The 72,089-nt window shown below is 40.5% G+C and overlaps 2 protein-coding genes across 2 annotated transcripts; one reads left to right on the forward strand and one right to left on the reverse strand.

Annotated features, from left to right (window-relative positions):
- Positions 1–14,129: 14,129 nt before the first annotated feature.
- Positions 14,130–22,313, reverse strand: ube2l3b (ubiquitin-conjugating enzyme E2L 3b). Its single transcript, XM_034199278.1, has 4 exons — positions 22,198–22,313; positions 20,351–20,446; positions 19,918–20,104; positions 14,130–15,542 (listed from the first exon to the last, which is right to left on the reverse strand). The coding sequence occupies exons 1-4, from the start codon at positions 22,222–22,224 to the stop codon at positions 15,388–15,390; spliced, it is 465 nt and encodes a 154-aa protein (XP_034055169.1). The 5' UTR covers positions 22,225–22,313; the 3' UTR covers positions 14,130–15,387.
- pias2 (protein inhibitor of activated STAT, 2) lies at positions 22,268–39,724 on the forward strand. Its single transcript, XM_034199274.1, is given in 17 exon segments — positions 22,268–22,302; positions 24,428–24,511; positions 26,407–26,515; positions 26,517–26,598; positions 28,160–28,247; positions 28,327–28,377; positions 29,283–29,373; positions 29,452–29,586; positions 29,697–29,802; positions 29,998–30,071; positions 30,695–30,855; positions 33,922–34,055; positions 34,889–35,078; positions 36,871–37,007; positions 37,086–37,123; positions 37,842–37,997; positions 37,999–39,724. Coding segments are annotated over 17 exon segments (1,731 nt in total). The 3' UTR covers positions 38,059–39,724.
- The last annotated feature ends 32,365 nt before the right edge of the window (positions 39,725–72,089 follow it).

Below are 72,089 nucleotides of genomic sequence, written 5' to 3' on the forward strand. Positions count from 1 at the left end.
AGAGTGCTGGACATGTTTTTGGGCGGAGAGGGCCTTTTATCAGTTATTAAAGTTGAAAAGCAATGATTATTTAAAATACATCCATTCCGGGCTTTGAACCAGCTGCGCGGAGGACATCGCCGCATTCGGGCCGCCGGCTCTATCCACTGAGCTATCTATTCCTTGAAATATTGAAGTGTTTTTATATTACTGATAATTGTCTTTTTGTTCACAACTTCTCCACATTTCAAAGTGTTTCCCGAGCCAGAACGACCTATCTTTCTTCCTGGCTTGCTCTATAATGATACTACAATTCAAATGCAAGCAATACCAACAACAACTCAACAGCAACAACGCAAACTACGACAACAACCCACACATTGTGCATTGTTTAGAGCGGTCATAAAGTGTTGAAGCGCTCAAATTTGAAACTGTTTCAACCTGTCACCTGTCAGAATCGAGACGAGGCAGTGCATTGAATCGCGTGAATGGACCGCGAACCAGTCAAGTGATTCATTCAGGAAATGAAGCAGTTGCTGCTTCGGACGTCACATGTCACATGATTGTATGGCGTTTGATTGATTGATTGAAAAGTTTATTAACAGCTTGTATATTGGGTACAGTACAGTACAGCTCAAAACATACAATTGTTAAGGGGATGCAGACCAGAGAAAGACTTTCGTCTTGTTTACATCAGGGTCCCCCATTTCCAATTCATCATGTCATTTAAGACATATAAGACATATTTGACATACAGATGGCTTATTTACAATTTACATACAGGTGGTTTTTTTACATACAGATTGCTTGTTTACAATTTTCATTTTAGATTTCGTTCTAATACATCCTAACCGGACATTTAAGACATACCAAGTCTACAGATATACAGTTAGTAACAGAGTCTAAAATGCGAGTATATACATAGATGGGGGGGGGGGGGGAAGCTGTCCATTGAACGACAGGTTGAGATTTGTACCATTACCGGGGCCAGTTTTGCAATGCTCTCCCCCGAAGGTGCTCTTTAAGAGAGGTTTTGAAGGTAAGTATAGTTTTACTTTCCTTTACAGTTGTGGGAAGAGCGTTCCACCTTGATGTGGCATAATTGCGAAACGTGTATTCCCCCTTTTTTGTGCCAAATCTGGGTTTCACATGATTTGTGGAGCTCCCTCTGGTGTTATGATCATGGTATTCCTTGACCTTTGGGAAGAATTTTGACATGTACATGGGTACCATAGAGGTGTAGTGGATCTTGTAGACCAGGCCCATTGCAAGTAGCTGTACTCTGTCGTCTACTCTAAGCCATCCTAGGTTGTCAAAGTGGGCAGAGGTGAGGTGGGTTCTAGATGAAAGGTCAAGCAGTAGTCTGACCAGTTTATTTTGCGATGTTTGAAGTTTTATTTTTAGCGCCTTGGAGGTGCTATGGTACCATGACGTGCAAGCATAGTCATAGTACCCTTGAATGAGTGCTCCTGCCAGAGTTTTCAGGGTGTTTTTGTTTACCAGAGAGGAGATCCGGTATAGGAATCTAGTTCTTTGATTGACTTTTTTTATTACATTGGATGCCATTTTGTCACAGGAGAGGTTTGCCTCAAGAATAGATCCTAGGTATGTAATTTCCTTCTTACTTGTGACAATAATGTCGCCCACTGCAACTGAGAAGTCGTCGGATTTGCTGAGATTATGTTTCGAACCGAAGAGAATGGACTCTGTTTTACCCAGGTGTAATGATAATTTATTATCGGCGAGCCAGGTGCAGATTCTGCCGAGCTCGGAGCTGAGGGTTTTTTCAACCTGCAACCTGTTCCTGCCAGAGACCAGCAGGGCTGAGTCGTCCGCGAACAGGAACAAGTTGCAGTCACATGCTGATGACATGTCATTTACATAAATTAGGAACAGTAACGGACCTAATATGCTTCCTTGTGGAACACCACAGCTCACTGGGAGGGGGGGGGACAGAGTACCGTTTACCTCCACCATCTGTTCTCTCCCCTCCAGGTAGGATTGCATCCAGCTCACCGATAGTTTATCAAAACCAATTGCTTTTAGCTTGTCAATCAGAATGGGGTGATTGACAGTGTCAAAAGCCTTTTGTAGGTCCAGCATCACCATGCCGCAGTACTTGCCCTCGTCCACCTCTTGTTTGATGTGGTCGCTCAAATAAAGAAGGCATGTGTCAGTGAAGTGGGATGTTCTAAAGCCAGATTGAAATTCATAGATTAGTTTATTTTCCGCGAGGTACTTTTCGACCTGTTCATATACTATTTTTTCCATGACTTTCGAGATGGAGGTAAGTATAGAAACAGGGCGGTAGTTGCCTGGGTCCAATTTGCTGCCCTTTTTGTGCAGGGGGGTTACTCTTGCAATTTTGAAGTCTTTGGGTACTTTTCCCTGTTTTATGGAGAGGTTAATTATGTGAGCTATGACTGGTGAGATGGCGGTTACTGTGTCTCTGAGGAATTTGGAGGGGATATTGTCGTGGCCAGTGGCCTTGTTAGGTTGGAGGGCGCTCAGTTTAATGAGTACCTCTGCTGTTGTTACCCTTGCTAGACTGAAATCATCTTTGCGTACCCCTAGGTTTTTGTAGTAGGTCATGATGTGATCTACTCCAAAAAGCCCTGAGTGGGAGGGCAATTTATTTACAAGAGTTGTGGCTATGTTTGTGAAAAAAATGTTCAAGTACTTGGCCACATCCAGTTTGTCTGTGGTGAGCCTGTTATCTGTCTTTATGTTTAAGTTAGAAAATCTCGTTTTGAGTTTTTTACTGCAGCCAAGCTTATTGAGTAATTTCCAAAGTTCACGGGGTTTATTTTTGTTTTCCTCAGTTTTGATATTGATGAAATTCTTTTTGGCAGTTTTGATCATGGAGCTTACGTCATTTCTTAGTCTATTTCTTTCAATTTATATTTCGTTATATTTGTGCCTCTATCCTGAGCACCAGGGTGGGAATTTCACGACGGCCACGACGGCCATGGCCGTCGTTGCCCCGCACTTTGGCCGTGATGCCCTGTGAAAAAAAAATGCAATTCACGGCCAAAGTGGCCTTGGTGCCCCTGTCAAAAGTTCCAGTGTAAACAACGCTAGTAAAGTCATATTAGTGCGCGCAGTAGGATAGTCCCGGGCGATGCCTGTGCCCTGTGGATCAGAGCGATTGCTCTGCTGTGATTGTTCCGTCAGAAATGCCTGTAGGGGCCCGACAGCCTCCTCCTCAGCCGCGGGAGCAAGACAAGCACAGGTAAGCAAGCGGACCAAGCTGTTTTGATATGATTTAACTGAAGTATGTGGTAGTATTTGAAAGGACTTAACATTTACGTGTTTATAGAAAGTACTATTGATAGGTAATTACCATTGTATTAGCCTATTTAAAGTCGACTCGTTACATTTTGTCATGAAAACTAGCGATAGCTAGTTTGGATAGCGCTAACGTCTTCCCTTCAAGGGGTCTACATCTAGTGTTGCTTCTACAAGCTAGCAGATAGCTGTCACCTTTGAATCTAGTATTTTTCTTGCTAAGCGGTTTTGATATAATACATGACTGACTTATGTGGTTTATGGCTGAACTTAACGTATACGTTTAAGAAACACTATTGCTATTCAGCCATTTGTAAAACGACTGGTGTTGACGTTAGTGCTACACTTTTCAGTCATGTTGATTGACCAGCGTAATTTAACCAAACGGCCTTTGTGCCCTGTCATGTGGCCTTTGTGCCCTTGAAAAAAATGTGAACGCATTTGTAACATGAATGCATTGTAATAAATGGTTTGGCTGCATTAAATATTACACATCTGTCGTAGTTCTTTATTTATCTACAGAGATCGGGCCTCAAAATAGACCGGAAACTATTATTTTACCGTTCTGTTTTAATTTCACAATAAAGTTAGTAGTAATAATTTGTTTTGATATTATTGTTTTTTATTAACTACTAGACCGCTGGGTCATGTTAAGACCATAGTTTCTGTGTTGCTATGGGTTTTTTCCATCGCTTTTATGTTACAAATATCAAAACAATAACAAAATATATCCGTTGTCAACTAAACCAAAAACAGCAGTATATTTTATTGTGTTAACACTGTAAACTTGACAGCTTTTTAACCCAAACCACCTACTGGTTAGAGCACGTTATTACACGTTTACAGTAATTGCAATGCAGGTAGATTATGTTGCTTTTTAATGACTGTTTAAAATGCCTTTTTCTTAATGTCTTTCATTTTTGTAAAGTACTTTTGAATGTGTTTGATGAAAACATTTAAATATTAAGAATACATACAAAATAGTGGGAAAGTAGAAGGTCAATGATATAAATATAGAATAGAAAATATCAAGAAGATACTGTAAATAATATCTACAACAAAACAGTTTAGTGCCTGATAGGAGGATGTGCAAAACAGACAAACTAATAAGGCTTTATTTAAACATTAAAGAATACTTTAGGCTAAGGTCTTCTTTTAAATAAGAAAAAAGCTTTGGGGGTATCTATCTACAGATACATATTAAGCCTGACAAAGTACTTAACGTCTAATATATTGTATGGTTTGTTTTGGAACTTGACAATCAACTTTCCTGCAATGTTAACTATGTTGAAGCACTTATTTTAACCGATATTATACATATTTATTATACTCTTATAAGATGTTAGATAGAATAATACATGTGCAGAATATGACAGTTTAATGGTGGAGGTACACACATATTGATAGATGTCTTGTAATGCACTGTTGAGGAACCTGTGACCCAAGTTTTGCATTCATTGCATAACTACACCGTAGTTGTGTATATGATATGTCAATAAACCTTAGAAAATCTTGAAATTTTGAAAGGGATGTGCAAAATATCAATTATATACAGTCTTTAATGAACGATTAGAGAATAACGAGTAATGAATATGCTTTATACGGATCTGCAGATAAATGTTTAGTCTTCTCAAGCACCAACTATCAAATATCTCTCCTGATTGTTGGCACTTGACAATCACCTTCACTGAATTTTACTCAGGTGTAACTAAAGTCTGATTTAAGGGTTGTTTATATTTCACATCATTAATCCAAATCTGTAAAGTAACTAAAATAAATGTAGTGGAGTAAAAACACCACGTTAACCTTAAAGAAAGCCCTCAGGATGATAAAAGACCCCCATCACCCCAGCCACAAACTGTTCTGTCTGCTGCCGTCTGGCAGGCGGTACCGCAGCATCCGGACTAAAACCACCAGACTCAGGGACAGCTTCATCCCACAGGCCATAAGACTATGAAACACCTGCAATTAGAAACAACATCCATAACATTCATCTGGCTGCTACTTAGAAATTATTTATCTAATATATCATATTCACAATGTAGTGACTGCTTTTTTGTCTTTTGTTTTCTTAGTTATGTTCTCTTTTATATGTGTGTGTTATGTGTAACGTTGCTAACTTCTTGGCCAGGTCAGCATTGAAAATGAGATTGTATCTCAATGCTTTTATCTGGTTAAATAAAGGTTAAATAAAAAATAAAAAAGATTCCAATCTGTATATAGACTCTTATTGCACTATTTCACTATTTTTTCTGTGTAGGCCTATCTGTTTTATTGTGTTGCACTGTTGGAGGAGCCTGCGACCTAAGGGGTGGGGGGGGATAGGACACGTTCGATTCTTGTTTTGAATAGTGTGCCGTCGATGGGCTTCATTCCATTTCAAGGTGCTTTTTGACGCTCCGTGTAAACTTCGCGCACTGCCACTCCAACATCCAATCACAGAGCTTGAGGACTGATCACGGGGTTTGTCAAGCTAAGCACATGGTGTAGTCCCAAACGATAGCTGAGGATTCTGGGTAGTGTAGTGTCTTCTGCCATCCAAAAACTCCGAAAAAATATTCGTTTCTCCGAATCGAAGGGGAAAAATACAAAAGCATTGTACACAATTTAAACCAATCAATGTTGTGTAATTAACAAGGATAATTTGGTGTTTTTGAGTTGATGAGTAGTTCAGATATCACTGTAAAATCAATCGACAGTAAGGAGAATACTTACTTCCGGGTGTAAAATTCTCCGTTATCCAATGGGAATGGACGCTCGTAATACAATAAAGGGGACATGATCATTATCTTTTAAATAACGTTAACTAAAGGGAACAATCTATTTGACACAGCTGAAGCTCTGGCCTTCCTTAAAAACTAACTAATTTAATAAAAATCACAGTTATATTACACACAATGCACTGTTTTTTGAGAACAAAAATTCGTAACTAATGTAATTTTTACATTCTGACAAAAAATATGGCTGGCTCAAGTCAGCAGGAGCAATTTAACTATCACAAAAGACAACAACAGCAACAACATATGTGAGGTAATCATATTTTTCACAAAACGAAGACCACACCATTGGGAAGCTTAATGTCTGTTTAATCAAAATAAGGAACAGGGAGAGGCTTGCAAAACTCTGGGAGTTGAGACTCAGGTGCAGGGTGAGGGTCTCAGTGCAGGTTTTCAGGCTCAGTGCAGGTTTTCCTGGGGTTCTTGTGCTGAGAGAGGGAGACAGGAGAAAGGGTTAGATACATCTAGCAACCTAGAGGATGGGAAATTGCTGACATTACCTTGAAACGTACCATGTGCTTTCACTCTCACTTAAGTCCCTCTCCCTTTGCCATCAATCCAAAATCAGCTGAGCTGCAACATAATACAGACAGGTAATAATCAACAGAATCACAAAGACATATGACTCTGCTAAAAACACTCACCCATAAATTATGTTTTTGTTTACTGTTTAGAAGTCTCAAATATCCACTCTAAATCCATATCAATAGCGATGTATCACACAAATAGCTCTCTTCCTTATTATTGAGTAACGTTAACTATATTATACTAGCTGGAACTCCAAAATGGATATCCTCATTTCTCCACCCACTACAATCACACGCCCCAATGTTATATTTAACTAATATGTAACTCCCTCCACCCCGGATAAAAGCACGTTAAGAAGCCTCTTTTCTCTAATTCCACAACGTTGGAAGAAATAACATGAGGAGAACGGATTAATAGGCTGTTCGTGGTTAACGTGTGTTGCTAACTTTAGCCGGTATCCTAGCCTCATCTGTCCGGTTGAAAATTAACGCAAGCTCTATGCCCATTGTAGAACAGGAAACAGAAGTTGGTCCAGGTTCTGGTCAACCCAACATTGTGATAGAGAGAGAAACATGTTTTGTCATTCTGCCACCTCTAATGCTTACAGCAAGTAATCAATACCTCAGAAGGGTTCATGTACATGTAGGCTACGGTTTGTTAGCGGTTTGCTTAAACTACCCCTATAGCTATGTTGCCGGCTAGCAAACTCAGGCATTGCAAACAATAACGTGATATCAGAAAACTAGAAATGTATAACTCACCTGACACTGTAGCGTGCTATTCTCTTCATTCGAGTCTGTCATGTCCTGTAAATGTCAACGATAGATGTGTAATAAGAACGTCAACAGCCTGATGGCAACCGAAAATCCCGCTCTCATCTCAGATAGAAGATATGATTGGAGACGACCAGCCAATCAGAATTGACCTTCTCGAGTTCTCCGATTGGTTGGTTTTGTGGCACATTTGTAACGCTGTGACAACTTGAGCGAGCGCAGGCAAAGCTGAGCGCGCGCAGGCTGGAGAGTAGTGATGGGAATTCCGGCTCTTCTTGGTGAGCCGGATCATTTGGCTCGGCTCACCAAGAAGAGCCGGCTCTTTCGGCTCCCAAACGGCTCTTCAGTTTACCACATATTATACCTTTTAATTAAATCAAATGTAGCCCTGTTTTGACTAATGATTTATATGTGTACACATATATCACTTAAATTATTCAATACATCCTTTGTACTGAAGTATTCAAAAGTAAAAATGACATGTTTAATATAAATGATTTGCTGTGGCCAAATGTTTTCATTGCATTTACAGACCCGTGTAACTCTCTGATACCACCCAATGAATGCACTGACTTGCTTGTCGAACCACGCTACACAAAACAGATAGCAACACCTATAAACACTATTTTAAAAAAGGGGCTACTGTATCGACATTTTAAAATTATATTTAAAGAAAAGGCCCTGACAAAACAGCAGGGCTCTATATCAGTAACTATTAGCTATAGAAAAAAAGACAGCAACAGCTGACATCAAATCTTTGCTGAGCCTAAGAATAATCATAAATAAATAACATAGTGAAAATAAATATATTGCAATGCAAATACAGCATCATCCAACCGTCTCTAATGCACGGAGCAGCTGTAGCACGGAGATCATCATCATCATTCTGTCTTGTATTACTTAAAGTGGACCTATCATGCTATATTTGAACAATATATTGTAGGGCCATATCTATATAAAGTATATATATGATTCTGTGAGTTGCAGCTGACCACGCCCCCCTGCAGGAGAGGGCAGCGTGCTCTGAGATCAGCTGCTGGGCTGTCAGAAGAGGGGGAGAAAAAGAGATCTCCCTCCTCCGTGTTTTATTCTTATTGTAAGAAGTAAGAAGAGAAGTAATGGGGCAGAAACCCTCCTTTTTACGCAGCGGTCCAGACATTGACATCAAACGGCGACACATATTCAGTTGCCAGTTACATTGGCATTAGGGCAGGGATATCTAGATACTTTCCAAGGTTTGACATAATGAATTGTGCTACTTTTAAAGCAAGCAACGATGTTTTCAAATCTGTAATCAAAAAGCTCCTCAAAAACACTCTCGAAGCAGTTCCTGCCGTTGCTACGTTAGTTCAAACAGTAACAACGGACTATTTTTCTTAGCGGATGCATGTCAATTTAAATACATACAACTCAATAAATCAATAAAATAATTTTCTAAATCCATCAAAGCATTTCAATTAATATTGGGAGTCATGTCGTTAATTTGTTGAGAATGTGGCCATGTAATAAGCGGGATAATGTGCACATTGCATAATGTGCCTTCATGCCGATTTAGATCCCTCCGCAAAACAAAAAAAAACGGCTCGTTCGCGGGCGCGAGCCGGCTCCCGTCGTTCACTTAAAAGAGCCGGCTCTTTGAGCCGGCTCGTTCGCGACCGACACATCACTACTGGAGAGGTCGAGCGAGCGGGGGAGAGAGAGCGCGTGCAGCGGTCTGCTTGCGCACGGAGCAGGAGTTTTATGAGAGAAAATATATTTCTCTGTGCTCAAAACTGTTCAAGTGCGCGCTCAATAGCATTTTCTATGCTCAACATGTTTCATTGCGTGCTCAGGATAGAGGCACACATATAACGCCATAGCAGCAGAGCTGCTGCTGCAGTCAGAGCAGAGAGGAGACAACCACACTCCCCCGCGTCGAGACTGCAAATGAATTGCGCATGCGCCAACTGCCAAGCCGTCCTGGTTTTGAGCGGGATTTAAATGTTGAATGTAAATGTTTCTTCACTCACTTTCACACTATAATAAATAACTGCCTTTGCTTTGCCTCACACAGCCTCAGTCACTCAATCACCTCGTCCACTGTGTGTGTGCCTCTCTGTGACAAGCTAAACATCATGGCACAGTCTAAATTGTATTCTCAAAAATACAGAAAGGAGTGGGAATCAAACCCTGAGTATAAAGGATGGTTGAAGCCATTTATTGGAGATGACACACGGGCATACTGCCTTTATTGTAAGGGGGATTGATATGCCAAACTGTCATGTTAAAACCCCAAAACATACTCAAAAGACATTTCTGATCTACTGTCGTCTGGATTTAACTCCGGTGGTTTCAAGTTTTGATCCTTGAAGGGTTGGGAACGTTTTTTGCCTACAGCCGCCATTACATGATATGCAAATTAGGCGATGACGTCATTTAGCGACTTCTGGCGACTTTTCGGACAGCCAATAGCTACTTTCCTTACTATGGAGTTGGCAACACTGCTTCGAAGCGCACTGCTTCTATGGAATAGGAAGTCCAGGGTTGAAGCTCTATAAGTTCTTATTATACATCCATGTTGAAGCTCCGTTCGAAGCTTCAGTGTCAAACTGCCATCACTAAAGTTAGCTACCTAGCTAGTAGCTAGCACGTTAGTTAGCATTACAGCCTTAGCCGTGTCATTTTTATTAGCCTTAACATGAAGTAACATTAAGTTACTCAACATGTTAAACAGTAAGAGTAGTAGTCATATTTCGCGAACCCTTTGAAGAGTACTGTCACCGGTGTGATCATTCTATAATACACAATTTAAGCCCGGGGAGAAATGCTAACGCTACATTAGCATCTGCGATCTTTTCTACTTCACGCTATCTGCACAAATGGTTGACATTAAATATGAAAAAGACCAGGCAGTTCAGAGAGAATCAAAGGAAGGCAGGCAGGCAGCTTTGCATGACATTCTTCTGGACGCAGGGCCGTTTCTTCCTATATGCGGACTATGCGGGGGCCCCTGCGGCAACTAGGGGGCCCCCAAGCTGAAAGTTGTTTTCATCCGAAAAACAAAAAAAGTTTAATTCATACACACAAAGATGAACAAAATTAGTAGAAGCGGGAGGGCTGAAGCATAGCTTGTGGAAAGTAGCCCTCCCGTGCATCATCCTAATACAGCGGCATTATTGCGTCAAAAACGTATAGAAATTAAGGAGTATAAAGAAAACAGGAGAAACAATTTAATAAAAGTTAGGGCAGGAAAACAATAAATGAAAACTAGATATAGGGTCATTTTCTGCACATGTCAATAGCAGTTTCAACTATCTTATTTTGGAAAATCAAATACTATATATAAATATATACATAGGTACACATGTACTTGGCAAATGAAAAATGATAATAATAACAATATATGCATAATTGCATATAAACATTGTGAACACTTATTTTCAAGTGACTTTTTTTACATTCATATGTTCACGCTGTGGTTTGGAACTGCTTTTGAATGTTATTAGGCATTTTGTTATGGAAAATGTTGTGCATAATCAGTACTGTTTTAAGCTGTACTATGTCAACACATTTGAATATATTGAGGTTTTTTTAGATATGGGAGTTGTGTGTTCATATTTACCAACATCACAGACTATTCGTAATACTTTATTTTGGGATGTTATTATTTTTTGTAGATTTGTTGAGTACGTGTTTCCCCATATTTCGGAGCAGTAGTAAAGGTAAGGGAGAAATAGACTGTTATAAAGAGTATTTTTCTTCAAGAATGTTAGTATGATACAAAATACCTATTGTTTTTGACAGTTTAGTCTGTACATAATTTATATGGTGCTTCCAATTGAGTTTTTCGTCAACAAGCAGTCCTAAAAATGTACATGCACAAACTTTTTCCATCTCGGTATTGCAAATCCGTATAATGCAGTCATTTCTACTCTCAGACTTTGTATTGAATAACATGTCATTTGTTTTGGCCACATTAAGGGATAATTTATTAACTGCAAACCAGTTACATAGTATTTCTAATTCTGCATTCACAATTTTAACAAGATCGCCAAGATTATGGTGGGAGCAGAGAATTCAAAGTTCAGGTTCAACCTCAATATATTTGGGGAGAATTAAAATGAGCCATCTTTATTTGTAGACAGCCAAGCCCCCTCCTGTGTTCGGTGAAGCATTATATGCTTACACATCCAATGTAGGATATAAATACGACTAAACTGCAATGATAGCAAAGCTGTGGCTTGTGTTTTTGGGGTAATAAAGTCCAAATCATTGTTGGTCTGTCAGCCAATGAGTGACGTCTGAGGAAGATGAAAAATGTAAATTAAACATTGTTGAGAAAATGCTGCATCTCTTGCATTTATTGACATAGAGGAGCCTTATTGTTTACCTTTTTAATATCATTTTTTGTAATATGAAATTGCTTGGTTTTCGTGAAATTAGCCTGTTTTCCTATTAAAGTGTAACAGATTGATGCATCTCCACAGATCATCTTAAAGGCTCCGGAATCCCCCCCATTGTAGTTAAAAAAAACTGTAAAAACTAGGGCCCCCAAACAGCATCTTGCATAGGGCCCCCAAAAAGCTAGAAACGGCCCTGTCTGGACGTGTTTCATTGGGGTGATAGTGAGGGTAGTCAATCGTTTTGTTGACAAGACAGTAGTGACGGCCATCTTGGTGACGTGTGTTGTTCTGCTAGAACGGAGATGTAGTTCATTGAGCGTTTCACACAAACAGATGTGTTACTTCACAGTTTTACGACACATTTTTATTTATTTTTTTGACTTGCAAAATTATCTTTTAAATTGACAAACATCATATGTGTAATTCGTGGAACAATTCAAACGGGATCGAAAGATAATCTTTCTCTCTCCATTGACTTCAATACATAATTTTTCAGAAATAAGGTCCCATGGAGGTCCCCCGGAAGGGGATGGACTTCGCCACTATAATCATATAATCCGTTCTTATTGTGCATCCATGGGTAAAGGTAAAACTCATGTACTGAACACGTAACATGAACGTAACGGGCGGCACGGTCCCGTGGGTTGGATGCGCGTTCATAATGCTGCGGAAAATAATTTCAGAATAACGTTATTAGCACATTTTACAACTTGAGGACCGAATGGTTTTAATAAGGGCTATACAAACGTTCATACTGGGTAGTTTATTTAGTATCCAACGATTTACAGACGTCTCTTTCCCGTTAGTGAATGGGAAAAAGTGTTTCCGGGCCCAGGGACTGATAGGGAAGTGTAGTACCGCCGTTTGGCCATAACAAATATTTTCCTCAGAGAGTCCGGCGCACTTCCTGGGGGCTTGTGGTGGAGGGGTTACAACATTTCAGTTCCTGCTTCATTGTATGATTAAATATCCAACAGCACCTGAAGGCAGCACAAGCATTTCCACACAATGGTGTTCAGATTCAGCTAGCAGTTCTTTAAAGGTCCCCTATTATGCAAAATGCACTTTTTGTTGTCTTTTATACATGAATATGTGTCCCCGGTGTGTCAGGGAACTCACAAAGTGTCAGAAAACAAAACCCTCTCTCTTTTCCTCCGTACCCTCATCTCTAAAAACGGGGGAACAACGGAGCTGATCCAGATTTGCTGCCAATACGACGTAATATCTGAAATTTGGGCATAATTCAAGCACGGACACCTGTCTGCTCTCACATTCCACACATTCATTAGGTTTTGCGGGAACCAATCTTTATTTTTTTCATACTCTATCCAAGCTGCAAATTTGGGGCGAGACACAATAAATAAAGCTACGCCAGTTTGGGTCCTTATCACAACTGATCAAGATGGCCAAAAGATTCTCTGCTCAGAGGGCCTTGCAAATGATTTTGGAAGAGAGTGAACCATTTGATGATGATGTAGAGGAAGAGGTTTCAGAATGTGAGGATCACATTTCTGAGAATTCTGAGTCTGACAGTGACTTTGAAGAAGAGGATGAGATTGTGCATCAGCTAGTTACAAAGAAAAGACGAGCCACAGGACCAGCCGGTCTCGTGCCCTCATTGGTCATGTGCGCGTTCGTGTGTGTTGGAGGAGGGGCTCCGTAAGGAAGTGGCAGATTTTTTCCGGTTGTGTATTTTCAAATTCTAGCGATCTCGAGCTGGTTTCTCCAAAATTACCTACCCCACCTTTAAGATTGTCCTGTTGTCTTATGAAACATCTTATTTTCTCCTTTATTGATTTGCTTAGCATTTGATATTGAGGTATCCTAAAGTAACGGAAAGTAATCAGATTACATTACTTTTATATTGTTATAACAGATAACATTGTTTTACATCAAACTGGTAATTGATAACTCCATTATTTGATGGTTAATGGAAATAGTCATATTCAGTTTAATTGAACACTCAGATTTGTATGATTATTTTTATGATAATGCTGGGAACTAGACAAGGTGGAAAGTATCTGACTGAATGTACTTGTATCTCAATGTCTAATGGCTTCTTGTATTCCAAAGGTAAGAGCCAGCAGGCGACAAACTCAGGAGAAGCTGAACCTGTTTTTGTGAATTGAAAATGAAATCCTGTATAGTCTGGAGGAGTTTTGCTCCTCTGTCTAGGACTGTATACATTTGTACTGTTGTAATATATTCATCCATTAAAGTTTACCAGACATGTCAAATGTGTGTGCTATTTAAGTGTGTATGTGTATATATTTGCATTTTTGTGATGGTGAGAAACAGCATTTTGGTCACCCTGTTTGAAACACTCAGAAATGTACGATAAAGTTGACTGACTTGAAAGCCAAAAAGGAACATCCAGCGGACGAGCAGACAGACAGTGAGGCCAAATGGTTAGCCATCTTTATTATGAAACAATATTGGGAGCAGATCAAACAGCTGTTACATGGTGGTGTTTGGGCCACTGCAGTCCCTTCCTGTGTCCCACCCCCCCCCCCCCCCCCCCCTGGCAGCCAGCCCTCTCCCAGCTGCCCGATACTAGGACTGCCACCAGGAGCTGAGCTTCATTCCAGCCGAGTGCATCCTCCTCCAGCTCCTCCACCCCCCCCCAGATAAGTGATGTCCTTCACAGCAGGGCAGCTGACTGTATGTTGGTTGCCGTATGGAAAAGGTGACAGGGGGGTTATATTGGGGGATATATGTGAGAAAGATTCAAATTAACAACCTTCCCACGTTACAAATTTTAAATATCATGTGCCAATCAAAACAATTTAGAGGGGAGAAAGAATGATGAATATGGGAAAGAAAAGAACAATAGCCATTGGTCTGGCTGTTAAGCGTTTTAACAGCATGGTGCCTCTCTCCTGTGTTTCCTGTCCAATGTGGGGATAGAAGATAACTGCAGGTTTGGAAACCAATGATGTTTCTTCAACACACAGGTATCTTCTGTAGCACTTTCAGCTATAACAGATCAATGAATGTATGGCCTGCCACTGTTTGTTGGGGGTGTGGTGGTGAGGGATTGTCCCGTAGAGTACAGTGCAAGTCTAGAAGCAGTGGAGGTGAGTAAGGGAACACCTTGAACATCCTAGCTACAGCTTCTCTTCTGTCTGTCACCTTTGTGTTTTAAGCCTAAAATATTATCAATCGTGGGGCAAAAGAAAAAGAGGACAAGTAATCAACCTGTTTTACCAAAAATAAGATACTTCAGAAAAATCGCATCTAAGTGATCATCTATTTAACACAGGAGTTGTTTATATAGAGGAAAAGCAAACTTTAACAAATTACTCCGTATCGCCATCTAACTCTTCATCTGAACTTCATGTTCCCTTAGATATTTTTTCCCATTAAGAAAAGAGTCAAAAGTTAGAAATGGTCTGGAGAGTTATGGCCGAGGAGGGAGGGGAGGAGGCTGTCTGATCCACAGAGAGTCCTGGATGGAGGGGGGCGGTGAGGCTGCCACTGCTGGGCAGCTCCTGGACTGCAGGGAGGACCGGTGAGGGAAAGGGGAGGGGGGGGGGGGGGGGGGGTGAGGGAGAGAGAGCAGGGAGGTGAGAGGAAGATCTGTGTTTGGTTGGGCAGGTGAGATAGGAGGAGGGGGGGAGAAAGAGGAGACAGAGAGAGGGCTACACGCTCGTCAGGTCATCAGTCCATTGGCCGCTTTTCTCCGTGTTTCTTTGTAAACTCTTCGGCGTTCTTCAAGAATTTTTTCCGGTCCTTTGAGTATTCTTCTGCTAGGTCCGCCCTTAGAGGATGCTCCGGCTGGGGGTCGTTCACCAGCGCGATGAGGGACTGAATCACTGAAAGACACACAGCCCAGGACAGCAGCTTAGAGTCGTACAGTGCTATGCCCTCAGTGTTTCATTATTGTAATGAACACCGATTTGTATGTGCCCTTTTATAATGTGTTGGAAGATTTGTTCAATAAAGTTAAAAAAAAATAAACGTACAGTGCTTTTCCCAACAACACTACGGTACAGTGGTACTGTACTTAAGTATCATTTTGAGGTACTTGTACTTTACATTGTTTTGCTACTTTGTACTTCTACTCCACTACAGTTCAGAGGTAAATGGTTTTTCTTCCACTACATGTATGTATTACCTTCAGTTACTTTACAGATGTGGATGAATGATGTGAAATATAATCGAGTATTAAATCAGACTTGAGTTCCACCTGGAGTAAATCCACAAGCTACCCGTTGTGTCTCAAATTGTATATATAAAATATAAATTAAATGTTTTTGTTTCCCTGCACACAGGGGGAATACAAAACATTGGTGTACTGCACACTAAATCTCACTCGGTACTTCCCTACAACATTTAATTTTTTTAAATCAAGGGAGTAATTCTGCCAAGCGCCAACGCTTTGAAAATGATAATCAGAGCATTGAGTGTAGACCTTATCGGGAGCTTTTGTCTTGGAACTTCCTGTCATTTCATGTCACTTCTCAACTTTCGGTCACAATTCCAAACTGAAGGTGGAGGGTGTAAAAAAAAGCAGCAAGATATGGGGCAAACTCCTTTCGGACTTTTCTAACTGTAGTTTAGAATAAGCATTTTTTTCAAACAAAAAAATATATATTTATAATAATACTCAAACTAAATCTTTAGTGGAGTTTGTTTTTTGTAAACATCTTCTCATTTTTAAATCCCAGATTTAAATGTTTAATGTAAATATTTAAAAAACGTTACAATCATTAACGTCAATTTTTTGTTAGACTAGACACAGGATATGAGTAAAAAAAGAAGAAGAAATGTAACCTTCACGTTTTTTTCATCTGTATGAACATTTCAAATGTCTTTCTTGTTTAGTGCTGGAACACTGTAAATGTTCCTGCTGCTGGCCAATAAAGGATTTCTCATTCTGATTGATTGCCAGACTTAGCAACCAATCATTAAAATCAAAGTTTAAAACTTCTTATTTACTTTTGGATATTAAGCTTTAACGTTAAGACGTTGGGCTCAAGCCTCCAGCACCTGTGCACTTTATTTTTCTTGTGAACTTTCTTTCTAATCTTACATCAGTCAATATGGTGATGTCAGTTATATTATTCATTTAATGGACATATTACATTTGTTTTAAGTGAGATATAATTTATATGTGACAAAACAACTCTTGATGCTCTAGCAATAACATTTAGTTTTATTGAACTTGAAAATTAATTATCCTGCTCTGCATTAACTATTTTTTCAAATAATTTATTATGAAAAACGTAACAATATAAGAATATTGATAAAGAATTAGGTGTTAGACCCTCCAGAAAAACGGATAAATTACCGCATAATCTGCAAAAGGGCGCATATTTATTAAAAGGCCGCATAATCCCCGCATTTTTCCACACAAAGTTGAAAGAAAAAAAACTTAACTCGTCTTGACGTGAAGGGGTGTTAATTTCGTCAACTATTTTTTTATTTAGTTTTAGTCTTAGTCCTGTGTTAAATTTCCTTTTTAGTTTTAGTCATTTAGTCACCTTCATCCTGTTTTTATTTAGTCAAGATTTAGTCGACTAAAAGTCTGAGCATTTTAGTCTTATTTTAGTCAAAGAAAACTAATTATTTTAGTCTACTTTTTGTCAATGAAAACTGTTGAGTCTTTTTTAGTCATCAGATTATATAGAACATTTCAGTCAAACTAGTCTAGCCAAAACCAATAATTTGTCATTTTAGTATATATAAATAAATAAGATTATATCTTGTCCTTATTTGATGAAAAACACAGGTTGAATGATTAAGAATGCAGCTTTGCAGAGAGTATCTGCTCAGGTTTGTGGTGTTTTTACCAGCTGTGTTATGGCCACATTGCTTCCCTTCTGATAAAACAATGCATTCGCTTTTTTTCTCCGCCTCATTGTAGCTAAAATGGGCCCAAATATCACATAGTTTCTTTCTCCCAAGCAATGGTGGCTTTAGACTTTTTCGTTGTCAGTCATTTTGACGGACAGGATCGTAACATTTCCGTCATAATCCATTATTATCCGTCGAGTGCACAATTTATCACTCACTCGCGCCGACGGGGGGGTATTCGGTTAACGCGAGTGCGACCACTGCTCCCAAGCCCTGTTGCCATTTCATTTTCTGTTAACTAAGGTTAGTTAGACCATGAGTTAGACCCGAGTCTTCCTGACAGTTCATATTTTGCCGCTGTAATTCAAATCTACCGCCGCGCGCACCGCAGACACACAGCTGCTGCCCAGCCGCAGCCCCGGAAATGGAACTGCTGGGAGAAAAACTGACTATCAGAGATGTAACGTTATCTTTGATAATATTTCGTCTCCTCATTTTTTGTCAACGAAAGTAAAGAGAGATTTTGGCATAGTTTTTATTTAGTGAACTACATTTTCGTCTCGTCACTTTTTGTCAACGATATTGCATGATGATTTCGTTACAGTTATTGTTTACTGCCGTCGGTGCCGTCTCGTCATCGTCTTGTTTTCGTCATGGAAAAAAATGTCGTTGACGAACATATTTCGTCATAGTTTTAGTCAACGAAATTAACACTAACGTGAAGTGATGATGACGTAACGTCATCAGCTCGCGCATCACAGAAGGTAAACAACACCGTAGAGTGAACGTGTGGAACTTACACGAGAGAGAAAACACCAAGATGAAAAAATCTAATCCATCTCATTTACCGACGAACATTTCTGCTAAAGAACGGGCAAAGCAGTACCCCGATGTCTTGCACGAAAGTGGGGGGAAACTATTGAATAGTAAAGGGGTTTAACGTTAGTGGCAGGTTGTGTGTGAGAGAGAATAAATAAGACAGCCCAATATATATATTTTTTATAGCATATTTCTCAACTTCCCGCAATTTCACCGCATAAAAACCCTGCATGTTTAACCTGTTAAACCCCGAGCCTGTTTTTCAGGCTCGAAAATGACATTCCCAGAACAAATGTCCATATCCTCCCTTCTAAAAAGGGTTAAATTAATCATCTTTTTTCTCAAAGTAATGATAAACCTGTGAATTGGATGTAGAAAAGTCAGATTCAATATAGAGGTTTTTTATTTTAAAGAAAATTCAGATTGAACATGGTAAAAAACTGTAAATTATTGTGTCCGTCCAAAACATATTTTGTACTTATAGTGAAAACTAACCTTGGATGATGGATTAGTAGACTAAAAGCTTTAGGAATCCAAAGTACAACATAATAAATATCCTGTATCAAGATTGATGCAAAACAAGTGATATTTGACCTTTTTAAAGAGATTTAGCAAAAAAAAACTCTTCTGGGGCCATTTGGGTGGATTTTCCATATCTCTGGCCCCCCTTGCTGGATTTTGACATGTGACATATCTTTCTAACCATCAGAGCCAATAGAATCGAGGGGAACTCCCACATACTCCTTATGTGGTAATGTGTGTGTGTGAGACGACCGCATAGCCTAGACCGGAAGCAGCAGCCACTCTGGTGGCTACCATTAGCAGCTAACTTTTGCTCTCCGATTTTTACATAAAAATGGAATTATGGATTATAAATGAAATAATCTTTTTATACAGAGACGTTAAAAACCTATGGATTAACCGATTCAGCCGCGTTTTTTCTCGTTTTAATGCCATTGAACACGTCTTTTGATCAGATTGACAGCTACGGTGAGACGATCTCCCTAGAAGCTCCGTAAAGGTACGTGTTGTGATGTCTGTGTTTGCTTTGCGTCGCGAGTCCGGATCACTCAGTGATGATACTATATACCTCAATAATCTGTGGAATCTCAGCTTTAATCGGATATCTTGTATGTGTAGCTACGATAAGTAATAAGGGTACTTTTATCTTGAGATCTGTGCCAATGTCCGTTAGCATTTTTCGCTAAGGGGTCATTTAGATGCTTCTTATGAGACTTGTGTTTTGTTTTGGTAAACATGGTTTGTATCGTCAGTTAGCTGAGATTATTTCCGTTAATCTGGTATAACACATTAATAGGTTCTTAAGTATTAAGATCCCCTGAGACACAGTGTCGTGAAAGAAAAAAACAGGGTCCCCGCCGACGGGGTTTCATATGAATGAAACGACGATTGTGTTCTGTTTCTGTTCATTTGACTTCATACAGTAATGTACTGAAGGTGTTTTGTTTGAGGATTGGCACTAAAACCAGGCAGCGTAATGATGATAAAGATTTAAGACAAACTGTGATTAGGTAGCGTCAGTTCACATGCAGTGCTCCTCTGTACACCCACCTTGGTCAGTTTTGGTGGCAGGCTTCCAGTTCTCTGCACTGATCACAGGCAAGCACACCTGGCCCTTCTCATCAATGTTGGGGTGGTAGATCTTTGTCTTGAATGTGATCTTGGGAGGCTTGAAAGGGTACTCGGTGGGGAAAATTATTTCGATTCTGAACGCACCTTTGTCATAAGGAGGGTTGTCCTGTAAGGGAACAGAAGAGGTCAGTGAGAGGAAGTGTGGGCCAGCAGATGGCAGAGCAGTCATTAAGAAGGGTAAATACAGATTAGATATATACTTTATTAATCCCAAATTGGGATATTTTTTTCTTTACAACAGCATGTTAAAGCAAAGTTATTACACCTCATTTGGAAAGTAAAAAGAGTAGAAAATAAACAAACATGAATATCTCAAAAAATAAAATAAAACTAAAAAGGTAAATATACTTACAGGAACAATGAGCCCTTGCCATGACAATAGGTTTGATTCCTCAACTTGAATGTTTCGGAAGTTTTTCATTCCAGACCTGCGAATCTCTTCAAGTTCCTGAGAAAACAAGCAAACAATAAATATTAGAGGTGAGTTTAGAAATGTCAAATTCTGTACCTGGGAATTAAATATGAATTGCTTTGGGATCTCTGAAGGTCTTACCATACTTAATGCATTATTTTAGTGACAGCAAACATATATAAACATTAAAAAAGTTGCATAAGAGAAGGAGGCGGTGGGAAGTGCAGGCTGTTGCCCACTTCCTCAGAGTTCTGTGGTTCAATAACTGATAGTAGATAGTGCAGCTGGACTTGGAAGAATTTTGCTCACAGGGAAAAAGCCCAAGAGTGATGCCATAGCTTTTGCTGCACTAGTGACTTTTACTGGCTCGTGAGGCTGCATGCAGAATTGGGAATGGAACTGATGAGATTGTATTATCCGTGAGTCCGCCTTAAATCTGCCTCATGGCACTGATCAGAAAGTGGACATTAAAGAAGAAAACTCCTAAATTAAATGATCTCTAAATATGGTGTCATTCATGTCAGAAGATTGATTATGACAAACTGATTCTCAATAACGGAACGGTTTTGTTTTTTTTCTCTGTTAAATTGTACCCATATTCATTTTTTTTTTTTTAAATGCAAAAGCTACAACAAACACACCAACACTATACTTCACCTATTTAGATGTTGTAGTTAGTTAACTATATCATATGTAATTGATTCACATTTAAATTTAGTTTATTGCAGTGCTATTTTATTATAAGTGTAGTGTGCTGTCCTCCCTATCGCATAAAGACACCGGTGCTGAGTGGGACTATTAAGGGGCTTTTTTGAGAATCTTAAAATATGGTGAGAAGTATGAAGTGGGTTAACACAGTATGTTGTCTAACATACAGGTCTTCATATTTCATATAGAACAAAGATACGCCTTGTAGGCCTTGAGCATGATCGTCAATCACTGTCGTCTACTTAGCCGGGTCTGACAGATCCTGCTGAATCCACATTTGTTTTTTTAATCAATTTAGTTTTGTTACTACGTTAAGATCTTAGCAAAAGGTTAATTTTGACCTGCTGTATAATGATGTGAAATAAGGTAAAGCCTCTGTCTGTTTTGGGCCTATTTCCTTGTTCTGTTCTGCTAGCTAGCTTTAAGGCTCCATGTTGTTGTGTGTAGCTCCTGTACAGCCTCGTTACCTCATTGTCTGGGTACCGGGAGATCATATCCTTACAAAGAACTACCGCCTCGTGCTTGCATATAACAGCAATGAAAAAATGGGAGCTGTGAATGTACTTTAAATTAATCCCCGCCAATCCAAACCCGGCTAACTTGAGTGTAGCTAAAACTCGCTTGCTAGCTAGCGTTAGCTGAAACGCAGCTCAGATCTGAGGCTAGCCCGTTAGCTGATTAGCAAGCGCCTTATGCCGAGCAAATCCACTCACGCTCTCTGTCGGCCACATCTAAACTCAATTCACGGTCACACAACAACAGGTACATGGAAGCTATAGATAGGTTTTAAACAGAACATGTGTCCCGTGTTAGTCTTCAGAAGGCTGACTATCGAATCTCTGGCCTAATTTTGCCGGTGCTTTGCTGCTAGGCGATATGATTTGGTCGGCTAACGGCATCACGGTGGACAGTAGTGACCTCTCGTTTATATTAAGTTAACAGTTAAAAATAGCCTCTTAATGTTTCTTCATACAACATGATCTCATATTCGTTAAGATGAATAATGAATGAGTACACTGGCCTAAAATGCATTTTTACAGATAATAAATAATATGAAAAGAACGGATCGGGAGATTTACCTTGGCCAGCCTCCTGCTCGCCGCCATCTTGATACTACTGTGTGTTCCCAGAATTCACAGCGCGGCGAATATGGGGCTGGAGCTCCGGCTGAGCATCGCCATCCGGTTAACTAATGGATGCAATTCCACATCCATAATATATCATGGATGTGTATAAGTCATCTATAAAATAAAATCAGATTCTTACAGGCTGAACAGAAGCCCCTAAGTTAATCTATATGTTTGGGCTACATGCGTGGGATCAATTAACTACAAACTTAATATCAGCCATTAGTTAACCCCAGTTGAGAAGAAAACCTTAACCTTAAAGTTACAGGACGACTTTTTAAATTTTGTTTAGGATTTTAGAATATTGTCAAAGATGTGCATTCCATAAAATGGACCAAAATATGTGCAACAGCTGTGATAACATAAAGCCAATTTGGAGTTTGCTCTATTTTTTACGATTTTATGTAGCATCGAAGTGTTACCCATACCTATTCATGGCATGTGTTCATAGTGATAAAATCCTATAGCACACCATTATCGTTACCCATGGCTAGATGTCTTATCGCTGGGTATTTCCGGACTGTTACTTCAATTTCTCACTCTTGTGAACTGAGGCTTACAAAGTAAGCTACTTGAGTATCAATAGGCCTACATTCATAAATAAGTATAGCCTACAGAAATAAATTATTAAATATTTATAGTCAACACATTTTAAATTAAATGTGATAATCTCAAAACTTGCAGTATTGGTTATTTGGGTAAACCAGGCAGAAACTAATCTGCTTGTCTAAACTACAGTTTATTATTTAAATTTCAGTTTTTAGTAGACTATTCAGCTTTGACCCAACAGTATTGTGTTCATGTGTTTTGCAGGCCTCTGCCACAGAGGGTGCAGAAAGGGACATCAGAATCTAAGTCACCTGAATGCGAAAAAGCTGAATATACAAAAATTCTACCTTTGAAAATCAGACGTTTGCATAACAGGCGGACATCTTGTGACACATTGTGTTGTCAAGTTTCCTTATCAGAACTCCTGCAAGTTGTTTTGTTGTGTTTTTTTTAATTCTCATTGTTGAGGTTTTGGATGTACACGCTTATTGCAGGAATTATTACGTTTTATGCAATGTAAAACCACCCAATGATGTATCTGTTTTGGAGAGCAGTGCGAAGCCTCTACCTTTTATACCATCTTTGTTGGTTGTGGCACTGGTGGCTTTAGGATAGGTGTTAATTTCCCCCCAGTGAAAACAGACAATATTAAATGCACAAAAAAAACCTCTATATCCAAATATCATTCACAAATATATTCACCTCTGAAATTTTAGTGCAACAATGTTGTCCACAACGTTCAGTTTTGCCGCATATTTGTATTTGAGGCAATACTTTACATTGATGCTATTCTGCTCTCTTCTACAACCAGAGATGTAATCTATCAAAATACCACAGAATAATTTGTGTTGAATTCAGCTCGTTTTTGAAAGATAGGCCACAACTAATCATAAACATGACTGGCATATTAGTAAAACACAGGAAAGATTTCAATCTTAAGAACATTTACTTTTGATACCTGAAAATGTCTCTAATACATGATCAGGCCTTATTTAGTTTTTCCACAAATTAGTATGAATGTACATTTCTGTAAGGCTGTTAAATCTTATGTAATTTCAAAGAAAAGCAGATGAAAATATATTGTTATGTTCTTTATGTATCATATATCTTAGCCTATAGTAGCCTATTTCATTAACACATACAGAGGAGCAAATGTTGGCAATGAGAATCTTAAATCTCTCTCCAGATTACAGATTAAACATTAGATCACACAAGTAAAAAAAGAAAGAAACATTGACATTGTGTTATTGTTGTTTTGTTATAAAGATTGTGCTAGTTATAATTCCTGTTTGGACAACAATGCATCATATTCTTTAAGATACATCATCAAATGTTGTGTTTAGCAGATGATCCAAGGTGGTTATTTGATCTGTTTTGTCCTAAAGAAGTAGGGCAATACTTATTTTCCTCAAAGAAAAGCTACCTTTTATGATTGTCATTTTTTATGTCTTTATATCTTCCCCTGATCTCAACTTTTGTGGTATACAAAATGTGTAATGTGTATATGTTCTTGAATAAATAAAGGCAAAAAAGCTGGGCTGGTGCTCCACTGCCCCGGACTGGAGCTCCACTGCCCCGGACTGGAGCTCCACTGCCTCGGACTGGAGCTCCACTGCCCGCTGTGTTTATAAAGTGTGGCGTCAGGGAGTCACCTGGAAGTAGTCACTCTGGGCGGGATAACCGGAACAACAAGATGGCGGAGAGTAAAGAGTTTCGGGTAGGCTAAAAGAAAAACACTGATTGTGACTTTCGTCTGTCAACATTAAAACACGTTACAAAAACTTGAAAATAATATGATGTTATAAATATGGCGGTCGGAGCTGACGGGCTCAGAGGATAGGGCATTATTTCGCAGAAATATGCACTTTTAAGAGCAGGTCGTTAGCGTTTAGGAAGTTAGCCTTAATGCTAAGAGACGCTAATAGGTCTCTTGTTATTTCACTTCAACTGAAACCCTTGCTGAATTTTATTTTTCAATGTGTCTGGTCGCGGTGTTGTTGTCTTTGTAAGTAGTTGTATAACGCTGTTAAGCAACATAATTGGTCATTAAAACCCTCCTTCACGAAGTCGATTACATGCAGCTATTATCGCGATGATACAACAGCTAGCAAAAAGTTAACGCTCTGGTGTCTAAATATCTTAATTTTAACACCTTCATATAACCTTAGCCATACTGGTTTAAAGTCTTTAGGTTTTTTCTTTGATCGTTTTAACAACTTAATAGTTTCATTGTATTGTACTGTTAAGTCTAGACTATATTTTCTGATGTAAACAACTCTTTGCAAACACAAAGCTGAGTGAACAGCTGCTCCGCCGATAACTGACTGATTATTTGCTTGTTCGGTAATATAACGTGATTGAATTTGGTTAAAGGAGGCTGGGAAGTTGTTTTGCTTATGAACTACGTATTAAACATCACTGTCTAATGTAGGTATTGTTCCTGTGATAATGAAAATACAAGTGATGCTGATAATCATTTAGCGGGGGAGGAGGGTTACTTGTAATCATTTACCTAATCTGATAAAGATGTTGTTTTGTACTTAAGGCCTATGTAACAATGTAACCTTAGAAAAGAAGAAACCTGTAGACCCTGAAAGGGTTTAATAGGAAACTATAATAATGTGTGCACTGCACACAGATTTAATTGATGGTGTTAGCAAATTACTAAATCTATTCTCTTACACTCTTGTTCATGTTAATCAATTGTCTTGAATTAATCATTTCTATATGAATTAACTGAACATGACTTAAAACCGTTTTTGAAATGAGAACATACAGTATTCCTCAGGGAGTCACCGATAAAATGATGTATTAAAGTAAACAAACCTGATTGAACCCAGACTTATGATTATTTAATGAATGCCACAAAAGCCTGAAAACCAGATTTCCTCAAGATACAGGTTTTTCATAGAAAAGCATGCATACAATGTAATCAAGACTTGTATTGTGTGTTGTTTGGCCTTGATGTTGGCTTGTGTAGTGGCTTCTTGTTTAGATCTTTATCAGCACTAGTGTTCAGCACTTGGTTTAACTATTTCTTCAGTTGTGTAACTTATAGAGGAATCAAGAGTGTCCCAGCTTCAGGTGTTTCTGGGCTTTATTTGGCACGACAAAAGAGGTTGAAAGTCAAAATGAAGGCACTGTGTCCAGAATAAGTCAAGGATCAAAGACCCTTTGGCCCAATTCCAATCGTACTGCTTCCCACTCTGTGACGGACTCCGTCTGTAGTCACACTCTCAGCTGAATGACGCTCCTTCTTTAAGGCGGCGGGTGTCAATACAGCCACAAGCTTGGGGAATACTTCCTATCTCTGGCAGAAACGGGAACGGTTGTAACTTTTTCTAACCGTAGTTTCAAATCAGCCACTCACTGACTGTTTTTTAATAAAACTCCCAAAATCTTAAAGGGCGTTTCGTTTTTTTTAAATTTGTCGATGTTCTCATGGAACTATGTGTACATAGCGTGTTTCATGAGGGACACAAACAGCATTGCACCTGGTAAGGTAGGTTCAGCAACAGGTTTATCAGGACCTATGCTGTGTGTAGTGGTCGGCCGTGTAGGCGTACTCTCACTGTGATGTAAGTAAACAGTCCAAACTGCCTTTTCTGTCAGCAGGAGTCCTTCCTGTAGCAGCCGAGACCTCAGCGTGTCGACAGGAGAAACAGCCGCGCGGGACCACACCAACAGCAGCATGAACCTCCAGCAGCCGGCACCTCTCGTCCCCCCCCGTCCACCCTGATGTGCAAATGAAGCCCCTCCCCTTCTATGATGTGCTGGACATCCTCATCAAGCCTTCGAGTCTAGGTGCGCTGTGGAGTTTTCTTTTCTTTTTGCTTTAAACTGTGAGACATGTAACCCTTGGTTCTGCCATCATGACTTGTGGCGGGTATTTTTGAATTATCTCATATACTGATGCAAATGTTTTATTCTAGAAGTTGCTAATAATATACCAACAAAACATTTTTCATGACAATACTTTCCTGAGTAGGTTTTACAAACTAAAACCATTTAAATGTTTTGAATTGTGTAAATACAACCAGCTATGGAATTGTTTACCACAGGATTATACCACATTCATGTCATATTTAAGCTTGAAGATTTTTTCCATCATACATTTAAAAATGACAGCAAGTGAGACCTCTGCAGCAGCACTAAGTCACAAGGCCGTGCAAAACGGATAAACATGGCGTATGTCCATTATTTGCCTATGTTTTACCCATGCGTTCCTAATTCTGATACAGATGCTCCATGAAGGTGTAGTTAGTAGTATGAAGTACTGTAGTTAGTAGTATGAAGTACTTCACTTATGTTGGTAATATGTGCAAAACCTACAAAAAGTAACATTATGTTTTTCATGAAGAAACGTTCCTGAGTAGGCTATACAAACTAAAAAAACCTTTTAATATATTCAATTGTGTAAATACAACCAGCTGGGGAATAGCTTATCAAAAGATAATACCACTTTCATGTCAAATTTGTGCAATCATAATGATGAACTTTCATATCAACTTCCAAGACGTATTTGAAACTGGAACATTTTGTGATATATCCGACTTGGCAATAAGTAGTCTAGTAGTGACAGAAAATAAAATATGGAACCTTGATATCAGAAGTAGACTTCAATGAAATTCAACCCAAAGTTTGAGTTATTTGGTCAATTAAGAGTATTTTAACCCTTACATGACCAACATCCTATATGACTAACAAGACTTATACTTGATGAAGGCAGTGCCAGCTAACAGTAGGAAGGGTACAGTTTGTAATTGTTCCGTAGTAAGGCCTAACCAGAGTTGACTGTGTTCCTAAAGTGCCTTTGTCCCTAGTACAGAACTTTAATTGAATTGTGAACACAATTAGCCTTTGTTGTGGAAGAGGGAAAGACTCATGAGAATAGAGATTAGACACTGAACCATCAGAAACAATTCAGACAAAGTTCAGAAGTTTTTTGAGATATTTCTCTCCAGCAAAGTGATCAGAAGTCGAAAATGCACTCTGTGTGTTGGATTTCATTTGCTGATCCTGAAAACACTCGCTACACAGGGCGGAAATCCTGCATCCAGTACCCCCAGGGGTCCACGTACCCCCGGTTTGGAACCGCTACTGTAGTTCATTGAGAGGCAGCACAAATGAAAACATTGAAGCAGATAGTCAATGTTGGCTGCAGGGTTTCAGTGCACTCTAAGGAGAGTATTTGAGTTCATGGTGTGGGGATTGTGCAGATGAGTTGGGATTACTGCAGTGATCCATCCGAAAAGGTACCAAAGTGGTAACTTTTTGTTCTGTATGAAGGTCACTAATGATGCTAATGTGTGTGTTATTAGCCATGGTATTCACTCTAACTGTCAGTCACCATTTGTGTCTCCAGGAGCGGGTCCTGCACAGAGGTACCACCAAGAGAAATACTTCATCTTTGCCCTGACACCACAACAAGTTCGTGAAGTGTGCATATCCAGGTAGGACTGTTTAATGAAAAGCGACTTGTGGTGTTAAATAATAAATATGATTAGTTTGTTAAACCTTGTTTCTTTGCAGGGATTTTCTACCAGGGGGAAGACGAGACTATATGGTTCAGATTCAACTGAGGTGAGAACTGTCTCTGACATGTAGATAAAACATCTTCAAATACTTTGAATCTAAAGGAAAGAAAAACAAATGAAAGTAATACACATTTATTTGAATGAAGTGAGCAAACCATTTATTAAATCTCTTTTAAATTCATATTATATTTTTATATTCATGTTTTAGAAACCAGGACTTTCTGCCGATACATGCTGTAATTGCAGTAAACCCACTGGGGGGTTCTTTTAGACACAATGATACATTTGTTTCAAATGTAATTGTATAGAAATAAAGCACACTGCAGACAGAATACAGATCTACTTAAGTAAAGAGAGACGATACAGACAACTGCATTCAATAAATGTACATTTAGGTTCAACGCTATTGTGTATCAGTTATGAAACTATTTGTATCAGATGATCTATATCAGCCATAAGAAGATTGAACTTATTGTCATTACGTAGTACAGGTACTATGTAACGAAACGGTTTCTCTGCATTTGACCCACCCTAGTGTTAGGAGCAGTGGGCTGCCATTATGTACGGCGCCCGGGGAGCAGTGTGGGAAACGGTGCCTTGCTCAGGGACACCTCGGTAGCACTTGGTCTTTCCGGGACTTGAACTGGTGACCTTCCAGTTGCCAAGCCAAGTCCCTATGGACTTCGCCACCACCGCCCTAAGCTGCCCTGCTCTGTAAAAAATGGCACCAGCTTTAACAAAAACACAACTGTCCACCTGTACTCCAAACCTTCCATTATAAACGTGTCATCACAGGTTTACTAAACACACTAAACATGTACTATGAGTAGGAAAGACACTTGTTCAAAAACACTACAATACACCAGTTTTGCATCATACTTTGAACTCACGAGGAGTCTGCTTTTTTCCAGATATAGATTCGGTCTCTTAAATGTTTCGTTGTGTTTTCAGGTTTTGCTTATCAGAGACGAGTTGCCCTCAAGAGGACAACTACCCAAACAGTCTTTGTATAAAGGTCAATGGGAAGCTTTTCCCTCTGCCAGTAAGTGCTTTCTTCTTCTCCAGAAGTCAACCTAAGTCCTCCCCATAAAGACGCTCACAAAGCATTTTATTCTCGCAGGGTTATGCACCACCACCAAAAAACGGTGTGGAACAGAAGAGACCGGGAAGACCTCTCAACATCACCTCTCTGGTCCGCCTCTCCTCCGCCGTACCCAATCAGATTTCAGTGACATGGGCACCTGAAATTGGAAAAGTGAGAATATGAAAAAACGCTTTATACTGTATTTCCCTGTGCTTGAGTTGGACATTTTGGGTCAATAACAGTGCATTAGATTCCGTAAAGGTTGTTTTAATGTTTTACAGACGTACTCCATGTCTGTGTACCTGGTGAGGCAGCTGACATCCCCACTGCTCCTGCAGAGGCTGAGGATGAAGGGCATCAGAAACCCAGACCACTCCAGAGCACTGAGTGAGTGCACAGTGAAACCCTTCAGTGTGGCAGACTACATGCCATTCAGCAGCACTTTCTCACAACTTGTTGAATGCCAGTCTGGAGTGGGCCTCCAGACTGGCATCCCCTGGGGATGACTTTGGTTTTTGCATATTGTGTATATATATATTTTTTTAATGAATAATTTTGTTTCGCATGCCATCTGTGTTCCAGTTAAAGAGAAGCTGACAGCAGATCCAGACAGTGAGATTGCTACAACGAGCCTTCGAGTCTCACTCCTGTGCCCGGTAAATGAAGCATCCATGTTGAATGTGACTTTTAAATAGCACGTTTTTAATTCTGACCCTGAGACACTAGTCAGGAACAAGAGTACCTTTAGTGAAATACTCATTCCACCAAGATGCACCACAGAGCGCCACAGGAAGTCCTTCCTGCCTGTGGCCATCAGACTCTCTGTCAGGGGCAAGCCCCCAGGAAGTGTGGCCGATGTTGGAGCTAATTTCCGTAGTGACCAAACAGCGGCAGTTGTGGCCATTGATCTGATCACAGAATAATCATGCATTACTTTCTGCCACAAGTTCTCATTTGAGATACCACTGGGGGGTGCCAAAGTCTGAAGAATTCAATATACATACCATGATCACATTTAAAAAGCACAAAGGCTCGAGAGCATCTTCGCCTAAAACCAATAAATGAGCACTCTCTTCAGAAGTCAAGTTATATTGGTTTTCAAGACAAAATTATTAGATTAAATTCATTTTGCCATCATGTCCATTGTGTTAATGTTACGTAGACCTTTCCACTTGTTACATTACATACAGATAATGCCATGTAAGGGAAACGGCATGAATTGAACCAAGCATTTCCTAAAGTCTTGTGTCCTGACTGACCTGTGTGTTTTGTCCTCCAGCTGGGTAAGATGCGCCTGACGGTGCCGTGCCGGGCGGTGACCTGCTCCCACCTGCAGTGCTTTGACGCGGCCCTGTACCTGCAGATGAATGAGAAGAAACCCACCTGGATCTGTCCTGTGTGTGACAAGAAGGCTGCGTACGAGAGTCTCATCATCGACGGGTCAGTTCCCTTCATTGGACCACATCACACACCTGCTGCTTCTACATTCAGATTGTGATACAAAAGATAAAACAAGTTATTAAAGCTGGGCAGAACAATTCCTAATATCTCTACTTCACCATAAAATGGAAAAAATTGGCGTAATAATAATCTTTATTTGTATAGCACCTTTCATACAAGAACTGCAGTTTAAAGTGCTTCACAGTAAACGGTTGACGTCTCTTAAAAAACTCACAGAAAATGGATAAAAGATAGAATACAGTTACCAGTAAATTACATAAAAACAAAAAATAGCATAGAAAAGACGTAACAAAAATGGATTAAAGGTCTGACAATAGAATTGTGCATTAAAAGGAGGATAGTGGAAATACAACACAAAATCAGATGACAGTTTAACATGTGTAAGAGTGCGTTGAGCAAGTGCAGCAGAGAGCAGGAGTTAGCTTCCTAAAGGCTAAATTGTACAAATATGTTTACAATAAATAATTTCACTGAGCAGGCTAGTGTTTAAAATACAAGGTTCAAGGTTCTTTATTTGTCAAACGAACATAACTACAGTGTAGTTATGTCGATGTGTCACAGGCTTCTCCAACAGAGCAACACAAAACACAGATAAACAGAAAAATATAGTGCAAGTAAATACAAGAAGAAAAATAGTTTGAAATAGTGCAATAAGAGTCTATATGCAAGTCATTGAAATATGATATTAGGTAACCGCTAGTGTTGCAGTGCTACTGTCTTTAGTGACGGCCAGGCTCTACACTGCGAGCATGTCACTGCATAGTTTCACTCTCCATAATATATATACTTTCAGTTTTTGGATTTAAGCAGCATGTAAAAAAAAAAAGATTTCTCACATTGAGAGGGTTGCACATGTAATTCCATATGCGATACAGTCTGCATCAACATTAAGAAGTATTGGAGAAACACAACATTGAAGGTTCAGGATTGGAACGTGCTTGGAACATCCCTTTTTCTAACACAAGGATCAATAGGTTTGACATTTATCATTTCGGTGTAATCAATTGGGACATTCCTCATGCTCATGCATATTGAAATTCACTTGATATGTAGAAGTCTTAAATGGCTCAAGGTCATGAAAGTCGTGTGTCAGAACCTGAGAAACCCACCAATGAAGTCTACCTGACCAGTTAGTGGCCCCTGCTATAAACTGGTGATTGAAGGGATTTGTTCTTTTTACATTACATTGCATTTAGCTGACGCTTTTATCCAAAGCGATGTACAATAAGTGCGTTCGACCAACAAAATACAAACTTGAGGAAAACAGAATCATATAAGTACATCAGGTTTCATAGAGCAAAAACATTTCAAGTGCTACTCAACTGGCTTTAGATAAGCCAGTCCTTTATTAGTATATAAGTGCTTTGTTAATAGTTCTATTGCTCGAAGTGGAGTCGAAAGAGATGAGTTTTCAGTCTGCGCCGGAAGGTGTGTAAGCTATCTGTCGTCCTGATGTCAATGGGGAGCTCATTCCACCATCTTGGAGCCAGGATAGCAAACCCACGTGTTCTTGCTGATGGGAACTTGGGTCCCCTTCGCAGTGAGGGTGCAGCGAGCCGTTTGGTTGATGCAGAGCGGAGTGCACGTGCTGGGGTGTACGGTTTAACCATGTCCTGGATGTAGGAAGGGCCAGATCCATTCGCAGCATGGTAAGCAAGTACCAGTGTCTTGAAGTGGATTCTAGCAGTTACCGGAAGCCAGTGGAGGGAGCGGAGGAGCGGCGTGGTGTGGGAGAATTTAGGAAGGTTGAAGACCAGACGAGCCGCTGCATTCTGGATGATCTGCAGAGGTCGGATGGCACATGCAGGTAGACCAGCCAGGAGGGAGTTGCAGTAGTCTAGGCGTGAGATGACGAGAGCCTGGACCAGAATCTGCGTGGCTTTCTGGGTCAGCTGGGGACGTATCCTCCTGATGTTGTAAAGCGTGTATCTGCAGCAGCGGGTTGTAGCAGCGATGTTTGCAGTGAAGGACAGGTTGTTATCTAGAGTCACACCCAGATTCCTTGCAGTCTGAGTCGGGGAAACAACTGAGGTGCCGATGTTGATTGTTAGGTCAAGAGTGGGACAATCTTTTCCCGGAAGGAAAAGCAGTTCAGTCTTGTTGAGCTTGAGGTGATGAGCAGACATCCACTGAGAGATGTCAGCTAGACAAGCAGAGATGCGTGCGACGACCTGGGTCTCTGAGCGGGGAAAGGACAGAATTAATTGGGTGTCCTCAGCGTCGCAGTGGTAAGAAAAACCATGCGGGCTAATGACAGATCCGAGCGAGTTTGTGTACAAGGAGAAGAGGAGGGGACCGAGAACAGAGCCCTGAGGGACCCCTGTAGTTAATTGACAAGGGTCGGACTCAGACCCTCTCCAAGTCACCCTGTAGGTACGGTCTTTGAGGTATGAGGTGATGAGGGAAAGTGCAGAGCCTGAAACTCCAAGTTTTTGGAGAGTGCGAAGGAGGATCTGATGATTCACCGTGTCGAATGCAGCAGACAGGTCCAACAGGATGATGACAGAGGAGAGGGATGCAGTTTTGGCAGTGTGCAGTTCCTCCGTGATAGCAATGAGAGCAGTTTCTGTGGAGTGACCTGCCTTGAAACCAGACTGGTGCGGATCCAGAAGGTTGTTCTGATGGAGATAACAGCAGAGTTGTTTAAAGACAGCGTGTTCAAGTGATTTAGACAGGAACGGGAGGAGAGAGACAGGCCTGTAGTTTATAACATCAGACGGGTTGAGAGTGGGTTTCTTTAGGAGAGGGTTTACTCTTGCCTCCTTGAGACTGTTTGGAAAGTGACCAGAAGTTAGAGAAGTGTTGATGAAATGGGTGAGAAACGGTAGAATATCAGGAGCGATAGTCTGAAGGAGGTTTGAGGGGATAGGGTCCAGAGGACAGGTGGTAGGGCGGGCAGAGGTAATGAGGGTAAGAACCTCACTTGGAGAGAGGGGAAAAGGAAGTTAGTGTGTTGGTGGAAGGGGGGTCTGGTGACCCAGCGGTGAGTAAAGGTGAGTCAGAAAAAGAAGAGCGAATATCATCAACCTTGCCTTCTTTATTCAGTCTATTCCTGGAGATCCTGAACGACTGCTCCGATGTGGATGAAATCAAGTTCCAGGAGGACGGAACCTGGTGTCCCATGAGACCCAAGAAAGAAGCCGTCAAAGTTCCCTCGCAGTCAATTTCAAAAGTGGAGAGTAAGTACATCATCCTGTACCTGAGCAAGGTTTGAAATGATCCGACCAACAAAATGTTGCCACTAACCGATTTGTTATGCGCCTGTGCCAAAATGCTGCTAATTCCCATAATGCTTACTGAAATATGTTGAAGCACTTCACGTTTTTCCTGGGATTTAAATAAAAATAATGTTATCTTTGGTTGGACTTGTTATGTAATAGAAGTCAGAAAAGACTAAAAAAAAAAATCCATGATATCGGGGGAGTTGGTTTTTTAAATAACTTAATTGAATGAAAAAGGTTACAACATCAGAAATGCTCACCCATATGCTGACATGAAACTGAGGGGCGTTATAGACAGTGGTCATTCAAGTGGATAGATATTGGTCATTTTGCAGGGCTTTTTTAATGTTGCTAAATTGTATAGATTTCTCATAAAGTACTCTGTTAGAAATAATTCAATAAATATGAGAGACATTTTGAGGGAACGGCATTTAGTTTGTAATATTTTGCCAATATTATCAAGTTATTATTTCTAAATAGTTTTTTGTTCTCTATTTGAAGGCCATTTAATATTTCATATACACTGAAAAGTATAAGAATCAATCAATCAATTTGGCGCAGAACAAACCGGATTTCCGATACGGCTCAGTCACGACATGTGTTTTATATCAAAGCCTGACATACCAGAATATTTTTAAGATTACGTTTATTTTGAGAATTCAATAGGGTGCAATGGGCTTGGAGCTGAGAGCCACAGACAGAAAGCCAGAAAGGGACAGACATTATTGTTTTGGTCTCTTCATGGTAATTACTTTCAATAATACAAATCTATGTTGGTCTGAACCTTTTAGTGTCAGCTCCTTCGCGCCAGTCTGCAGCGGTCCCCCACTCCACTGAGCCCATCACCACCAAGAAGGCAGATGTGATCGATCTGACTCTGGAAAGCTCGTCCTCCTCTTCCTCTGATGAAGAGGACTCGGACCCTCCCCTGAAGAAACGCTGCATTTACATTTCCAAGACTGAGGAGATGCATCCGAAGGGGTGAGCAAGCCTGCCTTTGTCCTTTTCTAGAACCATAAACAGACATGCCTGGACCAAATCTGCAAGTATCACATTACATTTAGCTGACATTTGATGCATGGGCCAAGGGGAAGACACAGTATTTGTCGTAGTGGTCCACAATATTTACAATACATTAGTCACTATAACGACAGCAGGAAACAAACAAAAGGCGCTTTCACACCACAGTACTTTTCCCACAAAGGTTCATCTGTACTTAGTTCATGAGAACTCTTTAGTTCGACACCTCCTCATCTCCACTGCTCCCATGTTTTCTTTTGTGTTGCCATAAGTTTGTCTCTCTGCGTTTGTGCGCTGGGCTAATGCTAATGCGAGGATAATAAGATGGCGGCTTCACAAAACTTTTTGGGAGTTTTACGGGGCGTGGTTTGCAATCCGCCCAGCCAATCAGACATAGGAACCTTTTTCTCCCACGAAAGTCCCTGCTCTCTAATACCTCATTCACACCAACAGTGTTTCAGAGCCGGTTCGGAGCTGGAGCTTGAAAAGCACCGGGTTTTCCTCTTCACACCGCAGCGGAGCAGCCTCTTAGCTCCGGAATCCGGTTCGGTTCAAGCACCAAAAAATTGTCCGGCTGGAGCAAAAGCACTGGCAGGGGCGGGATCAACTCCTGAACAACAACAAAAAGCCTGCATTTTATCCAGTTTGTACACAACGATGGAGAAACTTAACAAGCAGCAGTGGTCCACTGAAGAGACCAGCTACCTACTGGGAATCTGGTCTTCCGAAGAGGTACAGAGGAAGCTGGAGCACAATCGGCCATGGTTGTTGTTGTCGGTGTGAGCTGTGAGGGGTTTCCACGCGGTTTGGCTTTATGAAGCAGGCACGCAAACGGTTACGTCATGACGCAACGATGACGCAATGACGCAGCACCAGTCGGACTCTGGGCGGTGTGAAAAGAGCCGGAGCTAAACCGAAGAACCGGTTCTGAACCTGAAAAGCTCTAGCACGGAGCTTGAACCGGAGTTGCGTTGGTGTGAATGAGGTATAGCAGGGACGGAAAAGGGGGTAAAAAGGTTCTCATGAACTAATTTTAGTTCCGGATTTTTTTGGTGTGAACGCAACATTTCGGAACTATATCGGAACTAAAGTGGGTGAAGTACTGCGGTGTGAAAGCGCCTAAAGTCGCTGAGAGGCTGAGGCCGGGCCTGTTTGATATTGTGTGGCACGCTACAAAAAAGTACTTGCTGAGATCAAAAACTGTTGAAAAAGAATGTGGTTTAATGAAATCTGGGATAATCAACTTATTCTCCTTGGACATGTACATTGTTATAGTAATCAAAGCAATCATTAAACTTGCGGTCAACAAAAAGTACAACGGCCCTGTGTCACCCTCTCTTCCACACACACCTCACGCAGGTGAACCGGATTATGAGTGCCGCCCATATCCATGTGACCCAAGCCAACCAATCAAGTGATCAAACAAATATCTTATATTAAAACAAAACGCATTACTATACACGTTTCATGGCTCCTACAGTCACTATTGGAGACGCACTCTTTGAGATCCTGAATACGGAAGTAGCCTCGAGTCCAGCTACATGCTTGCTGGGCACAACGCCCAATGGCATCATTTCTAAACATAAAAGAAACTCATAGCTCTGGCATACCTCTCTTTATGTGTGTGAGCATTGTCCTTGTATCAAACTGCTGTCTTTCCTGTTAAGTATGTCTTTGAAAATATACCCTAAAATCGAAATGAGAATAACAAAATGTCGGACACACAGTCACAGTAATGCTTGTTTCCTCTCAGAGTGTTGACCTACCAGCCCACTGTGCGTGTGCCAAATGTCCAGTCCCTGGACCCGTCCTACCTGAGCTCCACACTGGCTGACTATGCAGTCCCCTTCCACCCCTCCACCCTGGCCTCCATCCCCACTGACATGCAGAGTGAGTCGGGGTGAAGGGACACTGACCTGCTGACATATCCCCACTGCCCACTGTTAACCTGCTCTCTCTCTCCTACAGGTCTGGATCTGTTTTCCTTAATCCAAGCAGATCCTCAGGTGAGTTTTCTACTGTGATCACATTCTCTACAGAGGTGGAAGAAGTACTCAGATATTGTACTTAAGCATCCAAATAAACTTATATATTTTATAAAATAAATATTATATTGACCCCTAGTATAAAACTGCACTTCACATTTCACTGTCTTTCCTTTTTAAAATGTTGACTTTGCCATTCAGTTTCCTTCACCATATTCAACGCCTATGTCCCTATTAGATATATCTGACATATCAATATAACAGCTGTAGCAACCTGACTTCCATTTTATTTCACACAAGCTAGTTGATTCATATTCAAAAACGACTACTTCCATTTTCTACATTTTCATAATATTCTCCTCTCAGTAAAATAAAGGAGGACAAAACCAGAAAATACGATATCAAAATAAAAACAACATAAAAATGATAACTCCAATTAGATAATAAGAATAAAAACGAAATCAATAATAGGAATAATAAACCTTACCTTACAAGTAAAAATGTACAATAATTAAAACTATATACAAATAAATGAACAGTAAAGATTAAAAGACCAATTAAAAATGTGGTATCTCTAATAAAAAGTTAATCTAAAAAGATGTGTCGTTAGCAATCCAGTGAGTAAGCCTGACTCGGCTCAGGTGGATACAAAAAAGAGGGTGAAGTTGGAATTGTATCTTAGCAGTTTAAATATTCTTTGAGTGGACTTTAATAAATGATTACTGTTTCTTCCCGTCAGCATTATCGGCCGCAGATGTTCCTGGACAACCTGGCCAGCAGCATGCAGAGTGCAGCCAGCACCTCCTCCGCCCTGGTGTCCTCCTCCAGCAGCCACTACGACACCAGCTCCCACGCTGCCAGCTCCCTCCACGAGACCCGGGTCATCACTGGAGGAGGGGGGGGGCGCCGGAGGGGGGGCTGACAGCGGCATTTCAGATATAATTTCACTAGACTGAGCCACGTCTTACTGGACCGCTCCAGGCCTGTTTTCTGTGGCCTTCTCAGTGTGCACTACGTGAACATGCCATGTCGAATTTTCCTAATTGGTATACATGAGTACTTTGATGAACTGAGCATTTTAACGGTGTAAAAAACGGTATCCAGGCATGTTTCTTTTTGCCGTTGGGGTTCTTCAAAAGGGTTTTGCACACAGGATGATAAATAATTTGATGGCCAAAGAGAACATTGTGAGTCAGTGTATTGCTATCTCTCTTGACCAAGTACTCATCTCTTGGTCCGTTCAGGAGGCAGTGATCACCCGCCCCCCCGCCTGCAAACAATATGTTGAAGTGTCATCTGGCAAGATAATGAGCCCCATATTGCCAACGATGGCATGGCCAACAGTGTGTGAGTTTGTGTGCATGAATATGTATCACTCCTGATGAGCAGGTGGCACCTTGGATGGCAGCCCTCTGCCTCTGTATGAATGTGTGTAAATGGGTGCTGACGTGTTGTAAAAGCGCTTTGAGTGGTCCCAGAGACTGGAAGATCCGTATACAGCAGTGGAAGAAATTAAGAAACCACTCAATCTCTACATGTATGGCAGCCATTCCAGTCTAGTGTCCGTTGAAGTCCAACACAGATAAATGTGGTCAGTAGTTTATAGAACAAAAGAAAAACTAAATAATTGTACTCAAACACATAGCTATACAAAGTAAAACCAGAGGTGTTGATAATGCTGCAGTGGTATCTTGTTGTTTTTTCCAGAGCTGTACATGCAGTTCATTTATTAGACTTTAGGAAATATTCTCATGTGCTCTTTAACCTCACATGCTCACATTTCAAACTGAGTTTTTTGCATTGGTTTTCTACCAAATGTCCCCAGCGTTTTAGCTTTGGTTTGGTTATACATTTACCAGTGGTTTAGCCTTGGTTCAGTCCAGTTGTTTTGATCACAGTTGGTCGCATCCTTAGGAAAACCCTGTCTCCCTCTGGCTAGCTTTCTGTGTCACTTTTCCCCCCCACCACTCATTGACTTCAGCTCTGTGCCATTATATGTTTTCCAATCAGTGGAACTGGCCATCCTTTAACAGTAAAGAAAGTCATTAGTTGTAGTGTAACCTGGGGAATATTTGGTAGTTTTTTTTCATCATTATGAACTGAACATCTAGTCTTTTGGCCATCCTTATTTTCTTATTTATGTGAATAACACACTCAGCTCTGTAGTTTTTTTTTTCTCCGGCAGATAGATAAATATCTGTAATTATTGGAAATGTTTAGAACATTGAAATCTTCATTTATACCAATTTGTTGACTTACAAAAGACATGCTGACGTGACCTGGTTGATCTGCACTGTGCCTCAACATGGAACAGAGGCGGGCCGGATGGAAGGAGAGCTTGGACTCGTTGCTCAACTTGTTTCAAACATCCATGCTGGTGAAAGAATTGTTAGAAGCAGGATGAAAAATACTTATGGACTGCTGAACAGACTGCTGACTGTAAACATAAAAGGCAGGTCGGTTATTCAAATGTTTTTTTTATCGGTTCTACCAGTTGTTACAGAGCAGCCTTCAATGTAAAATGTTCCTTTGTAATTTAGTCAGAGCAATAATAATTTAATTAGGTAAACAAAGTTGTAAATGTAGTTCAGATACTCAATAAATGGTTCCAGTTGGTTTCCACTCTGCCTCCCAAATCCATCCCAGCCCAGTTGCTAAAATAATTTTGCCGATCCAAAATTAGGCAAATACACTCGTTTGCCTTCTTACGGAGATTGAAATGATCAGATGGATATCAATAGAGTGGCGAAGTCACGCCCATCTACTTCCGCCCCATGGGACCTTATTTCTGAAAAATGATGTATTGAAGTCAATGGAGAGAGAAAACTTATCTTTCGATCCCGTTTGAATTGTGCCATGAATTACACATATGATGTTTGTCAATCGTAAAAAATAATTTCCATGTCAAAAAAGTCACAGTTTGTCTTAACACTGTTGAAATATAAGACTATGAAAAATACGCAACTAGAAAGACTACAAATCCCAGAGTCGCGTACATCAACGTTACACATTACACTCGTGTTACTCACCAAAACCTTGGAAAGCCGGTCCCGCATGCTGGCTCTTACGGAACCGACTAACTCCCCTTTTGTGTATGTACAGTTCTCAACATGGCCAGACTTGTAGTGGGTTTCATCTATTTTAATACTTTTCACTTCATTCTGAAAGAAATGTGATGTTTGTCAATTTAAAAGATAATTTTGCAAGTCAAAAAAAAGAAAGTGTCGTAACACATTTGTTTGTGTGAAACGCTCAATGAACTACAACTCTGGTCTCGCAGAACAACACACGTCACCAAGATGGCCGTCACTACTGTCTTGTCAACAAAAGGATTGACTAACCTCACTATCACCACAATGAAACACGTCCAGAAGAATGTCATGCAAAGCTGCCTGCCTGCCTTTCTTTGATTCTCTCTGAACTGCCTGGTCTTTTTAATGTTTAATGTCAACCATTTGTGCAGATAGCATGACGTAGAAAATATCGGCGATCGCCGATGCTAGAGTTAGCATTTCTCCCCCGGGCTTAAATTGTGTATTATATAATGATCACACCGGTGACGGTACTCTTCAAAAAGGTTCACGAAATATGACTACTACTCTTACTGTTTAACATGTTGGGTTACTTCATATTAAGGCTAATAAAAATGACAAGGCTGTAATGCTAACTAACGTGCTAGCTAAGTAGCTAACTTGATCAGACGGGAAGCGAAAGAACGAGCAAGACCCATTGCTGGTATGATAACAACCTGGTACTAAGCACACAGGCATCTTGTTAAAGTTATCTTATCTTAGCCAGCGCCATATAGATAGCTAAGATCAGCGCCATATAGATAGAATCTATCTCTTAGTGGAGGAAAACAGTTATGACATCACTTACGCGACACTGGGATTTGTAGTCTTTCTAGTTGCGTATTTTTCATAGTTTTATATTTCAACAGTTTTACGACAAACTGACTTTTTTACATGGAAATGATTTTTTTAAGATTGACAAACATCATATGTGTAATTCATGGCACAATTCAAACGGGATCGAAAGATAAGTTTTCTCTCTTCTTTGACTTCAATGCATAATTTTTCCGAAATAAGGTCCCATGGACCGGAAGTAGATGGGCGTGATTTCGCCACTCTATACCATCTGTCTAAGTACAGAGCAAATTTTCTCACGAATCATTGTGAGACGTTTTTTTGGAGTTCGACTTAATGTGGATAATAGCGTTTTGTTGCAAAACATCCCAAAAAGTTAGGTTAATACCGCCGGATCTTCTTCTCTTCAGTCACTCTGTAAATGTTCTGAGCTACATCTGTTCAGATTGTATTATATGCTGATGATGCTGTGTTGTTGGACAGGGATGGATGGATTGAACATTACCTTCACTCAACACCTACTACATATAGGCCACTTTCTCACATCATGCAGTAAACAGGGCAGCTACTGAACTCTACACTCCTACTTTATCAGGATGGCTTGCTGTGCATGTGGACTGCAAGCCATCAGGAGCTCAATCTCAGGGACCTGCTCTCCACTTGTGAACAAATACTGACATATAGAAACAACACTGTTAGTATCTGGAAGTGAAATACAGATGATGATGATGATGAGGCTAATTAAGTTTATTTTTAGGTCTGTGTATTTGTTTTATTCATGTTGGAAATTTAAAGGCTGTGATAAAGATCAGTTCACCCAAACTACACAGAAATCCCATTTAGCTCGAAGGTATCCACTCCCTAGATCTTAGGTTGACAATACATCTCTATAGGGACAAATAACCAATACGTCTGGGGATTTACGAGGCATTATGGGCTGTCCTAAGCTAACCAGGTCTGGACTCCAACTCTGTGTTTCCCAAAATAGTAAACTGTTCCTTAAAATGGTGTGTTCTTCTTCTCCACTCCCCCTATGGAGGCAATAGGAGGTTAAAGGAGTCTTTAACTGAACTTTCAGAAGCTGTGAAACTGATATCTACGTTTTCATTCATTGGATTGTGATGGAGGCAAAGATATCTCAAAACCTGGAACAATAAAATTCACTCTCTGCATGGAGGGATACCACTGATGACAGGCGAGATGTCTTTGGCATTTTGGGAAACCATGGAAAAAGTCCAGATTCAACAGTTACAAACACGGCCTTTATACTCACACAGAAGGGTGGGAAGGGTTTGCATTAAGTTCTGTTTTATGAAATTACTGATAATACTTTTGAAAAGTTAACTGGCAGATGTTGGCCATGTGGATTTGTATTGTGTACCCTTCATTCTTTATGGACTTTGAAACACAATCCAGATCATTTTTCCTTTGACCCTATGTTAACGAAGTACTCTTTGCTTCAGATTCACATGGTTTATTACAGGATGATTTATTTCAAAATGGTCTTTTCCTGTATTGTAAACTTGACATGTGTTGGTGTTTTTGTATAATAAAGAATTACTTTTTTTTAAATCAGCTAATATCTGTATTATTCTTGAAAGTGACCCAGCTCCTCACTATCGGTGAAAGATAAGACGCAATGTGTAGGAGGAACAGTTGAGCTCCTCATTGATCACATGGTTAAAAATGAACCAATCAGACGCAAGGATTTAACCTTTCCTGCCCCATCACTCAAAACAATATTAAGTTATTCCTAATGAGTCATTCTAATTGAAAGCAGGATGGATATTCTGAAGTGTTCACATGGCTTCTGTTACAACCCGGCTCGTGGGCTGCAACATGAAGCTGGGAGGCGAGACGAGGGTTGTGAATAATAAAGACGTTTATTTTTATAAACAAAAATGAGGACGCTGGATGGCCCGGAGAGAGTGCAGTGCCCAGAGGAGTGAGAGGGAGACACCGGCCGTTTCTCAATCGCAAGTAAAACTGCTGCAGAGCAATTATTTGAAGTGTACGACATCGAGTGGCGCCGAAGGACTGTTTAAATGTATGTTAAATCAAGCCCCCAGGAAGTGCGCCGGAGTCTGATGAGGATATTCGTGCTGGTCAAACGGCGGTACTACACTTCCTTTAGGTTGCTGGGCCCGGAAACACTTTTCCCCATTGACTTACATGGGGAAAGAGTGGTCTGTAACTCGTTGGATAATTTTTTTTAAACTAAATAAACTACCCAGTATGAACGTTTGTATAGCCCTTATTAAAAACATTCGTTCCTCAAGTTGTAAAAATGTGCTAATAACGTTATTCTGAGAGTTATTTCCCTCGGCATTATGAACGCGCATCTAACCCACGAGACCGCGCCGCCCGGCACGTTCATGTTACGTGTTCAGTACTACATACGTTTCTCTTTACCCATGGATGCACAATAACAACGGACCATATCGCCTTACTGCCATCCCACAGAGCTGTAATAATGGATATATTGCACATGTTTGCTGTAATTCATCATTTGTAAAATATTATACTACATGGGCTGTATGATGTAAATCTTGTACCGTAAATGTTGTATTAAATAAAGTTAATATTACCGACGTAGATTAACGTTCCTGAAGCTTCTTATTGCACTTGCAATTGTTTTAGTTACTTGTGGGCTACTTAACATGAATAATCACAGTTACTATCCTTTTACTCCATCACATTTCAAAAAGAAATAGGCTATTGTTATTTTAACTCCACCACAGTAATCCATCATCAGCTTTACTTTTTAGATAAAGTTTTAACTCACAATTGATCATAACAGGCTTCATCATATACATTTGTATATATTACCAAGTGGTTTCATGTACAACCCACACAAGTATCATGCTAAATGAAGCTCTGTTGCTTGGATATCACTAGATCCTGATGTCAGCGTAATATAAAAGTACATAACGATTGATGTGTAATTTAGCATAATTTACTAGCTAGCCGCTAGCTGCTAACTGCCGCCTCGTTAATATAAATCCAGTACCATGCTGTCATGAACGCGCGGTGCTGTTACGTGTACGCAAATTCACGTGCTTAATGTGAACGAGCCTTTTGGGGGACGTGGTTAAAGTTGCGCATGCTCTATGAGTGCACATACAGGTACTTCTCAGGCATGCCGGGTAATCTGTGACGTTTCGCTCTGTCAAAAGTTGGGCCATTTTGTCATCATGCGCTAATGAGCAACTCTCATAGGAATGAATGAGGCCCCGCCTCCCACGCTATATCCAGGGTTGCATTCCAATAGTCCATTTAGCTTAGGAACCTTCCTAACGGAGTGAAATGACCCGGAAGTATGTCACTGGCAGCCATGATAAGTGCCGTTCCAATTCTCCAAATGAAAGGAAAGGAGGTTTCAAACTTCCTTTATAACCTCCTTTAGCTTAGGAACCACTGGACCTCCCTAACCGAAAGGAGAGGAGAAAATGCTGCCCCACAATGCATTGCAGCCGCAGCATTTGCCATCACAACAGTCGGCCGTTCACAGAAACAACCGATTATGACCGAGAAATTATATCATGAAAGTTACGGTGCTTATTAAAGGAATGGTATGCTCATGACACTCATTTTTAAATAATTATCATCCGATAAAACAGACCAGTCTCTGCCAGTCTCTCTTTTTTTTTTTTTAATCCGATGACATTATCAGTGATTTTAAACTGATTAATTACCGAAATAACATCAACACTGTGGGCGGCGCCATTTTACCGGACGTGACGTAAACCATGCGTTTGGTTTCGAGGACACGTTGATGTTCATGTTATTTACTGTAGTTTCTCTCTTCAAATATGCCTCATTGTATCGCGAAACATTGCCACAATTCAGATAGGAACAATCCACGGAATGCTCGGTTCCATCTGTTGCCAAAAGGTAAGCGTAGGAAGTACGTTCGGAGGCAGTGGCTAGCGAAATGTGGCCGGCCCGAACCGAAAGATCCACAGGCGCATGTATGCAGCGAACATTTCAAGTTCCGGACGACTACTCTGAGAGTATGATAAAACATAACATGGGATTTATTGAACAACCATTACTTAATGGAGATGCAGTACCATCGGTCTTTCTGGTGTCATCACCGACCAGGACACCAGTTCGGCCAGTTGAGAAATCACCCTCTGCAAGTGTGAAGCGACGGAGGACCAGAAGTAGTGCTCGGAGTAAGAATAAGGTATGTTATGGCGCATTTCCATTGCAGCGGGTAGCCCCGTTTAAACGTCCTTTATCGTCCAGGCCAGGCCAGTTTTTGGTGGCCTTTCCATATAGCGTAGTACCGGCTAGTGGGTATTTCCCCCCAGTTTTTCCGGCCCCATAAAATCGTGGTTCTAGGGCCAGGGACAACGAGGCTGAGTATGCTAAACTAGAGAGGGAATCGCTAGCAAGGGTGGTACTACATGCATACATATCTAGTAATCAAAATCATTGTATCTACTAAGTCAGGGGTACTCAAATACAAATCTTAAAGGTCCAAAATAAATGTTTCAATAAGACAAAGGTCCGTTTATTACGGTCATTCAAACTTTTAAACAATTGCAACAAGATTCTTAACACGAGGTTGCAAAAACAAAAATAATCTGTATGCAGCAGTTTTCATTGTTATTGTGTCTGTGCTTGACCCCTCAGAGTCGCAGAGTAAGAGCTGCACAGTTAGGAATAAAGGCAGCTGCACCCTCTTTCATTCAGCATTCCCATTATTGCTTTATAAATGTCTTGCCCCCTTGTGTGTCCACTGAGGTTCGTCAGGCCCAACACATCTTCAACAAACTCCCCCTTTGCCTCATCATAAAAACTCACAACACCAGCAACTGAGCATTGTCAGTGGTGTCAGTGGACTCACCCACAGCTAAGGAAATGCACTGTGCATTTTTTATTCCATCACAAAGCTGATGAATCAAATCACCAGCCAGTATTTATGTTCTTCTGGTTGCTGTGCAATCTGAGAGGGGGATTTGCTTGATTTGACCTGTTATTTCCTCTTTTTGTTTGCCTTCAACATGGTCTCCATCACTTCAGTCATGCATTCTTTTAAACTTCAGTTATTATCCAGTGGAAAGTCCTTACCTACTGGCCTAGTTAAATCAAAGTGGTTACTTTTTTTTGGCTGGGCAGTGTAGTTTTAAACACCGTCTTATTTGACTTTCTCAGGACTTAAAACAGTTTTTTGGGGGCAGACCCCCTCAAAGAAAACAATATATTTACACACGTAAGGTCATCATCTTAATAGTTGTGTATGCTCATCCGTGAGCAGAGCATCAAGTTGGCATGTCTATTACAGCTGAATGCGGCGATTACCATTTTGTTCAGCAAAACGCCTCACAAACGTATTAAGATCAACAGCTTTAGTGCGTTTTGATTCAATGCTGAGTACAGCCATACTGACAGTCTCTTCTCTGTCAGTGTAGACCGCAAATACCTCATTCCTTCAGTGCTTGGGTCCGAATGCTTCTCGTTTTGCGCCGTCCAGTTAAAAATGAAATCGCCGCCAAATCGTATGTCCACGCTCGCGCCAGGACCGGGGGAGGGGTTACATGACGTGCATCTTGTGCTGCATTCACTTGCACTCGGACATTAGAGACTTTCTCTCATAAATGTCCGATGAGCCACAACTTTTCTTTCAAAACAAAGCTGCCAACTGGGGTGGCAGCTGGGGTGGCAAGGCCTATTTTTAGGGTGTCAGTTGCCACCCTGGTAGGTGAAACTAGGCTACTAGCTACAGTACAGATGGAACTAGATTAGCTGTTAACTCTCGCTCTGAATTTTTTTTGTTTTTGTTTTAATTCTCGCTCTGACTTAGACAGGTTGAAAGAGACACACACATTTTTCCCACCCGCAGTCCGCGAAGACCCGCCCTACTGTGCCTCTGATTCGCAGATTGTTTGGGGGGAAAAAACGCTGACTGGATGCTGAATGTGATTGGACCAAAGCGTTGACACACACAGGTGGAACAGTCAGACATGCAGAGCGCTGTTTGCAGTGGACATAGCGGAGAATTTTGACTCGTTGCGAATGCGTTGTGGCGATGTCTCACATATAATACAGAGAGATCATACATATGAAAAGTATAATTTGCTCAGAGTCCGGAGACAGTGCTGGTTCGGTCCGGATCCGGACCGGAGTCCGTAGTTTGAGGATGCCTGTACTAAGTAGTACTAAGTAGGCTCGAACCTGTATGGCTGAATTCCCCCTTCCAATCTCTTCATATTGCTCAAAACTTCGCCATGTTTTCGTGTGTTTACAAAGTGAACGCATGGATGACGTCACGACCATCACGTGACTACTGAAAATGGGCAAAATGGCAGCGGTCTGACGGAATATACAGGTTTTGATAAAAAAGAGCTATAAAATCATTATTTACCAGGGAATATCGCTGATTTCTTCAGGGTATGGTTTAAACATAATGTTTCACTAAATACTGAAGTTTTGATTAATTATCTAATGAGTGGAGCATTCCTTTAAGCTTTTTAAAACGTTCATCAGTATTATAATCAAAAAGAGAAATATGAACGTTAGTTTTTACTGAAATGATCAAATAAAGTCAACATTTCACAGTCTTTACTGAGCTGTGGGGGGTTTGTTCAACTTTTAAAAGATGTTTGAATGGTGATATACACAGTGATAGATGTTAAGGACTAACGTTTATAATAAATACATTTGTATTGATTTTAAGATCTTTTCATAGTTCATACAATCATATGTATTGGGATCATTTGTATTAATGTGGACCGGAGGGAGAGGGTGACGAGCATAAGTTTCACTTTCCTTTTTTATTTCAATTCCAACTTTGGTCATGAAGAATATGTTTCTCTGTTGTCCACGTTCATAAAGCATAAAGCAACAGCATCAGAGCACGGTGCAGAGTCTCTCGATGAGTTTACAGTAGTCCCTCCTTCTTATTGAACATCCATGTTGTAGTCCGCTGTATAGAAAACTGTAGTTTCCATAGTTTCCCCACAGCAGCAGACGCACATTCATGACGTCCGCTGGCGCATCATAAACACGTCGGATAGTGAAAGTGCATTCGGATTCTCTAAAGTACCGCAGTCTCTTCTCCTAAGTCCTTTTGAATTCTCCTATCCACTATCCCTTAACCCTGTGACGTTTCACTCAGAGGTCAAGGAATAGGAGATAGGGTTAGAATTTAGGAGCTGATTTTTGGATTATCGGAATGCAACCCAGTTCTTATTATACATCCATGGGTCCTTCTCACTTCGGTTAAATTGATTCCTTGCGTCCCTCACTTGCGTCGTTTCCCTGCGTCTAGTCCCTCCCACCAGGGAAGCATGGAGAGATGCAAGGAAACCACGAGAAGCAGGGAAATGAGTTTTAAGAGCAATAGGACGTCCTTTCCTCCGGAGCGTCACGTGAAGCGACGTCCGTTTGTGATGACGCTGCACAGCTGATCGTCTGACAGCAGCTCTGTCCCTGTTATTTCCACACACACCCGCCTCTGTTAGTACACATTTACTGACACAAACATTTGTATCATCTGTTGTAGACCCAAATACATTAAATAAAATAAGAACTCATTCTCAAAAAAGATAAACGCGATTCTTAAAATGTATAAACAAACAATAGTTTGATTAATACGATTAGAGTGCACAATATAAATAAAATAATTGAGAGAAGAAAAAGAGATATGTTATCTATCAAAACCCAGTTAGATTAACATTCATTGGATTGCACACTTTGTTTGTTTGTGTGGATATGTAGCACATTAACATTTTAATAGCACTTAATGACTGACTGAATAGAAATGACAATAAATGAAAATGTAAAACGAAAAAAGCGATCATGAAAATGTTTCCAATAAATGAATAAAATGATTTTTGACCACTTTGTTGTTCAGATATATCACATATTTGTAACTAAATGAGACATGAATTGAAACAAAACACGGTATAAACGGAGGAGTGACTCTCGTGAGTTTCATGTATTTTCTTCACTCCGCTGGGAAACTGCTCTCATGTCAAGAAGCATCAGATCAGTGCATGCACTGCCTCGTCCAATCAGTGAGCGATACACAGTAAAGGGGCGGGGCGAGTGTCTGAGGATTTCATCGAAGGATGGTCTGGTGGTTCCTCGGTTATAGCTCCTCTATTATCGCTCCTCGATCCTCGCTCCTCCGGCAAAAATAAGGCCATTGGGACGCTACTCAAGATGGCGCAGACAAATCAACTTCCGGTGAGACCAAGACCGAGGAGCGAGGAAATTAAAAATAAGAGAAGTGAGAAGGGGCCCATGTGTTAAATGCCCAGCATTCTGCGCCACTCTATGACGTAGTATACTTGAAATAGTTGCTCTGCAGCATGTGTACTCGCGATTGAGAAACGGCCAGTAATCTGGTTGGGCTCTCTTGGAGGCTTCCCGACCCTGGTGCAGCTCATCAGGCAACAATCACCCACATGGCTCTCGAACCTGCAATCAGGAGAGAGAGACAACGGAACGCCTAGTGGTGTGGAGGGGTCGTCACACTTCACAGATGAAAACGTTTGGTAAATGATCCTGCTGGATTGTATAATCCCAGGTCTTGTCCTAGTGTTTAGGAAGTCATCGAGAGGAATTTTCTCCTGCAGTTTGATAATTCTGAACCGTAGATAATGCTTTTGGATTTCAGGTCTGCTGTTTTTCATTGAAAATAGTCACAGTATGAGCCTTACTACAAACAGAGTTGAGAAAAAGCTGCTCACTTGATCCAAATCAGAGCAGTGAAACCTACACATTACAGTGTGAGTCTGTAATGCACGAACATATGAACGTACAATGTTGCTGTTATTTCAAACGTGCGCTTGTTTTTGTTTTTTTAACAGTTTGGTTCTATATTTGATTTGTTTTGCCATAGCATAGGGATTAGGTTAGATTACACTTTACTGTCATTGCACAGACTATAAGTACTAGGACAACAATAGGGATGTGTATTGTTAATAAGAATATGTATCATGATACATTGGTTACCATTTAAACTACTATGATACTGTAAGCAAGGCATGTATAGCTATTTTTTATTTTACATTTAGAAAGAAATATATAGTATAAAGAACACACAGTAAACAGACCGTTTACATGCACACAAACCTATAGAACACACTACAGGAAAATCCCAAAAAACAGAATATGACACAGTATGATTAATTACAGTATATTGCAAAACACAAGTGTATCAATATGTTCTTACAGTCTTTATTGCACACAGTAAGTTCAATAGAAGCAGAGGGATGAAACCCTCTTTAATGGTCACATGCACACAGTGACATTTGGCCTCTGCATTTAACCCATCCTAGTACCAGGAGCAATGGGCAGCTATTGTACAGCGCCCGGGGAGCAATGGGAGTCCGGTGCCCGGTGCCTTGCTCAAGGGCACCACAGCAGGAGAACCCAGGAGGTGAACTGGGACCTCTCCAAGTAGCAGTCCAAACTCCATATTTAGGTCTGGTCGGGGACTTGAACCGGCAACCCTACAGCTCACAGTCCAAGCCCCTACTGACTGAGCCACAGCCGGACAACTGTAACAGCTACAGGATAGTAGCAAAAGTACTTACTGTAACGGAAAAGGTAAAAGGTCGAGTTTTTAGCTCATGTGACCCTTGTGTGCTGAGATGGTCTTCCTCTGTGTTCCCCTCTCTAATGGCGCGTTTCCACTGCAGCGGGTAGCCCCGTTTAAGCGTCCTTAACCGTCCTCAAGCGGCCAGGCCGGTTTTTGGTGGCGTTTCCATATAGCCTAGTACCGGCCAGCGGGTACTTTTTCCCTCTTTCCGGCCCCATAAAATCGTGGTTCTATCAGACCAGGGCCAGGGCTGAACTAGTGACGTCAACACTCTCGACTGCTGATTGGTCAGAGAGAATCGTCACAAGATTGCGCGCGAGTTCATCCCTAGCATCGCATATATATCTAGAAGCAAGCTTGCAGCATTTTTATACACAGCATTTTGTAAACGGAGGAGCTACAAAAATGGCTACTTCTAAGAAAAGCACACCGTGGTCGACCGAGGAGGTGACGACGTTCCTTCATCTCATTGGGGATGATAAAATCCAGCGGGAGCTCGACGGAACAACTCGAAATGTGAACAAAAACAAAGCTGATCGCCCCGCCTACACTGCGTTGCTACCCCAGGTCCTAAACTGTAATGGAAATGCGCCAGAGCGAGGACGCTTAGGGACGCTTAAACGGGGCTACCCCGCTGCAGTGGAAACGCGCCATAAATGTCCTCGTCACAGGGGGGCCGGTTCCAAATCGACCCCTTCACACTAGCACCTCCCACTTCCACTCCGTTTGCGTGTGCGTAGGAGGGTCCGCCACATAAAGTGCTGTTCCAAAACAAATATTGTGGAGTGGGAGTGGGTTATCAATCCCTCCAACAGGAAGTTATTAAACCCTCCAACAGGAAGTCTGCAATGGTCCTAACCAGTGTTGGGATAGTTACTCAAAAAACTAATGCATTACACATTACTAGTAAAAAAATAATGCCTTACTTTACTATTTTACTCACTGCTGAAAGTAATTAGTTACATTACTTGTGGATGACTCTATAACATTGCCTGATAAGCACCACAAATCAAATAACAATATAAAGTTAAACCTCATTTCTGCCAGATCAGCACAAACCCTTAATCTAATAAACACTGATCACAGAGCTCTGTTTCTGCTCCTTGTCTGAACATCATGTTTTCTGTAGCTCAGTTATCAGAACTCTGGTCCAGGTAGCTTCAAGTGTTCCTGTCTGATGGCGGCCGTAAAAGTACATGATTAATCATTTAATTGTAAAGGAGTACAAAGTAGCAAAACATGGAAATACTCAAGTAAAACATAAATACCTCAAAATTGTACTTAGATACAGTAGATCTACCTAGTTTATTTACACCACTCCCAAAATGACCTCCTGTCAACTGTAGAGAAATGCTGTTTTATATCTTTGAGAAACGGTCAGGGGCTATGAGGCCAAATTAATCATTGAACACTCAACATGTCAGGTCAGATGACAACCAAAGAGCAGGCTAGGACTGCAGGTCAGGAAATATGGGGAAGGCAGAGGCAAAACAGGGGGAAAGTCAACGTGGGAAATCAGACTGGAGCATCAGAGTGAGTGAGTGAAGGCTGAGGGTGAGGGAAGGTCAGGGCTATCCTCAGGTGGGGGTTCGCTGGCTGTCAAACAGCAACACTAAAAAAAAATCAGCGTGACTCTAAGGGAATATTTGTAGCATTGTGTGGCTTAAATTCTCCTTGTGAATGCACCCTGTCACCTTCAAATGGACCGCGATATATATCACTTTATCCCTCCACAGTGCAATGCACTCCACAGTTTACCTGCCAGGACCAGGGGCCCACACACACTGAACTCCTGGAGCAGAACGCAGCAGCCACATGGTTAGCACAGGTGGGAAGTAACTAAGTACATTTACTATAGTACTGTACTGGAGTACAATTTTGAGGTACTTGTACTTTACACGAGTATTTTCCTTGAATGCTACTTGTACTTCTTCTCAACTACATTTAAAAGGGAAGTTGTGTAATCATTTTACTCCACACTACATTTATTTAATAGCTTAAGTTACTTTTAACAAAATGCATCTCTAAATATTAAACTAGTGCTCTTTAAGTTACAAAAGAGTCAAATGTTTTATAAAAAATCCATCAGAACTTTGTTTCTCAACAACAACTCTACACTTGATGCAACAATATTATCTAGTAATGTTACATATAGAAATATAATTATTTACACACAAAAAGGCTCTTTTCTGCACAATGATTACTTTTACCTGTCTGCCTTTTTCCACCACACAAACATTCTACGCCCATCACTCTCCTCCTCTGCTGCTGAAACCCAGATTCATGCATTCATCATATCACGACTCAACGGCAGGGGTTCCCAAACCTTTTTCCCAAGAGCCCCCCCAAATGACTCCTGTTGGAAGTTGCGCCCCCCCTCCCCCACACACACAAGGGGGGAGGGGGCGCAACAGCGGTAATTAAAGTGTAACAGTCTCAAAATGCTACAACTACTGTCAAAAACTGGATGAATGTGAAGTATGTTGTTAAAGGAGGATGAAAGCGTAATTAAGGAGCACCAGAGCAATAGAAGAGTTACGATATCTCCGTTCACTCCAATGGACCAGTTTTTTACAGCAATGGCGGATCGTGGAGCCTCTCAATAGTTCCTCGGAAGTTAGCTTGCTGCTAACTTCCGGGAAACTATTGAGAGGATCTGCGGCTAGCAATGCAGTAGAGTTGTAGCATAATAGACCGTTCGTGATGGACTTTTAAAGGTAAGAAGACGTTTAAAGATTTATATTGCGGATATTATCAGAACATCTGAATCAAATTAACTACACATGTGTATTAAAGGATGTTAGTGGATTATCCCTTAAATCAGTATATTTTATTTTTTACGTTTACAGATAACAGATTAGGCTAGGATCCCGGATAAAGTTAGCAACACACGTTAACCACGAACAGCCTATTAATTCGTTCTCTTACTGTTATTAACTCCAACGTTGTGGAATTAGAGAAAAGGGGCTTCTTAACGTGCTTTTATCCGGGGTGGAGGGAGTTAAATATTAGTTAAATATAACATTCGGGCGTGTGATTGTAGTGGGTGGAGGTGGTGAAATGAGGATATCCATCTTGGAGTTCAAGCTAGTATAATATAGTTAACGTTACACAATAATAAGGAAGAGAGCTATTTGTGTGATACATCGCTATTGATATGGATATAGAGTGGATATTTGAGACTTCTAAACAGTAAACAAAAACATAACTTATGGGTGAGTGTTTTTAGCAGAGCCATATTGTCCTTGTGATTCTGTTGATTATTACCTGTCTGTATTATGTTGCAGCTCAGCTGATGTTGGATTGATGGCAAAGGGAGAGAGACTTAAGTGAGAGTGAAAACACATGGTACGTTTCAAGGTAATGTCAGCAATTTCCCATCCTATAGGTTGCTATATAGATGTATCGAACCCTTTCTCCTGTCTTTGTCTCCCTCTTTCAGCACAAGAACCCCACGGGGATTCAATGGAGCCTGAAGACCTGCAATGAGACCCTCACCCTGAGCCTGAGTCTCAACTCCCAGAGCTTTGCAAGCCTCTCCCTGTTCCTTATTTTTGATTAAACAGACATTAAGCTTCCCAATGGTGTGGTCTTCGTTTTGTGAAAAATATGATTATACATATGTTGCTGTTGTTGTCTTTTGTGATAGTTAAATTGCTCCTGCTGACTTGAGCCAGCCATTCTTTCCTCCTCTCTGTGTCAGTGGGGAAGCCGTACATTTGTACTCCTTTCTCTGAGTGATTGGAGCATCCCCAGGCAGCACAGCAAACCATGGGGGAGACGATATGCCAGGACAACACGGAGGAAAAGGCACAGACAAACTGCATGCATGCTATTCAATGTTTATTGAATACCATTTATTTACTGTCAGTTGACAATCATTGATAGGCACCTGTCGGTCTCCTGTCCTTTCTGAAAGTCATAAAGATTACATTACTCATTTAGATGACTTATGTCCTCAATTACCAGGGGATTACTGAAACCACCATGAATTAAAGAAATGAATCTAATCTGAATTTTGAATCCTTCCTTCCCTCCCTCTAAATATATCAAACATTAGGAAGTGATGCTCCTGACTACCATTCAAGTTTAAGAAGATAATATTTGTTTTAAACAATTCAAAGCAAACAACAGCAACAGGCTCTTTAACCAAGGCAACGTTAGCCTAACATGTATATGTTAACAGGTAAGATAGCTGTTCACACTATGTATATTTTCTGCTATGTTATTTCTATTTGAGATGTTTACATTTTCGATTGTTTAATTCTAGTCTTTTAACTGTCTTATGTGCAATGCCTTGTCTTTTTCCAAACATGGAAACTAGTTGTTCACACTAATCCTAATATTATCACTTAATATTAGCAAATTCTATTTTATTTTTAAAAAACATATTGATGTAAATTAAAACACCCAGATATTGTTCTAAACTGTATTAAAGTAAACAGGTATTATCTTGAACTGTATTGAAGTGAACATGTATTATTTGGGACTGTTTAAAGTAATCCTATATATCTAAACCTTCTTACTTACACTCCATGACCCAGAGACCCTGACACACACACATACACCTCCTCCTGTCAGCATGCACACACACATACACTTTCCCTCACTAACACACACACATGTTCTTTTTTCAAGGTTCCTTGCTGGGAATAATCCCAAGCACCAATATATCTGTGTACAATGTTTGATTGTTTAGAAAATAATAGTTTGTGTGAAACCTTCCCTGGGAAATTAAAGGAGTGGAGTCCGGTGGAAGATAAGAAGTGACTCTCCACCTCCAAATATGTCCATATATACTGTTGTTTCTTCATGCAAAATGCCCCGTTTCTGACTGGCTGGTCCCGATATCTGTATCGCACGGCAGTAGAGCGGGGAGCCCGGAGTGTTCTGTTTCAGGGCACTCTGTATTTCGTATTGTGTTTTTTACTGTATTAAAATCAGATTATTGTTATAACTTTTATGCCGGTGTGTTGAACTCCCTCTTATATCAATCTGACCAGGCTCATCTAACGGACGGCGCGGAGCACAGGTGGGCTTTAAGCCACCACTATTGTGTCTGCTCCTACAAAATACATACACATATCGATTTGTTGTATAAATATTGCAAATAAAAACCTTTATTCACTAATAATTACCAAAAATCGTAGTTCTATCTCCTGTTATCAATGCATTCACATTGCCCGCCATGAACTTCCGGGGAACGATCCTCGTCTACATGAACCACGTGACGATAACCGTTTTTGGACTTCCGTTGTCGTAACTCTTCTATCTATATGGCGCCGAGTAGCACTATTGGAGTGACGTTGATGGTTATTGGACTCAGGATTAATTCATTTGGATTCCCGCTGTATGAAAAAATTAAAGGACGGCGCAAGTGAAAACAATTCACAAAGGGATTAAACTGTTTAAAATACATGCTCAAAGTAAGCCGGATTTTGCCGATGTGTTTATGTGGATTCAAAAGTCGTAAATAATCTACAAAATGGAGGAGACCGATCTGATCGGAGCAACTGTGACAAATAATCCAACTGAAAGCGGCATGGATGTCAAACTGATTTCCCTGACTACAATCTTTAGTTACATGGTGAAACGTTATGCTGCTTGTACTAATTAGACTTATCATATAAGCCACACAGGTTTTAATAGGATGTATTCATTATCTTTACTTATGTTGCGGTCTTTTCATCAGTGCCATCTCTAAAACGGCGATACAGTCACTACCCATCATTTAAATTTCACCGTGACATGGACAAAAATGTAACGTCAGCTTACCTCATGGCACAAATCCAGACTCTCCTTTGGAAAACATTGGCCGGGAAACGATAGAACGAGCACGTTTCATGCGAAGACCTGTGGCTGCAACCCGGAGCAAAGTAGCGCTAGCTTTAGCTAGCTTTAGCTAACGTTAGCCAACGAAACGAACTGCCGAGTAAAATTGGAAAACACTGGTAATTAATTGTTCTATAATTTGTAAAACTACGGTGTTAAAAATGACAATTTCAAAAATACAGATTCTAATGGTCAGATATAGATATACAGATACTAAAGATAGGCAGGTACTTGCTTTCAAGCAGAACACAGGGGAAAACAAACTTAGCGGGAGTGTTTACGTGTTCGGCGTAATGACGTACAATGGCCTCGACAATTTCTGCAGTCCTTTTCAGCCACTCGGTAACAACCATCGTTTTTCAAACACGTAAACTCTTCAAAAATCACCAGTGGGGTCACTGCTGATGTATTTAATGTCGTAGAACAAAACGTGATTTATCTCTTAAATTTGTGTCAACAACAGACTTTATTTCGAGCTATTTTCCAAAACCCTATGGAGAAAATGCATTGCTTTTTGACGAAGGAACTGGAAGTGCTAAAAATGCTAACTTACTTCCGGGTTTTAGGGTGCGTCACTGCGGTTCTCTATTACACAGACTAGCTAATATTCTACCTACTGCTTGGGGCTTTGAGTCTTCAAAATATCCAATGTCACAGACTGGGACTTACTTTAGAGTCAGTTGTATTTACATTCAGTATGACTTGTTATGATTCAATGTGAAAGAGTATACTGCTCAATAAATAATGATCACTTCACCACCTCTCTTGACATCTAGGCGCTTGAGAGTGAGTCAGAGGCAGAACACAGGGACAGTGGAGAGAGGTCCATTGCTGAGGTGAGTGATGAAAGGGAAATGACAGTTTAGAGTCAATTGTGATGTGGACTCTCATCCCAGAATTGTAAGGAAATCAGTGGGGATATTGAACAGGAAACATTTCAGTCAAGGGGCATCATATGACCAATATAGACAGAAGAATAACATTTATTTGAACATTTAAGTCAATGATACCATTCCTAGGTGAACTTAACATCTGTATGGTCAGATCAGTCTCAATATTAATAAATGCTCACAGAAGGATTCACAAATGTATTTTGCGATTTATATATAAATGACTTTCCACAACAATATCTCTCAATGCACTCACAAATATTTATTGTTGTATAGAAATTTACAAAAAATGGGCATTTAAACGGCTTTTTATTAATTCAAAGACGGCTCTGAATTAGTAATCAAATATGTTTCCTTTCTTTACTACTGGATGACATTACAAAATGTACCCATCATTTTCCTCATGCTAGTATAGCCACATAAAAGTATCAAACCACCTGTTAAAATGCACCAGAATACAGGAAATCTGTTTGTTTTTTTCGTGGGGGGGATCCCCAAACCCCCCGTAAAAAATGTCCCCCCACATTCAGGATGCTTCCTACGCCCATGGGCATGGACAATGGCTATGTTTTTAAAAATGCGCTTATCCAGAAAAGCCTGGTTTGGATACTTTACGGGCAGAAGAAACATTTCTATTAAAGAAAAAATTATACATTTCTGTCTTTATATGCTTTTAATTACGGAAGAGGATTAGGGCCACATGATTTTTTATTTTGGGAGGATTTGAAAAAAAAAAGTATTCTGAGATTAAAGTCAGATTTGTTTTTCTCCCAAAAAAAATAATTTTTTTTTGTTCTGAGAAAAAAGTCAGAATTCTGAGATTAAAGTCAGAATGCTATGGGCTCAGAACAGTCTCATAATACACACATGCACACAGAAGGATTCACACTTGTATTTCCGGATCCACATTAAAAAAAAATCCAATTACAGAAAAAAGTTTTACATATGTATTTTTGATCCTCACATATTTGTTTTCCATTTAAAACCTCTGAACCTACAAACACAAACAGCTTTCTGTGCACTGATCGCTGTGCATTCGTGTGTGGGTTTTTTGAGACTCTGACGCTCACCCGATTCGTACTTGTAATTTTTTCTATCTATAGCCAATCAGATGTCTCCTTCATTCTAAGCCAATCACATGAGCGCGCCCCCACGAGGGTATGATTTCTTGCGTTCATGACGTAGCGCTTCATATACGCATTTTGCGCTGTCCGCAGTGGTGACTGGTCATTAGGGGCAGGTGGGCACAGCCCCACCTAGTGTCAGCAGAAAGTATTACAAATAATGATTACAAAAAAATGCAAAAAATTAATTAAAAAATATATAAAATATATTTTAAGATCATGTTTAATCATCTGATTCGTCTGTACATTGCTGTTTTAGTCTGTGTTCTTCTAATTAGTGTCTACAGTGTGTGCCTATTGAGCTGTTTAGAGCCATGTGGGACAAAACCCGATCCTGCCCCTCCCTCTCTCTGTCTAAGTGAACGGTAACTGTAAAAACTACACTGCGCATGCTCAGAGTATTTTCCTATTTAATGTGTGTGGCAAAAAATAATGACCATAGGAGCATAGAGCTGCCATCCCCACCATACATCATCTCACATCATTCAGAGCTGATTGGCTGTAAGTACGTGTGCCGCGAAAAGTGTGGTGTGTGAAGAGCAGGTGAAGAGGAGGAGAGAGACGCGTCCTAAAACCAGGAAGTACGCTGCGCATGGCTTCCCTCGACAAAAAAGCAATGAGATTTCTCCATAGGATTTTAGAAAATAGCTCCAAATAAGATCTGTGGGAAACAAACCTATTAGATAAATGCACGTTTTGTTCAGCCGGATAATATCCACATGTCTACCCTACTTTTATAATTTTCGAATCATAAATCTATCGATTAGATTTATGACTTTTGAAACTACAAGAAGATAAGGAGGACTTTTACAAAAAAGTAATAGGGATTTTTGTCCAGAGGGATAGGCAAATGGCCTTAATCTTCAAGTCAAGGTAAGACTGCAATTTTATTGAAAATGGGATCTTACTAAGAGAGAACAATTCAATATTTAAATGATAAAATTACATTTTTTGGGTATCCTTCTGTTGAACTGTCTGTTTAAAATCAATCGAAGCATCAGACAAAAAAAGCTTTTGAAAATAATATTATATTTTGATTTAGGTCAAAATATAATATTTGTAAACCTGAACAGTCAGTGCCAGTGCCTCACCAGCCATGAACCTCACTGCAGAAGCTTATATATAGACATCTACGTTTTTTGTGCCCCACCACTTTTGTACATATAGAAACGCCACTGGCTGTCCGGTCAGCTCGCTAAACAGAGGGCGGAGCATCAGGTGATTATGCAGAGCTGCATGTCTCCATCAGACTCAGCAGCTGATCTGATCTCTCTCTCGCGTCCGGTTACACTTCACTCGTGTTTATGTCCATATCGATCAGATCCAGCTCTCCTGATCGGCCTTTATAGAGAGCACCGATCAAACTATTAAGAGCCGATAATGACCGGCGGGGCTCCCCCGTTGACAGTTCACTGTCTAGCACTGGCTTCGTAGTGCACTGATCGATTAGGCTAAGCTAACCTGTAGCTGCTCCCTCCACACTCACAACAACTTCATACAGACATAAATAAAGCAGCTGTATTCACCACACAGGAAACACACATTTAAAATGGTTTTGCCTGCCGTTTTTGTGTACACAAGCATTCATCAATGGTTCGGGAAGTGGCGCTGTACCTTAATAATATAAAGGCTTGTATTTGCGTGCATTTCCTGTCCGGAAAGTGGCGCTGTATTGAGAGTGGAGGTGTCCTGACATTAGCGCCTGCAGTCAGGCTCCATGGACCTGTCAGCTCCGGACAACGCGAAATGCGTACATGAAGCGCTACGTCATGAACGCAAGAAATCTACCCTCGTGGGGGCGCACTCATGTGATTGGCTTAGAATTGAGGAGACATCTGATTGGCTATAGATAGAAAAAATTACAAGTACGAATCGGCTGACCCAGAGCCATATAATAGAAGAGTTACGACAACGGAAGTCCAAAAACGGTTATCGTCACGTGGTTCATGTAGAAGAGGATCGTTCCCCGGAAGTTCATGGCGGGCAATGTGAATGCATTGATAACAGGAGATAGAACTACGATTTTTGGTAATTATTAGTGAATAAAGGTTTTGATTTGCAAAATGTATACAACGAATCGATATGTGTATGTATTTACATCAATATGTTTTAAAAAATAAAATAGAATTTGCTAATATTAAGTGATAATATTAGGATTAGTGTGAACAACTAGTTTACATGTTAGGCTAACAGTGCCTTGGTTAAAGAGCCTGTTGCTGTTTATTTATAGCTTTGAATTCTTTAAAACCAATATTATCTTCTTAAACTTGTATGGTAGTCAGGAGCATCACTTTCTAATGTTTATTGATATATTTAGAGGGAGGGGATCTAAAGTAATGCTTTAAAATTCAGATTAGATTAATGTCTACCATTTTTTTAAATTCATGGTAGTTTCAATAATCCCATGGTAATTGAGGACACAAGTTATCTAAATGACTAATGTCATCTTTATGGCTTTCAGAAAGGACAGGAGACCGACAGGTGACTATCAAAGGACTAGCAGCAGCAGCAGCATGATGATGATGATGATGTTAAATGTGTTGTTTTAGGAACATCCATTGCAAATACATGGAATTCAATAAACATTGAATAGCATATCATGCAGTTTGTCTGTGCCTTTTCCTCCTTGTTGTCCTGGTTTGCTGTGCTGCCTCCTAGTCGCCACCATGGTTTGCTGTGCTGCCTGGGGATGCTCCAATCGCTCAGAGAAAGGAGTACGAATGTACAGCTTCCCCACTGACACAGAGCGGAGGAAGCAGGAGCAATTTCACGACCAACAGCAAAAAAATATGTGATTTATATACAAACACTGCATTTGCACTTTTTCACAAAACGAAAACCACACCATTAGGAAAGCTTAATGTTTTGTTTAATACAAAAAACAGGGAAAGGCTTGAAAAACACTGAGAGTTGAGACTCAGGGTGCAGGGTGAGGGTCTCAGTGCAGGTATTCAGGCTCCATTGAATCCCCCTCTGGTTCTTGTGCTGAAAGAGGGATAAACAGACAGGAGAAAGGGTTATACACACCTATATAGCACACCTATTGGATGGGAAATTGCCTTGGGGAGATAAGGTGTGGTCTTTGTTCCCAACTGAAGTTATGGAACTTTATTATTTGTGAGTTTAACAAAGTATGACAAATGGCATCAGTAACATATGTGATATGAATTTCTATAAAGTTGTCTCACATTCTTGGTCATATTGTATATACAGTATGTAATGAGTATAACATGTCCAGTAAGTATAAAGTGTTTCCTAATACTGTGTATTCAACCACTATGGAATATGTATGTGGGCAGACAAAACTGAGTTGTTCTGTGTGTGAAGTAACCTCAAGTCACTCCGCAGGCACATTTTGATGCAGACCAGTTTGTCAAGACAAAAAAGGGCACGACTAGCTAGGCTGAGAGCAGAGGCTATACCCACCATCTTCGTGCATCGCCCTGTGGTCAAAAAGAGAAGGGCCCCTGCACCACGATTCACCCCGGGACCTGTATCTACAAAGCCCATAGCTCATGATCACAGCGATAGTGTGAAAGGTGACACAGGTATAATAAGTATGAACTCTTAGTAACAAAAGTAATATTTCTTATTTTTAAGTGGTATAATATTTTAAATGTTCGAACATTTACAGTGCCATGTCTTCTACTTACATTAGTCCCAAAGATTGAGGGAAGAAGGGAAGGGATCACTGCCCTCCACCTGCCAGAGGAGTGCAAACAACAAAAACAAGCAAGGTGTCCCGTCATGTACCTGGAAGTTTGGGTTGGCAAAATGGAGTAAGAGAGGGACTTGAAAAACCTTGGTGGCTGTCTACTCATGTTGTTACAGTTGTCTTGGTTACAGCTCTCAAGTTTTTTTTTTGTGCCATTTCCACATCTTTAGAAAATATGAAATAAAAATTGAAGTGAAATCAACCTCATCTCTGGAGAACAAACTTCGATTTCTCTGTCTTGTGAGTTTGCAGTCTTGCAGTTTTGCTCCTCCACCTGTAACATCACTGCCCCTCCACCTGCCATACAGTAGGTTACTAACAAGATTACTTATATAATACAGTGATAGAATACATGTTTAGTATGCTTACTTATATAAAACAGTAGTATTAAACTTACCTTGTGTTTTCACTCTCACTTAAGTCCCTCTCCCTTTGCCATCAATCCAAAATCAGCTGAGCTGCAACATTATACACACAGGTAATAATCAACATAATCACAAGGACACAATATGGCTCTGCTAAAACACTCACTCTTACACGCACCAAAGTTATATTTATCTAATATTTAACTCCCTCCACCCCCGCATACAATCCCGTTTAGAAGCCCCTCTTCTCTAATTCAACAACGTTGGACCAAATGACATTAAGAGAATGGAATTTACAATTAAAAGGTTGTTCAACGTCTGTTGCTAACTTGCTTCGGTATCCTAGCTTGATCTGTTTTCTGTAAACGTTCCCTAAATCTACTGATTTAGGGATAATCTACTGACATCCTTTAATACACATGTTAATTTGAATCAGATGTACTGATAATATCCGCAATATAAATCTTTAAACTTCTTCTTACCTTTAAAAGTCCGTCACGAACGGTTATTATGCTGCAACTCTACAGCTCTGCTAGCCTTGGCGCTAACTTCCGGGGAACGAATGAGAGGCTCCACGATCCGCCATTGCTGTAAAAAAGTGGTCCATTGGAGTGAACGGAGATGTCATAACTCTTCTATTATACGGCTCTGGGCTGACCGTCAGGGGAGTCTCAAAAAACCCACACACGAATGCACAGCGATCCATGCACAGAAAGCGGTTTGTGTTTGCAGGTTCAGAGGTTTTAAACGGAAAACAAATATGTGAGGATCAAAAATACACATGTACAACTTTTTTATGTATTTGGATTTTATTTACATGTATATGAAACGGAACACATTTGTGTGTGCATTGAAAAACACAAGTGTGGATCCGGAAATACAAGTGTGAATCCTTTCGCGGATCATGAAATACAAGTGTGAATCCTTCTGTGTGCATGTGTGTATTATGAGACTGTTCTGAGCCCATAGAATTCTGACTTTTTTCTCAGAACAAAAAAAAAAACGTTTTTTTTTCAAATCCTCATTAATCAATTATTTTTTATATTTTCTTGTAATGCAGAGACAAGGCTTTTAGTGACAATCATGTATTGCGTTACAATTATATGTAAAAAAATAAATAAAAATAAATTACAAATTAAAAAAAGTCTAAATATGATATTTGGCCTCAAATCATCTGAGGCCTTGGTAATGGATGACATATAACGGCATTAGGTCAATAGAACAGAAAGAAGGTAACTGTTTCCCTTACCGTAGACAGTTACGTAAGCTGTCAAATAAATGAAGTGAAGAGTAAAAAGTACAATATTTTACTCCAAAATGTAACAGAGTAAAATAATAAAATAGCAAAAGGTGAACATAATCAATAAAGTAAAAGGACCAGAGTACAAACCTTGATTACATGTTCTTATTTATTTCCACCACTGAAGAAAACCAGGTGGCAGCGAGTGGAGGTCGATATACAGAAGCTGTATGGAAGTATACAAACCTCTCTACCAAGTGTTTACAACTTTTTTCTATATTTAGAAGTAGAGGCATTTCCCTCCATTTTCTTATCTGGAAAGAAGAAATGTACGTAATACTAAATCCATTTGTAATGCCACACACACACACACACACACACACACACACACACACACACACACACACACACACACACACCACACACACACACACACACACACACACACACACACACACACACACACACACACACACACACACACACACACACACACACACACAACACACACGCTCATTACGTGTATGTTCTGAGCCGCAGTGGATGGCAGACAGAGGAGAGATCCCCATTATAGTCTGAATGAACAGCAGTGAGGAGGCTTGTTAGCGCTCCTCCTGCAGGAGCTCCTCCTCTGGGAGCTTTGTATTTTCCTTGTTACCGTCAGCCTGTCCTCAATCAGCAATTATAGTCATAACAGTGAGCCAATATGTGGCCCTACGCTTAATACTATGTGGTTGCATTTCTGTATACGTTTTTTTTATTTCACTTTTATTCAGGTAATTGTTGACTGCCGCTCTGTACTGTGCTGTAATGTCATCATTTTACACAGTTTGCAGGCTAGTCTCCAATACAAGAATCAATTCTGCCAGAGAGGATCCAACAGAGGGAATCACACCGAGCGGTTTGCCACTGCTGTGTTTGTAGACAACCAGGTAAGGTCGAGCTGCATAAAGCAATTTAAAAACGATGTATTATGACCAATTTTCTGCCCTAGGCAAGATTTTAGCTGGCGCCGCCCCCCCCCCCCCCCCCCCCCAAAATGCAAACACTCACTATGTGAGTCACATGCATGCACGTGCACGGTTGTGCAGAAAGATATGGACACAAGATATGTGCAAATGTATTTAGTTTCCTATCCATGTGGACATGATTTAAGTGGGGGACCTATCCTCCTCTAGGGGGGTCCGGGAAGATTTTTTTAAATATTGAAGTTACAAGCATCAATCTGGTGCACTTTGAGAGCAACATTAGGGGATCTATGGATACATCTCTCAACACCGAAACAGAACTGTAAACAGATTTTCTTTTTCTTTATGGATATTTTACAAATCACTCCCCTTTCAAACTGTATTCTTGTTTATTAATAACAACTTTTTGTTACTGTCAAATAGTATTTTATACCATAAGAGAATAGATGAAAATCTATTCTCTTATTTTTTTATAACTATAACTATTATAATGATCATATAAAGGTGTGCCTTTACCTCACTGAGCTGAGGTCATCAGAGCCTCTCAGTCTTTCAGGAGAGAGCTCTCTAAAGCTCTCCCCCCCGTGGCCGCTTACACAGTAAATTCCAATCCAATGTTAATAACAGCGGTATACGTTTTTTGGGAATTTGATTTATTTTTAAATTAACACAAATACAAAATTAAAACCTATAATTAACCTAAAACCATTATTTAAAAAAAAAAACTATTTCACATAAACCTCTGGATTTTACTGGGGCTGGGGCGGGCGCGCCATAGTTTATGGGCGCTGTACGCAATATAGGCGTAGTTCTGTTAGTATAAGATAATTATAAATTATAATAAATTATTATTTTTTAAAAAACTTTTTTTCTTTTCTTCAATTTTCGGCGCCCCCCATAGATTGATGCGCCCTTAGCATTCGCTTATACTGCCTATGCCAAGGGCCGGGCCTGATTATGCCTCTCCTGTGACATGTCTCCTTACTTTAATGTTCAAAAATATCTTTATTTTGCTCCTACTGCCTGTGCTGCAGCACCTCCTTTCACCCTCCGTCTGAAACCAGAGCCCAGTCTGCTCTGATTGGTTAGCTGGCCGCCTCTGTTTTGATTGGTCCATCGCTTAGAGAAGTCCCGCCCCTTAGCCTATCACGCACAATGTGTAAAGGCCCTGACACACCAGGCCGAAATCGGCCGTGTTCGTTAGTCGGACGACGAAGCGTGCCCTGTCGCCCAAACTCAATTTGGTGTGTCCCGCACCGTCGGCCGTGACACGCCTTATTTGGTCTTTCATGGCCGACGCAAGGCCGATTCAACATGTTGAATCGGCCGTGCGTCGGCCACAGGCAGTCGGACAAAGAAATCACTCTGATTGGCTGTTCAGCTAGCGAATCAGTGCATGAGAAGCTAAACGGTTGCTTGAGAATGTCTTCAACAAGCAACACTCCAATGGCTGATAGCTCCAGTACCGCACGAAACATGTTTTCGATGGACGAGAGTGAAAATGGAATGCACATACTATTTGTTGTTTGTTTATATCACGTAGTCTGTTCTTCTTCTCTGTCTTCCGGTTGTTGCCTCTTTTGAATGACGAATACACACTACCGCCGCCTGCTGGTAAGGAGAGTTATTGCCACTCACGCATGCGCAGTTCGTACGTGCTCGGCTGAAGTCTTTGTGGTGCGTTCCAGTGCGACACATGGCCAAGATGCAGGAGAACACGCCGACGCAACAGTCGGCGTCAGCGAGTTCTCTGGTGACTGCTTGGTGTGTCAGGGCGTTTAGAGCACAAGCCAAAAGAAACGCATGTGTTACATAGTGATGTCATTATGTAGACCAAGCAGACCATTTACATGCCCAAAAACATATAGAAAAAACTACAGGAAAGGGGAAACATCAAAAAGTACATTAGGTCGCTTTAAGAAAGATATTAAGAAATGATGTTGTGGCAGTACCTTTTACCAGTTGACCTGAAAGGCTTTGTCCAACATGTTCAAACCTAGTTACATTAGAAGTCATCTTTAATATTCAGTACACAGATACTGTAGGTCTAGGATGTGTTTGACCCAGCAGAGAACAGCTTCAAACTCTCCTTCATCATGCTGAGGTCTGTTCCATGTGATATCACTGTTTTAATGTTGGATCTGTGAGAGATACAGTCAGTCCTGTCAGGCGCCGGAATTTGCGACTAGGCCGTGACAAGAAAGTAAATCATTGTTTCTGTTTTAGCTCTGCTTTTGGTCCCTACCACCTTGTGAGAGTCTCTAGTCTCTACTTATTATGAAAACATCCTTTGCTGCTGGGACAAATAACCTGAGCTTGAAGTTGTGTTTCTATTCACATCTGTTGTTCAGGTTCTCAACAGTGATGTTTTCTATGGCTATTTCTATCTGTTGTGTGTGAATACTCATTGAGCATCACTGCATGTGCAACAGACTTCCAGCCAGAGGAGGTCAGTGACACTCTGCTGAACATCAGCTTCATCACATCAGCTTCATCACATCAGCCATCACCGTCCTCTGTCTCTGCCACTGTCCCACACACAGAGACTACAGAGAACCAGAGCCAGCAGAGAGCCGGAGGACAGGCAGAGACAGGGACAGGGACAGAGACAGAGACATGACCATGGACAGGAAGAGAGACAGAGGCAGGGACAGAGACAGGGAAAGAGACAGACAGGCATAAAGTCAGGCACAGAGACAGGTAAAGGCACAGACACAGGGAGAGAGACAGAGGCAGGGACAGAGACAGGTAAAGGCACAGACACAGGGATAGAGACTGAGACAAAGATAGGCACTGAGACAGGAACGGAGTCAAAGAGACAGGCAGAGGGACAGAGACGGAGAGAGGGACAGACACAGACAGACTCAGAGACAGACACAGGTACAGAGACAGACACAATGGAAAACACAGAGACAGACTCAGGTACAGAGACAGACAGACACATAGACAGACACAGAGACAGACTCAGAGACAGACACAGGTACAGAGACAGACTCAGGTACAGAGACAGACACAATGAAAAACACAGAGACAGACACAGAGACGGACACAGAGACAGACACAGAGACGGACAGGGACAGACAGTGTGTGTTGAGGAGCAGCCCCCATGTCCCAGCTGTGTCTCGGAGGATTTGTCAGGCAAAGCAGAGCCGCAGCTGTGTGTGCCGGCTGTCAGCAGGTCAGCACCAGGCCCACGTTGTCTCTTTGTGTGTGTTTTTGCATATTAAATGTTCCGTGTCCTGCAGTCCAGTGGATGCTGAGGCAGGTGCACACAGCCCGGAGCTCTGCAGACAGGATCCCCGCTTTTTGTAATGCAAATAAGGGAATAAGAATGTTAAATGAAGCTTAGCGGAAGTTTAGTCCGGAAGACTTCTTTTCACCCTCATTCATTCACAAATCTCTCTCGGGTTCTCTGACTGTGGGACATCTTAAAGTGAGGGAGGTGTGGCTCCTGATGATAGACGTCACTGAGTAAGCTGAGACAGGGTACTGGATGTTCATTTAGGAATAGGGTAGAGTGGGGTAAGATGAGCCGATATATAGGCTACTTATGTTGTCCTCTAGGAAAGGAAATGTCCTTTGTCAATTAAAATGAAAATAATGCATCAAAGGGCCATGAAAATATGACTTCTTAAAAAAAGTGGTCTGGTGGCGTAACTTGCCCCATCTAAGAGGTAAGTTGATCCGAGTCAAGAGTTACATTGAGCCATCTGGGGGTAAATTGTCCAATTGAGTTTTCAAGTTTAAACTTGAGTTGTGTGGTAGGAATGTTGTATCTGTCTGTAATTCAAAGCCAGTTCACAGATTTATTTGGATTGAGGCCATGGAACTGGTCAGCAGTTTTTGGATCTGGTCTGAAGCCCCTTCTCTCTCCGGTGTGAAGACCCTCTTTCCTCTGTGGTTCCTCTGTACCTACTGTTTTCACTTCATTTCCTCCTTCCTCTTTATGTTTCTACCTAGGGTCGACCTGTCCATATTTCTGTCTTTTGCCACTGCTCTGATGGATTCTCCAGCCTCTCCATCAGTGGCTCTCTCCATCTCCTCAGTCTTTCTGTTGGACTTTCTTGGCATGATGGCTTTTCTACAATGTTTAGAACACCAAAAACCAACCAATAGTGTAAAACTACGCTGAAATAGCATGTTATACTACAGAGACTGAACTTAACTTCAGTGCCTCATGGGGGGTTAAGCTGAACCACTGGCTCACTTCACCCCTCAGACACTTTTTGGGAAACAAACTAGCTGAGTCATTCATGCTAATCTTTAGCTAAATGATTCTCATGGTTTTACACCTTGCTAAATAACCAACATGTATGATACATATTTCCAGACCTCGATACGTTTGCTTTGACATAACAGTAATACCTGACATGTTGAAAATTAACTTTGACGAGCAAAACGTGGTTTATTGTGAAAAAACCCACATTTAGCACTTTACCCTTTGCTTCTCTGCATCACAGCCACATATAAATGATGCTTCCTGAATGTATAATCACATGACATCAAATGTGCACAGTTCCCTAGATAAAGGGGGAGGATCAACTTACCCACTGGCTCATCTTACCCCACTCTCCTCTATACATCAGTTGTTGTATAAGTGTGATGATAAAACTGATTTTTTTCCTGTTATTTAGAAAGAAAGAGCCTAGGCCGTCTTAAATGTTTCCCATCACAAGCTATTGTCAAAACGCTCCATTCAGTGGATCTCAGTGATCAGTGTATTATATGACAGCACGTAATGATGTTGTGATTGTGTTCCAGGGCCTTGGCATAACATTCCTTTATCTCTCATCCTCACATCATCTTAATAAGACTTCCACAAGTACATTCCATGTTTTGTCTTGTTGAATTGGATATGTCCTTGAACTGAAAGAGACCCTCCTTCTCTCTGAAACACATGTTGAGCATACACTGAAGTTTTGCATTAGCTAGTGTGTATGGTATGTTCACTGAGAATGTGGACCCTGATGTGATCCCATAACGACAGGCTGCCATAACAGCCTCATCTTTTTGGACCATAGTCCATACACATGACCACATACATGTTCACCATTTTGATAACATTTGTATAGCACTATAAATACATGGAAAAGCAGCTCAAATAGCTTGAAAGAGTACTTATGCCCACTTTTTTTTAATGGAGGTAGAATAGTCAAGACAATAAATAAAATACAAAAATAATCCATAAATTCACACCATATAACCCATTCAGTGAAAGTAATACAGACAAACATCTCAGTGAATAAATACATAAAACAATAAGGAAAATACAAATAATATATATATTATTAATATATATATATATATATATATATATATATATATTATTAAAGACAATACAAATAATAAATAAAAAGGATATGATTTAAGAACTCTGGGAATGCAATACCACATGGAGTACAGCTCATAATACATTTAGACAAAATGTTTATGATAAAGCTTTATTTAGGTGCCTCAATCAATACAATACATTAAATAGTCAAATAATTATATTCACATATAGAAAAAGAGAGAGAGAAAGAAAGAAAAAACTGAAATAATTTATTATAAATTAATTAATTGGATATAGTTAACAGATACATCTTTATTTCTCACACTTTAATTATCACATCTAACCGCAGGGTCATTAGAAAGGTTGTGTGTTGTTTCATCCATTTCTCACATCTATCGTTAAAGATATGAACCTAACTTCTAATTGTCATGGAGTGTTCCATTCAATGTACAAGATCTTTCCATTTTAGGTTTAACCCTCCTGTTGTCTTCGGGTCAAATCTGACCGGTTTACTACTTTCATCAATCATAACTTTTTTGTTTTACTTTCGAATGCATTAAGGCTTTATGATGTCCTTCACAGGAGACATTTGAACATACAATTGCTGATCACCACTTTAGTTGCATTTTGGATGATTTAGTCAACTTTGCAACAGCCATGGTGTTCACACACACACACACACACACACACACACACACACACACACACACACACACACACACACAACCAATTTGATACATTTCCCGCTCTTATGTGCCCACCCCCCCACATGGATCACACCTGGCACACGCAATACATGTTCAGTGTTTATTCTTTGTATATTTACTGCAGTTCTTCATGTATACCAGTAGTCTGATACAATACGTACAGTTTGAAAGGGTGTTAAATGAAATGTGGTGATGATTAATGGTTTTTGTGTTAATGTAATAGCAGTTAAAACAGGACCGGTCAAATTTGACCGCGAACACCAAAGTAAGGGGGGAACACGAAGACAGTAAGAGGGTTAAGTCATCATATTTGACCAACTCCTTGCATCTGTTTCATTATTGCTACTCTTATTACAGGGAACAGGTTAGAATATGTTTGATTTCTTCTGGTTTCTTCCAACTATAGAATGAGTGGGTTTCTACTGTATTTAGAGATACCAAAACATTTAAAAGTCCTCTTATAGATATTTCCCAGAAGCTTCTTAAAGCTTTGCATGACCGAAATACATGTCTAAATATATGCCTATGGTTTGTCTTCTTTCACCGCTCTCTTTGATTGCACAGCATCTCCTGCCTGTCATGCATCCTGTCATGCAGATCATGACACAGAGCTGGAAGATTAAGAGTAAGTGGCTCATACACTGAACAACTGAAACGTTGACTTTAAAGGTCTCCTATCATGCAAAATTCCCTTTTTTACGTCTTTAATACATAAACATGTGTCCCCGGTGAGTCAGGGAACTCACAAAGTGTCAGAAAGCAAAACCCTCTCTCTTTTCTTCCGTACCCAAATCTCTAAAAACGGAGCTGATCCAGATTTCGGGTTTCGTGAAAGGCACTATATAAATTGAAATTATAATTATTATTATTATTATTTGCTGCCGATATGACGTAATATCTGAAATGTGGGCTGGCTTTACGCCCACGGCCCTATCAGAAACATCGCTGTATCAGAAACAATGTGTGACGTGTTTTGGACGTAATATGGTCTGTGTTTACATTAGCAAGCATCGCTAACACTCAGAGCTAACCTGTACTGGAGAGTATGTGTAAAAAAGCAGGAAATAAAAAGGTTCTCACCTTGTGGGGAACCCGCAAGAGAAAAAGCATTTGAGCTCCATACTGTTTCAGAAATAATCCTTGATGCGGTTTTGAACATGATATGGCGTTCAATCACGGCAGCATTTAGCTGAGTGTCTGGGTAGACTTCTCCTGATCAGATACTCAGCATAAGCTCCCTCCCCCCAAGCTACTGACCCAGAATCAGCACTTCTCTAACAGGGCTGAAATAGAGGGATAGGAGGCTATAATGGGTGATCTGTTTGGTATTTTGAGCAAAACACTTCATAGACATGTTTTTTATATATTTGTATATATCTGAGACCTAAAATATATGCCTAGAAACAGTGGTGAACCGTGACTTTTATACCTAGGCCCTCTGACCCCCCC

The sequence above is a fragment of the Gymnodraco acuticeps genome, unplaced genomic scaffold, assembly GCF_902827175.1.
Source record: "Gymnodraco acuticeps unplaced genomic scaffold, fGymAcu1.1, whole genome shotgun sequence".
Taxonomy (NCBI): domain Eukaryota; kingdom Metazoa; phylum Chordata; class Actinopteri; order Perciformes; family Bathydraconidae; genus Gymnodraco; species Gymnodraco acuticeps.

What these genes read in the sequence shown, in the direction of transcription:
- ube2l3b (XM_034199278.1), bottom strand. Translation starts at nt 22,224, where the DNA reads ATGGCGGCGAGCAGGAGGCTGGCCAAG. An exon ending in CGAGCAGGAGGCTGGCCAAG is followed by an intron (nt 20,447 to 22,197) that starts GTAAATCTCCCG and finishes TTGTTTTCTCAG; the next exon opens with GAACTTGAAGAGATTCGCAG. An exon ending in GGCAAGGGCTCATTGTTCCT is followed by an intron (nt 20,105 to 20,350) that starts GTAAGTATATTT and finishes GTTCCCTTACAG; the next exon opens with GACAACCCTCCTTATGACAA.